Genomic DNA, 72,089 nt, shown 5'->3' with positions numbered 1-72,089 from the left:
AAGAAACATTTTTAAAAAATGAGAAAAATCCAGTGATATGATATAGTATTTTGGCCATATTGCCCAGCCCTAGAAGCACATGGTGTACAACCAGGGCTCTCCAACAATGCACCTGGAGCGCTAACTTCCTGTAGGTTTTCAATCAAACCCCAGTTGTGACGAACCTGATTCAGTTTTTAAACCAGTTAATTATTATGATTATTATTATTTTTTTTTTAATGTAACATTTATTTAACTAGGCAAGTCAATTAAAAAAATCTTATTTACAAGAATTGGGCCATTTGTGCGTCGCCCTATGGGACTCCCAATCACGGCCGGTTATGATATAGCCTGAAATCAGGGTGTCTGTAGTGACACCTCAACCACTGAGATGCTGTGCCTTAGACCGCTACGCCATTCAGGAGCCCCACCCTGGAATCAGATGCACTAGATTTGTGTTGGAGCGAAAACCTACAGGAAGGTACAGTAGCACTCCAGGAACAGGGTTGGAGAGCTCTGGTTTACACGATATAAATACAATGAAAGGTTTACTTACACATGCAGCGATATTTTTTTTAACCTTTATTTATACAGGTTTTTCTCATTGAGGTTCAAATCTATTTTTCAAGAGAGACCTGGTCCAACAGCCGCAGGGGGAACAACGTTTCAGACAAAACAACTTACATACATTAACACAACACTGAACAAAACTATAGACACACATACAGTATGGCAATTACATATTACGTAGTGAAACACAAACGACATGACTAAAAAACAGCTGTCCAAAAGACAATTACACTCTTCTATGACATTTACATTGACCATTCAATGTATCACAATTCCAGTGGGTCAGAAGTTTACATACACTAAGTTGACTGTGCCTTTAAACAGCTTGGAAAATTCCAGAAAATGATGTCATGGCTAGAAGCTTCTGATAGGCTAATTGGCATCATTTGAGTCAATTGGAGGTGTACCTGTGGATGTATTTCAAGGCCTACCTTCAAACTCTGTGCCTCTTTGCTTGACATCATGGGAAAATCAAAAGAAATCAGCCAAGACCTCAGAAAAAAAATAGTTGACCTCCACAAGTCTGTTTAATCCTTGGGAGCAATTTCCAAACACCTGAAGGTACCATGTTCATCTGTACAAACAATAGTACACAAGTATAAACATCATGGGACCAAGCAGCTGTCATATCACTCAGGAAGGAGATGCGTTCTGTCTCCTAGAGATTAACGTATTTTGGTGCTAAAAGTGCAAATCAATCCCAGAACAACAGCAAAGGACCTTGTGAAAATGCTGGAGGAAACAGGTACAAAAGTATCTCTATCTGCAGTAAAAATGAGTCCTATATCGACATAACCTGAAAGGCCACTCAGCAAGCAAGAAGCCACTGCTCCAAAACCACCATAAAAAAGCCAGACTACGGTTTGCAACTGCACATGGGGACAAAGATCGTACTTTTTGGAGAAATGTTCTCTGTTCTGATGAAACAAAAATAGAACTGTTTGGCCATAATTACCATCTTTATGTTTGGAAGAAAAAGGGGGAGGCTTGCAAGCCGAAGAACACCATCCCAACCGTGAAGCACGGGGGTTGCAGCATCATGTTATGGGAGTGTTTTGCTGCAGGAGGGACTGGTGCACTTCACAAAATAGATGGCATTGAGGACGGAAAATTACGTGGATATATTGAAGCAACATCTCAAGACATTAGTCAGGAAGTTAAAGCTTGGTCGCACATTGGTCTCCAAATGGACAATGACCCCAAGCATACTTCCAAAGTTGTGGCAAAATGGCTTAAGGACAACAAAGTCAAGGTATTGGAGTGGAGTGGAGATCACAAAGCCCTGACCTCAATCCAATAGAAAATTGTGGGCAGAACTGAAAAAGCGTGTGCGAGCAAGGAGGCCTACAAACCTGACTCAGTTACAACTGTTCTGTCAGGAGGAATGGGCCAAAATTCACCCAATTTATTGTGGGAAGCGTGTGGAAGGCTATCCGAAATGACTCAAGTTAAACTATTTAAAGGCAATACTAGCAAATACTAATTGAGTGTATTTAAACTTATGACCCACTGGGAATGTGATGAAAGAAATAAAAGCTGAAATAAATAGTTCTCTCTACTATTACTCTGACATTTCACATTCTTAAAATAAAGTGTTGATCCTAACTAACCTAAGACAGGGAATTTGTACTAGGATTAACTGTCAGGAATTGTGAAAAACTGAGTTTGAATGTATTTGGCTAAGGTGTATGTAAACTTCCGACTTCAACTGTAAATCGTACCAGCACCTTCTTTCTTGGCCTCCAAAGAAAAACAGGCCTTATGCCGGTAATAAAAACCTATTTTCAGCTTGAGCTTCCTTATTAAGTTCTCCACATGAACAGTGAAGCTCAGCTTGTCATCCACCCACACTCCCAAATATTTGTAGTCTTTAACTTGCTCTATAGTATGTCCATCCAATGTGGCAATGACATGATTAGTAACATGCCTGGCATTAGAAAATACCATGCATTTTTTTCCCCCCGAATTCAGAACCAGCTTCAAATCATAAAGATTCTGTGGTATGTTGTCAAATGGTCTTTGGGCATTTTCAAATGCTAAAGATAAACTACTACAACTTTAATAAAGAACAGTATCATCTGCATAAAAATGAACACCCACTGTCTCAATATGATCCCCAATGTTGTTGATATACAAAATTAACATTTTGGTCCCAATATGGAACCTTGCGGAACACCTGAGCACACCTCTATGGACCCAGATAGGTAATTTATAAGCCAATCTAGAGCATGACCAGTAATTCCACAACATTTTTACCTTTGCACCAACACAGCATGGTCCATGGTGTCAAATGCCTTCAACAAATCAATAAAGACAGGCACACAATGTAACTTTTTGTCAAGAGCAAAGTGGGTGTCATTTAAAACCTTCAATGTTACTGACATTAAACATGATTGCATTCCATTGAATATGTTGTTCTTGGAGGTAGGCCTTCAGCTGCCTACTTCAGCTGCCTAAGGACTCCAGTAACTTAGATAGTTTTGATATGGGTTGATAGTTGCCTAGTAGCGAAGGATCTCCACCTTTCAGGAGAGGCTTTACAAAAGCAGAGGTTAAAAATATTAAGGGGAGCAATGATGTCTGCAGCTAAGTGTAGTAGGCGGGGGTCTAGATCATCAGAGCCAGGGGATTTCTCTCTATCAATTTCTTTCAGGGCTTTTACGCACATCTGAAACAGAGAAGGGTGAGAAGGAGAACCTGGTGAAGGAGTGCACAGGGGTGTCAGGTATATTCACAGGGGGCTCACTTAGACCTTTAAGCTTTTCAAATAAACTGCCTGCATCTAGAAAATGCTGATTTAAGGCTTTCAGAATAGAGGTTCTCTCAGTGTCTACCAACAATTGTTTAGGAAGCTGTGTATCTTTTTTGCACTCCAAACCTTTCACTACTTGCCAAAATTTGGAGGGATTATTTAAATTATCTGAAGTAGATTTAAGGTAGTGGTCTGCTTTCAGTTTTCGGGTCATAGCCACACCCAGATTTCAAAGACATTTAAAAGCCATCCAATCATCCGCAGAACCAGAGCATCTTGCTTTAGCCCACATAGAATTTCGTTCTATTATGATTTTAGTAAATTCATCAGTAAACTAAGGGTTATCTCTGCCCTTAATCCTGAATTTTTTAAAAGTGGCATGCCTATTGCACACATCCTGGAACACGTTGTGGAAGTAAGAAAAGGCTAATTCAACATCAGGGATGAATTGTATTCTATTCCATTCAATGCAAAATGCAGTATGTAAAAAACCTTGAATATCAAACTCCTTCCAGTTTCTTTAACTAATGACATGTGGGGATCGCTTAGGAATTTTACCATCTCTCACATAGGCAATAGCACAGTGATCACTTCTGGTATTTGCAAAAATACCAGAAGCATTAAAACGATGAGGAGCATTGGTTAAGGTCAAATCAATCAAGGAGGATTTCAGAGGATACTTTACATTCAACCTAGATACGCTGTTGACAATCTGCCTGAGATTATAGGGATTTCATAGAATTTTGAGTTGATCAGAGCTAGATTTAACCAATCCTGATTCAGATCACCCATCAAGACAAACTTAAGAGTTGACATGCTGTGATAACAGACGGAGGTCTATAATAAGACGATACAACAATATTTAAAGATGAGCCAAGGTTTAGGTTCAAAGACAGATATTCAAATTGCTTAGGTTTAGTAACAGAAGTCAGAACGACAGCAGAGAACTTGTCTTTTACATATACAGCAACACCACCACCCTTAGATTTACGATCTGCACGAAAAACGTCGAAACCCATTTATGCCAATATTTTTGTATTGTAATTGATTTTTTGAGCCTGGTTTTCAGAAAGCATACATATGTCAGGGTCGGCAGTTTTTATCCATATATTCACAAAATCAAGCTTTGGCAGAAGACGTCTTATGCGTAAAACTTCAGGCCACACTGACTACTTCATTCGTTCGGTAGGGGCAAAAATGACTGGATTAGACTGCACATTTCCAGACAGTAGAAGCAGCAAGATAATGGCAAGTCTAGATTGGGGGTTACAACATTTGGATTTACAGACAGCACTTGAATGACAATCCACAGTCACAAGAGTCTTTAACGCCACATTTTTTCACGAGATGTGCAAAGTCCAGAAACGTGGTTTAAGCACCAAGAGAACAGTCTTGACATGTAAGCGCAAGAGTCCAAATTCTCCCATGTTGTTTGGGAGAAATGTGCAGAGTTCTCGCGTGCATTTACAGAGCAAGCGCGTGGTTTCTCCCAAGGCACGAGGGAGAAACAGTCATATATATTTCTTCATTCACAGAGCAATGGGCTCTAAAAGTATCGCGAACATTGTAAAAGCCAAGGGTAGACAACAGCCAGATGAGCAACAGAGAGAGAGAGAGAAAACACAGCATTAAGCACATACAAAGTTAACAGAACAATCTAAGATATGTAGCTAACACAACGCTAAACACTAATATTGAATGAGCTACGACTTCACATAAGTGTTCCTGAATAATAATACAAACATAGCAAGAATCACTAATCAAATAATCCAACAGCAGATCAGTAAAAAGTCTGAGGTGTAAACATATGATGTAGGTGAGCAGAGAGAGAGAGAGAGAGAGAGAGAGAGAGAGAGAGAGAGAGAGAGACCGAAGGAGGAGGAGGAGGCCAAAGAGAGGCCCTCAACGAGGCAGACATCGAGAGCGAAGATAAAATGACCGTCTGTCGAAAACAAAACCATGACGGTGATACAATCGCTAACCAGAACGGTAATAAAGTTGCTCAAATCCAGACCAGAATGGATGGTCATGTAAAAGCACGGCGTTAAATGTTTGGTGGTAGCCTCTTCCCAAGTTCAACTGATGTGAGGCGACGCTACGAAAAGCTTCCATGGAAATATGAGAAATTACCGCTCAGGTCAAATTTCAGTGAATGTTTACAGGTTGGAAAATACCTGGAAACATATTTGTCATGCAGTGTGTGTGTATGGGTGCATCCATGTGTGCGTCTGTATGTAAATGTCTCATTAGAGTGGGGCCCGGGGTGTCAGGGTCACCTGGAAGTCAACCGGCCCAAATTGGGCTGATGTTGCCGTGGCAACCAGCTGGAAGGGACAGAGTGTGATCTGACCTGCTGGAGGGGCCATGTCACCTCCAGGCTGCCACTCTAACACACACACACACACACACATACACACAGAGAAGTGCACATTAATGCATGCACACAATCACAGATGTGCACACACATACAGACGTACCACACATTTTCACTTGACCTCTCTCTCACACATGTAGAATGCACACATAATCACACATAGACACAGAGAGTCACACACACCCACACTGTCACTCTCCTTGTCCTCCCACACGTCATATCTGGCTGTGTTATTCTTGGAAAGCAGGGAATGAGGGAATGCTGTAGAATATTAAAGAGGAGAAGGACTGGGTCAGGCAGACAGACAGACAGACAGACAGACAGACAGACAGACAGACAGACAGACAGACAGACAGACAGACAGACAGACAGACAGACAGACAGACAGACAGACAGACAGACAGACAGACAGACAGACAGACAGACAGACAGACAGACAGACAGACAGACAGACAGACAGACAGACAGACAGACGCAACCATGTCCCTGCGTTTTTTGGGGGGTTGTCTAGCAACCAGTTTGTGCTCTCTTTAAGTGGGAAGAACAACTACACTCTAAGAAAAATTGGTTCCAAAAAGGTTATTCGGCTGTCCTTAGGAGAACTCTTTTTGGATCCAGGTAAAACCCTATTTGGTTCCAGTTAGAATCATTTTGGGTTCTATGTCAAACCCTCTGTGGAAAGGGTTCTACCTGGAACCAAAAAGGGTTCTTCAAAGGGTTCTCCTACTGGGACAGCCGAAGAACCCTTTTAGGTTCTAGATAGCATCTAAGAGTGTACCCCTCTGTTCCCTGTCTTTCTCTACCTCCTCTCCTCCCTGTATCTACTGTTATCTTCACATCATTCATCCTGCCTTTTACCTCACCCTGAAGGTCTCTATCTTCTTAAATTTATGTTCCAAGAATATATCCTCTTTATTTTTCTCCTCAACTCTCTCTCTCTCTCTTCCTTATGTGTTGATACAGTAAATGTCTGTGTCTTTGTCTGTGCAGGTGAACGAGATTTACCATGACCACTCTCTGGGAGCCAGGATCAACGTGGTGCTAGTACGAATCATCATGCTTGGCTATGGGAAGGTAAAAGAGTGTTTTGTTCATGTTATTTAGCCTATATATCCTTTTTACAGGTTGTTTTGACTATAGAAAGAAAATCCATGTTCATAATCTACTTCAGGTTTGACTGAGCAGAGCCTCTGTTTTATGAACCTGTTCCTTGAAAAGTTGCAGCCATGTTATATTTTATGGAGCATTTTCTGCACCCCTACACACACACACACACACACACACATGCACGCACGCAATACACACACACAATACACACACAATACACACACACAATACACACACACACACAATACACACACACACACAATACACACACACACACAATACACACACACAATACACACACACACACAATACACACACACACACATACACACACACAATACACACACACACACACAATACACACACAATACACACACACACACACAACCCTCTCTGCACTCGACGAGGCCTACAGCCTGTTATTCCAGTGGACTGAGCAAAAGAGGAACTAAAAGCATGTGGATCCCAGGGGAGGGTTTTCAAAGTCGCACGCCTTCACAGTTCATCACCGAAGCACATAGAAACACTGCCGTTATGCAACCAGCTTTTTCCCTGGTGGGCTGGAGCAAGGAATCATGGGAAGTCCAGACAAAGATAAACAATCAATGATAGCCTTCCCTCATTCATAAACAACCAGACAGACTGGCGGATGCTGCTCTGTAATTCTATCATCTATCTATCTTGATTAGATTAGAAGTTTAATAGTCACGTGTACAGGGTTGCAGGTGTAATTACAGGATACAGTGAAAATCTTAAGCTCTGAGCTCCAACAATGCATCCCAAAGTGAAATAAAAACAATACATGTAATAAGAAAGAATATAAATAAATATAAATTAAATATATACAACACTGTAACAATGGTAAATGTCCATTGGGGCAGGGACAGGGTAAATGTCTGTTGGGGGGTGGCAGGAAACGGGAGAAGGTAGCAGCCTGATGGTCTGGGGGTAGAAGCTATTAGCCAGTCTTCCAGTTTTTGCCATGATGCTCCTGTACTGCCTGCTTTTTAGTGATGGAAGTGGGGAGAACAGGCCATGGCTCAGGTGGCTGGGGTCCCTAATTATCTTCTTGGCCTTCCTGCGACCCCTGGTGTTGTAAGTGTCCTAGAGGGCAGTCAGTGTGCACCCAATGGTGCGTTTGGCTGAGCGTGCTGTCCGCGACAGTGGAGTTGACGTACCAATCTTTGATGAATCCCGACAGTATGCTCTCGATGGTGCTCCTGTATAACACTATGAGGGCCCTCTGGGACAGATCGCATTTCTTCAGCATCCTGAGGTTGAAGAGTCGTTGTCGTGCCTTCTTCACCAAAGGTATCCATGTGGTTTGACCATTTCAGCTGCTTAGAGATGTGTACGCCGAGGAACTTTAAGTTTTTGACCGTCTCCACAGCATCCCCGTGGATGGGGGCTTGCCCAGCCTGGTTCTTCCTGAAGTCCACAATCAGCTCCTTTGTTTTGCTGATGTTGAGGGAGAGGTTGTGTACCAGGCACCACATCAGAGTGCCTACCTCCTCCCTGTAGGCCGTCTCGTCATTGTTGGTAATCAGGCCTAATACTGTTGTGTCGTTAGAAAACTTGATGATGGATTTGGAACTGTGTGAGGCCACGCAGTCATGGGTATACAGGGAGTACAGGAGGGGACTGAGGACGCACCCTTGTGTTGAGAATCAGTGTCGAGGAGCTAATGTTGCCTACCTTTAGCAGCTGGGGGTGACCCGTCACGAAGTCTAGGACCCAGTTGCATGGGATGAGTTCAGACCCAGGGCCGTGAGCTTTGTGGTGAGCTTAGATGGCACTATGGTATTGAAGGCAGCGCTGGGGGCTCTCGAGTGGCTCCGCGGTCTAAGGCACTGCATCTCAGTGCAAGAGGTGTCACTGCAGTCTTTGGTTCAAATCCAGGCTGCATCACATAGGGCGGCGCACAATTGGCCCAGCATCATCCGGGTTTGGCCGGGGTAGGCCGTCATTGTAAATAAGAATATGTTCTTAACTGACTTGCCTGGTTAAATAAATCAAATTTAAAAATAGTCGATGAACAAGCATCCTCATATGTGACTCACCACCTGGATTCAGTCTTATGTAGAAAAATTTGAATTTCTGTTTTTACATTGGATAAAAGTAGAGACTCAGAGCTACAAAATGGTACATCATACACTGAATTTAAGGAACAATGGAAAAGTAATTCTGCTTTGAAAGTTGATAAACTTGGAAACTCACTTCTGAGAAAATGGCATTTTAGTGTTTCGGTGAGAGAGCTCTTCTTTGTCTACACCCATTCAGCATCGTTCACACCCTCTTAAGCTTTAGCCCCACCCATCTCCTTGCGTTCAGAGCACACACTTGACGCTCTGGCCGGTGATTTGTTTACCTCTGGATAACATGAAAACAGCCTAACCAACTCTGCTGGCAACAATTTTATTATGCTTTTTTGCCCGCGCTTACTGACACCGGCCATATTCAACAGGTGTTGTACACTTTAGCTTAAGACATGTAGCTAAATACCTAGGTAAACAATTAACTTAGCTGGGTAAACAACATATAAGATCACACATAGCACACCACCTAATGTTAGCTAGGGTGCCAGCCATCCAACGCTAGCTAACCGTACACTTTAGCTTGAAAGGAAACCACTTTCTGCCAAAATTAGAAACGTGTACTGTAATATCTGAAAATGTAGCTAGCTAGACTATCTTACCCATGATGGACACATCTCCCTGTCACGGAGCCATGCCACAAATGCCCTTAGTTTGAAGACGTAATCCGGAAACAGGTGTTTTCCCATCTCATTAGCTATCATATTCTAATTCCACTGATTTCTATCTATCTATCTATCTATCTATCTATCTATCTATCTATCTATCTATCTATCTATCTATCTATCTATCTATCTATTATCTATCTATCTATCTATCTATCTATCTATCTATCTATCTATCTATCTATCTATCTATCTATCTATCTATCTATCTATCTATCTATCTATCTGTCTGTCTGTCTGTCTGTCTGTCTGTCTGTCTGTCTGTCTGTCTGTCTGTCTGTCGCACATGCATGTGTGCGTGATTGAGGAGGGACAACCCCACAGGGTGTTACTACCGATAGAGCATGGAACTGATACTAGTATTCCAAACCTCTATATTGCATCATCTACTTTATATTCCCTTCGGTTGACACTATCTGGCCAAGCTGCAAAGTGGAAGTTCTACAATTTATCTTCTTAAAATCTGATTTTTTACCTAACCCTAAGCTAAACCACACTGCTAACCTTATGCCTAACCCTAAGCTAAACCACACTGCTAACCTTATGCCTAACCCTAAGCTAAACCACACTGCTAACCTTATGCCTAACCCTAAACTTTCACTTCTCTCTACTCTCCCTCTATACCTTGTCTCAATGGAAGTTTTCAGAGTACAGGCATACACCCCAGAACACAGGCATACACCCACACACACACACACACACACACACACACACACACACACACACACACACACACACACACACACACATACACACACACACACACTCCTTGACCGGCACTCGTGGCCCCGCCTCTATCCGCATGCAGCTCAGGCCAAGACTCTGACTGTCCATCACCCCCAATTATCTTGGCAACGGTGTGTTTGAATGTTTAATGACGAGACAGAGGCATTGATGCGAGTAACCAGTCTTGTTCAGTACATGACAACCCATCCGGGTATCTCAAGCACATCGGTAAAAACACTGGAGTTGCAGTAATTAACATTTACCAACAGATGGCATCACTGTGCCATCTTACACCCATAACAAAGTGCATGGGCAGCCTGCAGATTGGTCGAGCGACCCTGAGTGTACGCACACGTACACACTCACTCACTCACACACAAACACACACACAGATGAATGTTAGTTCACCACATACATTTCTTACTCCATCATTTGACCAGAGAGGCGGTCATATGTCTTCACTGCAGGACAGAGAGGCAGAATTGAACTGTACAATGTGTATGTGTGAAAATAGAAAGTGGGGGTGGGGGGGGTGAGAGGGGGTGGAGAGAGAAGAAAAAGGAGTGGCTGATACATTGAGAAAGAACAGGAGAGGTGACGGAGAGAGAGAGAGAGAGAGAGAGAGAGACAGAGAGACAGAGAGATAATGTAGGTCTATATGTGGGAGTATATATTATTCTGGGAAAATGTAACCATTGCATAAGAAAAACTTATTTCAATAAGTATGTATGTTTGGGTTCATATGTATAAAATACATTGCTGTGAATTTCACAGAATCAGGCAATGCAGTATTGAATGTAAGAAAATGACTCTGCAGTAGGAGAATATGTGTACATCTTAAAATTCTTGTAGTTTTGTCTAAGGCAAGCATGTAAGTACCCTATAACACCAAAGGTATTTTAGCTCACCTTGGCATCTTGCGGGTCCACCCTGTGGCCAACTGCTAATGCAATACGGACACCTGCTGGACACATCAGTAATAGCGTGATACATTTAGATACGCTCTTGTCACTGACTGAGCCTGATTTTTAAAAAACAAACAAATATTTCACCTTTATTTAACCAGGTAGTCCAGTTGAGAACATGTTCTCATTTACAACTGTGACCTGGCCAAGATAAAGCATGGGATAAATGGGATAAACAAACATACAGTCAATAACACAATAGAAAAATCTGTATACAGTGTGTGCAAATGAAGTAACGAGGTAAGGCAATAAATTGGCCAATAGGGGCGAAGTAATTACAATTGAGCAATTTACACTAGAGTGATATATGTGCAGATGAGGATGTACAAGTAGAAATACTTAAAAGAGTTGATTGAAGAGTCACATGAACTTCAGACTGAACATCTGCTACAATTTTCTTCTCCTCTTTCCTTTCGTTTTCTACTCTCTCTCTCTCTATATATATATATCTAGTCTATGAGTCTGATAGAGTTGGGGAACCCGTCTCAGAGTCTGGAGAATGTGTGTCGCTGGGCCTTCCTGCAGCAGAAACAGGACACAGGAGATGCAGAGTACCACGACCACGCTATATTCCTCACACGACAGGAGTTTGGGCCTACCGGCATGCAGGGTAACACACACACACACACACACACACAAACGTACATACAGTTTTGTTCTGTTGTGTTGTTGCGTTTAGTGAAGTCAGAGTGAGAGCAGGCTAGCAGCGTGTCTCGGGGGAGTTCTGTAGCTCTGAAGCAGTGGTCTACAGCAGCCCTTCAGCTACCCTTGAGCCTTGAGCTAGAGAGGAAATCAATACACTACAGCCACAGCCACAGCCCTGCTAGGAAGAACACAACACAGAGAGACTACAGCCACAGACCTGCTAAAGATAACAGAGAGATACTATTGCCAGATATCTGCTAGGGAGAACAGAGAGACTATAACCACAGACCTGCTCGAGATAGCAGAGATAGACTATGGCCACAGACCTGCTTGAGAAAACAGAGAGACTATAGCCACAGACCTGCTAGAGAGAACAGAGAGAGACCACAGAAACGGACCTGCTAGCCGATAGAGAGAACAGAGCACTGAGAGAATGAGACAGAGACTGTGGGTACTCTGAGAAAGATACAGTCAGGTCACAGTACTGTAGCAAAGTTGAACTCATTCAAATGATGTGACCACAGTGCTTTATGCATCGTCATGCTCCCCCCTCACTCTCTCTCTCTCTCTCTCTCTCTCTCTCTCTCTCTCTCGCCCTCTCCCCCTCCCGCCCCCTCTCTCTCTCTCTCCCCCCTCTCTCTCTCTCGCTCTCTCTCTCTCTCACCCCCTCTCTCTCTCTCTCTCTCCCTCCTCTCCCTCTCCCCCCCTCTCTCTTTTTCCCCCTCCCTTCTTCAGGTTATGCTCCAGTAACAGGGATGTGTCACCCAGTAAGGAGCTGTACTCTGAACCACGAGGATGGCTTTTCTTCTGCCTTCGTGGTAGCCCACGAGACAGGACATGTGTGAGTACATGCACACTAGTGAAGCGTAGGTCAGCTGTTTGTTCAACTGCACCCTACCACAACCAAAAGTACAAAAATCTGACCCACACCCACAAATATCGAAAATGCGTTTGTACAGTTCGCTTTTTTTCTCTTGAAAATGTTTTTTAACAAGGAAGTTTTTCTTTAACACATCTTCATCGTTTTCCCCTGAATATTCCTCTGCCCATGTTCCCCAAAGCATTTGGGGATTGGCGTGTGTTTGGTGCGCATACAGTTTGATGTGTATTCGGTCCTAACACTTAGGCCAGATAAAAATAATGAAAGAAAAAACGTAATGTAGCCTATAGATAGAAATTGCTCAATAATTATAGATTTCTGAATTGTTTTAATGCATCGTTTTCTCTTTTATTCAACCCTCCCCCGCCCTTCACACACACACACACACACACACACACACACACACACACACACACACACACACACACACACACACACACTGGAAAGACTTGAATTCAAAAGCATTATATCCACAATGAAACATACAATTAGATACATATTCCTGTCCACATATTGATGAATTCCCCTCTGCCCTCCCCCTTCCTCCCTCCCCCAGGCTGGGTATGGAGCACGACGGCCAGGGGAATCGCTGTGGAGACGAGGTGCACATGGGGAGCATCATGGCCCCGTTGGTTCAAGCTGCCTTCCACCGCTTCCATTGGTCACGCTGTAGCCAGCAGGAGCTGGGACGATACCTACAGTGAGTCTATCACACACCTACTATATACATACACACACGTATGCATACACACACACACACACACACACACACACACACATAAACATAAACACACTTACACACTTGTTTACATTCCTTTTCACCAGAACTGAATGACTCCAACATCAAACAAACAACCGAACAAACAAAGGGAACTCCACTTTAATAGGGCTGTCAGTGGTCACATCATACAGAGCTTCTATTAATGACTATTACAGTCTCCCACATCAAAAAAATCATGCAGCCTGAGGAAGGGTCCTGAACTTACATTTTTCTGCAACTATTGTTCCAAACAAAGTGTTTTAAAACATTTGAATAGAATTGTGGCTACTCTGTTTTGATTCACTGAATATAAAACCTGAAATGAATGTGACAACACTGTTAGGTCACAATGTCTCTTTTGACCCAGATCCTACGAATGTCTTCGTGATGACCCCTACGAACATAACTGGCCGTCCCTGCCCAGACTTCCTGGTCTGCACTACTCCATGAACGAACAGTGTCGCTTCGACTTCGGCGTGGGCTACATGATGTGCACCGCGGTAAGAACTCCCCAAAGGAACGAGTGGTATACTAACATATGCACTAACTATTGCTTATACTAATGTATACATACTAGATTCATATATGTTACCACAATAATAAGTACCCACTGTAGTGGTGCCAGCAGTTGAAAACCCAACCACTTCACACTTCGGTCCCCAATGATACCGTGATGAGCAGGGTTACATGGATAACATCCACACCGCAATAAAATAAGTCCCCACTCCTCACTGAAGTCCCTACTGACATACACTGAGTGTACAAAACATTATGAACAACTGCTCTTTCCATGACATAGACTGAGTATACAAAACATTATGAACAACTGCTCTTTCCATGACATAGACTGAGTGTACAAAACATTATGAACACCTGCTCTTTCCACGACATAGACTGAGTGTACAAAACATTATGAACACCTGCTCTTTCCATGACATAGACAGACCAGGTGAATCCAAGGGACAGCTCTGATCCCTTATCCGTTATATCCACTTCAATCAGTGTAGATGAAGGGGAGGAGACTAAAGAAGGATTTTTATTTTCCAGCCAGAGGGTGAATAGGCAAGACTTTGAACGGGGTATGGTAGTAGCTGCCAGTCCCACCAGTTTGTGTCAAGAACTGCAACGATGCTGGGTTTTCCACTCTCAACAGTTTACCGTGTGCATCAAGAATGGTCCACCTCCCAAAGGACATCCAGCCAACTTGGCACAACTGTGGGAAGCAAAGGAGTCAAGAATCCCTGTGGAATGCTTTCAACACCTTGCAGAGTCTATGCTCAGACAAATTGAGGCTATGCTGAGGGCAAAAAGGAGGGGGGGGGTGCAACTCAATATTAGGAAGGTGGTCCTAATGTTTGTTACGCTCCATGTAAGTCCCCACTTGAATAGGTCTGTCCCTCAAGGCATCTTGACACTGACTGAAGATCTTATCTTTGTATCTCGGGAGCTGTTTTGTGATTGAGAGATGAGAGTTGAGCTGACCTACTCTTTGCAGGGCTTTGCACTCGTTGCTAGATTACCCTTTATTCTCTTGTCAAACCATTCATTCCTTTAGCTGCAAAAGGTGGGCCAGGCTGGAACACAGGTAAGGTTACCCCCCTATCCTCCCCCTCGGAGCGATGTGGCCACTTTCTTTTTCTTCTGATTATCAGTATGGTTGTCATCGTTACTTGTTTATCTTCCGTTCTTTCGTTCTGCCCATCGTCACATGATCGTGACTGGCATGTGTTCTGCAGAATTCTAAACATACACTTTTTTAGTTTTCATTTAGTGCCAAAAAGGAAAAGAGTTCTGGATTTCTCCCAGACAGCTAGCCAGAAAAAGTGAACCATAGCAAATGAGCTCAACACTGACACACACACACACACACACACGGCGCCTTTCACTGTAAATCTATGTGTCACTATTTGGCCATTCGGAAAGCGATATTGGCAAAGATATTGGAAAAGGGATGGGAAGAAAGAGAAAGAGAAGTCCTTTCCAGGCAGAAAGAAAGGTCTGGTGCGAGAGCTGCTTTCCTATGATCAGGTTTAGGATCCTGCAGTGTCGCGTGCCAGCCTACCAGGCTGATGTCATCAGTGCCAACCGCAGGCTGACCTTTGACCCTGTTGTGGGCTCAACTGTAGGGGTCACCTGAGGTCATTCTGGGTAGAGAGTCTGAGTCGGCTTTGTTACTGTGGAAAGGGGGACAGAGGGGGGAACGGAGGGAAACAGGTGAAAGACAGAAGAAGCAGAGACTCCATTTAGAAATGATTAGAACTATTAGTTAACTGTCCCCATTAGGAACGTAAAACTGAATAAGGACAACATTATCCTACTCTGTGGGGCAACAATTGAAAGTTGACCTCTTACCCATCACATTCTGCTCTCCCTGCCCTCCTCTCTGACCCCACAGACCTGCAGGTTCTCTCAGTCAGAGAGTCTCTCTCTCCTCATCCTCTTTGGTTTTGTCTGCATGCTCTTTGGCCTCCTGTACAGCCGTGTTGTTGTAACAGTGAAACAGTGAAGGACTACTACAGTACACTGTCATCTGGACCCTTATAGATGTTGAGGTTTTGTATATTTTCTTGTGTACATGTGCAGTACAGTCAATGGTCCAATTGATCTGTTCTCTCTGGTGTAGTAGGTCTGAGGTGATTTCTGGAATGTTCTGTGATGTTAGCTACTCCCAGTGTCTCGGTGTCTGTATATGAGAAAGAGTGACCTGTTGCAAGTCACCTGCCTTGTCTGGTGATACTATATGTTTTCGGTAAAGACCCAGTTACTGGCTGTGTGTGTATAATGTGAGAGGATGTGTGTGTGAGGATTCTTCTCTGTCTGTCCATTGCAGTACCGGACGTTTGACCCCTGCAAACAGCTGTGGTGCAGCCACCCTGACAACCCCTTCTTTTGCAAGACCAAGAAAGGACCACCCATCGATGGCACCATGTGTGGGGATGGGAAGGTACACACACAGTACCAGTCAAACGTTTGGACACAGCTACTCATTCAAGGGTTTTTCTTTATTTTTAACATTTTCTACACACTCTTGGCATTCTCTCAAGCAGCTGCAGGAGGTAGTCACCTGGAATGCATTTCAATTGACAGGTTTGCCTTGTTAAAAGTTAATTTGTGAAATTTCTTTCCTTCTTAATGCATTTGAGCCAATCTGTTGTGCTGTGACAAGGTAGAGGTGGTATACAGAAGATAGCCCTATTTGGTAAAAGACCAAGTTCATATTATGACAAGAACAGATCAAATAAGCAAAGAGAAACAACAGTCCATCATTACTTTAAGACATGAAGGTCAGTCAATACGGAACATTTCAAGAACATTCTTTAAGTGCAGTCACAAAAACCATGAAGCACTTTGATGAAACTGGCTCTCATGAGGACCGCCATAGGAAAGGAATACCCAGAGAAACCTCTGCTGCAGAGGATAAGTTCATTAGAGTTAACTGCACCTCAGATTGCAGCCCACATTGTCACGGCCATCGTTCAAGGAAGATCAAGGTGCAGTGTGGTGAGCGTACATTTTCTTTTATTTAGTCAAATGTCACCAACAAAAGAAGAAATCAAGGAAACGACCTTGACGCTTACAAGGGCTATAGTGCCCCTAACAAAGACAACTTCCCACAATGACAAAAGGGAAAAGGCTGTCTAAGTATGATTCCCAATCAGAGACAACGATAGACATCTGTCCCTGATTGAGAACCATACCTGGCCAAAACATAGAAATACAAAAACATAGAAAACAGATCATAGAATTCCCACCCAAATCACACCTTGACCAAACCAAATAGAGATATAAAAAGGCTATCTAAGGTCAGGGCGTGACACACATAAATGCTTCACAGAGTTCAAGTAACATACACTTCTCAACATCAACTGTTCAGAGGAGACTGAGTGAATCAGGCCTTCATGGTCGATTTTGCTGCCAAGAAACTACTACTAAAGGACACCAATAAGAAGATGAGAGTTGCTTGGGCCAAGAACATTAGACCGGTAGAAATCTGTCCTTTGGTCTGATGAGTCATAATTTAAGATTTTTGGTTCTTTGGGAGATGCAGAGTAGGTGAATGGATGATCTCCGTAGATGTGGTTCCCAGCATGAAGCATGGAAGAGGTGTAATGGTGAATTCAAGCATGGTTACCACAGTATTCTGCAGCAATACACCACACCATCTGGTTTGTACTTTTATTCATTTTTATTTAACTAGGGAAGACAGTTAATAACAAATTCTTATTTACAATGATAGCCTAAGAACAGTGGGTTAACTGCCTTGTTCAGGGGCAGAATGACAGGTTTTTAATCTGTCAGCTCATGGATTCGATCTAGCAACCTTTCAGTTATCGGCCCAACACGCTAACCACTAGGCTACCTGCCACTTAGTGGGACTACCATTTGTTTTTCAACAGGACAATGACCCAACACACCTCCAGGCTGTGTAAGGGCAATTTTACCAAGAAGGAGAGTGACAGAGTGCTGCATCAGATGACCTGCCCCCACAGTCACCCAATCACAAACCAATTGAGATGGTTTGAGATGAGTAGGACCGCAGAGTGAAGGAAAAGCAGCAAATAAGTCTTCAGCATGTGGGAACTCCTTCAAGACTGTTGGAAAAGCTTTCCAGGTGAAGCTAATTGAGGGAATGCCAAGACTGTGCAAAGCTGTCATCAAGGCAAAAGGTGGCTACATTGAAGAATCTAAAATATAAATTCATTTAGATTTGTTTAACACTTTTTTGGTTACTATATGATTCCACATGTGTTAGTTCATAGATTTGATGTCTTCACTATTATTCTACAATGTAGAAAATAGTACAAAATAAATAAACACCCTTGAAAGAGTAGGTGTGTCCAAACCTTTGACTGGTACTGTACACACACACACACACACACACACACACACACACACACACACACACACACACACCACCCTAATGGTAAAAATAATACCATCCTACAGTTTCTTCCCCTCTCTCATCCTATCACAGCACTGCTTCAAAGGTCACTGTATCTGGCTGACCATTGACATGATAAAGCAGGATGGTGGGTGGGACATGTGGAGCCAGTTTGGGTCCTGTACTCGTACCTGTGGAGGAGGGGTGCAGTTTAGAACCCGTGAATGCAACAACCCCAGGTACGGTATTTTTTTACCCTAAATACTGACAAATCTACCTAGCAATGCTTGCATAGTATCATGGTTCAAGAGCGTTAGAGCTTGTCCTAACAGAACAGAACATATTCACTGTTCACATTTACCAAGTGAATGGGCTTCTGAGTGGCGCAGTGGTCTAAGGCACTGCATCTCAGTGCTGGAGGTGTAACTACAGATCCTGGTTTGATGATCCTGGTCCAGGTTTGGCCGGGGTAGGCCGTCATTGTAAATAAGAATTTGTTCTTACTGACATGCCTGGTTAAATAAAACATTTCACTATTGTCTCCAGGCCTGCTAATGGAGGTCGTACCTGTCTGGGGACTAACCACCAGTTCCAGTTGTGTAACAACCAGGAGTGTCAGGAGCTGTACAGTGACTTCAGGGAGGAGCAGTGCCGTAGCTTGGACCCTGAGTTTGAGTTCCACAACAACAAGCACCACTGGCTGCCTTATGAACACACGGAACGTAAGTAGCCTACACACAGACTTCCTGAAATGGTGGGTTGTGGGACATAAGTCAGCTCCTCTTGTGTGGAGGCAGATTGGGAAGAAGATGTTCTGTGTGTGTTTTTTTGTGTGTTTTTTTTTGGGGGGGGGGGGGCTGTTATGGTCACTGACAGCTGGGTGCTTTCACACTAGTCAGCAGCAAACCATCTTAAAAAACAGAACCCTTGCCTTTGAACCTTTTTAAAACGACAACCCCTTTCTTGAACCCCTTTTAAAAAACCACTCTCTTCTATCTCTAACCTATCTCACTCCACTTAATCATCTGAGCTCTTTTTTAGCCTGTCTGTCTGTGTGTCGGTCGGTCGGTAGGTGTGTTAGTCTGTGTGTTGTTCGGTGCGTCGGTCAGTCTTAGTCGGTGTGTTGGTCGCTCTCTCTCTCTCTCTCTCTCTCTCTCTCTCCCTCCCATCCCCCCTCCCTCCCATCCCCCCTCCCTCCCTCTTTTCTCAGCTCGTCAGCTGTTGTGACTCACAGAACATAGTCATACTGTATGTGTTTAAACCATCAGAACCCAGAATGGGATCCCCATAACATCCCTTTTTTCTCGCCATCTCCAAACAAAACGCCCTTACCTCATCTATAAGTGTGAGTATGAGTTTAAAGAGTTTGTGAGGCTTGCAGATCCAGTCCCCATGCTAAATACTTTTCTCCACATTGTCTCAAGTACGTTCGGGAGAGGGGAGAGAGAGAGAGGGGAAGATAGAGAAGGGGGGAAAGGAGAGGTAAGGAGAGAAGTTAGAATGAATTCCATTAGTCTGTTTTCATCTCCAGGGTTTAGAGATAGTGTGAGAGAACTAGAGTGAGTCTGTATGAAAATCTAGACTTTGCTCGAAATCTAATAATTAATTACACCTGTTGTAAAATACTGTCAATGTTGTGTTTTTAGCCATAAACATCCTCGTAACATTGCTCTACACTTAAAAAAAACACACTTTCTACAAGCATTGATTGTTCTAGCTGCTTTGGTCATCCAGGGTCCAGCTGGTAAGGGAAATCTCACCCAGAGAACTCTCTCTCCCTCTGGGATGATCTGTGGCATCGGCCCCCTCTCTGGGCACTCTGGCTGGAGGAGTGAGGGAGTGAGGGACTGTGTATCGGCATGAGTCAATGAGTACTCACATCCCAATCTGAGCGTTTCTAATACTTTGTAATATCAGTAAGGTCATCACAGTGCATTTGGAACATTGCATACCGAAGACATAGTTCGAGTCATCTCAGATCAGTTCTCGTGTGGCTCAGTTGGTAGACCATGGTGCTTGCAATGCCAGGGTTCCGTTCCCATGGGGGACCAGTACAAAAATGTATGTAGTCACTCTGGATAAGAGCGTCTGTAAAATGTAAATCATATAGGGATTCTGTGGTTTACATAGTTGAGTCAATCCTTGGGCAATTTGTTGTGCAGCAAGTTTACATACACAATGAACATTCAAATCCACTTAAATACCAATCTTGCATGCCAGACTTTATAGCTATTGCATAGTCGGTGTATACACACGTCTGGCTCGGGAGATTACATAAACACATACAGGCTAGACAGAGATCCTCCATTGCCCACACAAAGGGTAAATAACTCTGAGCTGTGTCCTTATTGTAGGGGATATATGCTGGGCTTGGCTAGTACTTCTTTTAACCTCCCCCTCCACTTTCATGTTTTCTCTGCGGACTGACTCTGGGATTCACCTATATAGTATAAATCCAGATCCCCATCACAGCCTGTTCTGTAATACTGTCAGATAGAGTCACATTGCATACACACTCAAACCTCAGGAGAACATGGAAAATAGAGGTGAAGCTTGGCACAATTAGGGCTCTGTGTCTTAAGACAATGTTTCTGTGTGGTTCTGTTCTACTAGCGATGGATGTAAATCAAGTGTTGTAACGTGTGTGTATGGGTTGTGCAGCTAAGCAGCGCTGCCACCTGCATTGCCAGTCCACGGAGACCCGAGACAAGATCAACATGAAGAGGCTGGTCCAAGACGGCACGCGCTGCTCATACAAAGACCCCTACAGTGTGTGTGTGAGCGGGAACTGTGAGGTCAGTGTGTGTGTCCATAAATATAGCAGTGTGTTTGTTGTCAAATATATGTAGGTTTGCAAAAAATATTGCAACCCTAATTATGTGTGTGCGTGACTGTCTGCAACTGTGTGAGGTGTGTGTCAGTGTTCATAACTTTGTGAAGTTTATGTGTGTGTCCATAATACTCTAGTTGTGTGTGTGTGTGTGTGTGTGTTGTGTGTGTGTGTGTGTGTGTGTGTGTGTGTGTGTGTGTGTGTGTGTGTGTTGCAGAAAGTAGGCTGTGACAGCGTGGTAGGGTCCTCCCAACAGGAGGATAAATGTGGCGTCTGTGGAGGAGACAACTCCAGCTGCAAGATCATCAAGGGCAACTTCACTCGCAGTGCCAAGAAACAAGGTACACACACACACACACACACACACACACACACACACACACACACACACACACACACACACACACACACACACACACACACACCACTGTGGCAGACTGAGACCAATAAGGTAATATGTAACTGAGTTGTCAGACCTTGGAACATGAAAGAGCATGAAAACAGTGCAGGAAGTGAGATAGATGAGGTTGTTTTCCTGGCCTGAGTCCTATTCTGATGAAGTGGTCACAACTTCACTGGATAGCTATCTAAAGAGCCCCCTCTATTGGTCACATGGAGATAATGAGCTTGGCCCTTATCAACAAATCCTCAGTGTAGGAGTGCTGATCTAGGATCAGTTTCGCTATTTTAGATCATAATGAATGATATTGTATGGACAGATCAGCACTCCTAATCAGACGCTTTGTGGACATTGGCCCTGGCTAGAATCATGTCCTGTTCAAAGCATTACCATATGAGCAGGATCACCGCCCAACGATGATGTGAATCACTATACCATGACCTCATATTAAATAAATATCATCCAGCTGAAATAAGGAAAAAACAAATGTTGATACATTTCCTGGATTTGACTGTTTATGACCCTGGCTGGCAAAACTAAGAGCAGCTAAAATTGTATTTGAAATGCACCCCGTGTACACAGAAATTAGCCCTGAACAATAAAGTTGAATGAAAGTTGAATGAAAATGTATCCTGACAAAGTTGAAAAGATGTCTTCTCTGTGGGTGTCTGGACCTCAGGGTAATGTGGTGTTTTCATTTCAGGTTTCCTCAAAGTACTTGAAATCCCTCGAGGGGCGAGACACCTACTAATCCAAGAGATCAAGCCAACCGCACACATCCTAGGTATAAAATGTGTGTGTGTGTGTGTGTGTGCGTGTGTGTGTGCCTGCGTGTGTGTGTAAGTGTGAGTATTCAAGTTTATAACTCCACCTCCCTCCCCAGCGGTGAAGAACCAGGCATCAGGACAGTTCTTCCTGAATGCAGAGGGAGACCTCCCAGAATCCCGTGCGGTCATAGAGAAGGGTGTGGAGTGGGAATACATGAATAATGACCATGACAAGGAGACACTACAGACCAACGGACCACTCAGACACGGAGTCCTCATCATGGTACACACACACGCAGGCACACACACACACACACACAAACACTCATACAAGTCACAAAATACACACTTAATCCTTACCATATATGATTGTTATAGCTTGATTTTGATGGTTCAGAATTACGTCACTGCTAGCATTGAGTTTATGACATTTCCAGTCCTGACATTTGCTTTATATATATGACCTATACTAATATGATTGTGATGTTGTCTCCCCGTGTCCAGGTGCAGTCCCATGGAGATGCCAAGGTGACCCTTTCCTATAAGTACATCATCCACATGGACCTGCTGTCTGCAATAGAGAACAACATGCTGCTGGATGACACCTCCTTCTACGAGTGGGCCCTGAAGAAATGGTCCTTCTGCTCCAAGCCCTGTGGGGGAGGTATTTTACAGTGACACCACTAGCACAGGAAGACACCGGGAGACTGGGGAACATGATAGGAGATTTGGATGTGGAGCTCCTTGCCTAACAGATGTTTGTGTGTGCCCGGCCTTAAAAGGTAAGCAGTATACCCGGTTCGGCTGTAGAAGGAGAGCGGACAGTAAGATGGTCCACCGACGCTACTGTGAGAACATCAAGAAGCCTCGCGCCATCAGCAGAGACTGCAACCAGAAGGAGTGCTCACAGCCTATGTACGTATGGATATGTTTGTGTGGTTCATTTTCAGGTTTACGTAGAAGTAGGCCGCTGTTCAATGTCACTCCTTGGTCCCTACACTAAACCTGTGAACACCAAAGAGGTTGGAGAGTAAAGGGCTAGTGACCGAAATGGAACAAGGCCTTGAGGTATGTTTTTGTCTGTGCCTCTCTCTAACTCTCTCTTGTTCCTTGTAGCTGGGAGGATGGTCCGTGGGAGCCATGCAGTAAGACGTGCGGTAAAACAGGGTACCAGGTGAGGTCCGTTCGCTGTGTTCAGCCCTTAGACAACGGCAACAAGCGCTCCATTCACAGCAAGTACTGCAATGACGACCGGCCTGAGGCACGCAGGCCCTGCAACAGAGAGCTCTGCCCTGCACAGTGGAGAGTAGGGCCCTGGTCACAGGTAAGGATGGGAGGCTGGGGGTAGAGGGGGGTTCTGGTGGATGAATACATAGGGGCTTATTATTTAGTTTGTTATGCATGTAGATGTGTGGTATGGAGTCTGTGTGTGTGTAGGTGTGTGTGTTTATGATGTTAGAGGTTGTTGTGTATAGCCTATTCTCACACTCTCTTTCTATGCTCGTGTGACCACAGTGCTCGGTGACGTGTGCAAATGGGACACAGCAGAGGCAGGCATTGTGTCACACGCGTGACAACACCATCGGTCTCTGCCTGGACAGCAAGCCAGACACCATCCGCATCTGTCGCTTGGCGCCATGTCCAAGTAAGTATTATGGCCTGGCCCCATTACGCTATACACAACAATTTATTTTTAAAGAAATCGGTGGCTTAAAGTAATTTAGTATAGGTAGTGGGGAGTATAAATCTCTCCTGATGAACTCATACTCATTTTCCTCTCTGATATTATTCCCTCCTTTCTCAATCTCCAGGAGGCTCGTCGGACCTGAATAAGAACGGCAACATCCTGATCCAGTGGCTGTCCCGCCCTGACCCAGACTTGCCCTACCAGAGGAACAGCTCACGTAAAAAACCATCCCTTTATAGCTCTGGGCCCAACCTCCGGTGCATGGCGGTCCTGACCTGGACCTTGCCCTCTCTCTCTGTCCTCTTCACCCTGCAACAGGCCTGGGCTAGGGGTCCCGGGGGCAGGCTTACCCCCTGACCACCCCCCACCCCTCCCCCGTGTCCGTGCCTGTGGCCGCGCCCGCGAGCGAGCGCCAGCTTTTCGCTTCTCTTTTGGGGCGTGTGTGTCTCTCTCTCTCTCTGTGTCTGAGACAGCTCTGATTGGGGGAGGTCTCTGGCTCCTGTGTGCTGATTGGTTGGTTGGTTCTCTCTTGCTCTGTCTCTCTCTTCCCTTATCTCTCTCTCTCCTTTGTGGAGCATTGTGTTGTAACCGCTGGCCAGTGGAAACTAAAAAAGAAAAACATTTAAACATTGAAGAGAAGGTGGAAATGGAAAAAGACAAGCAGGTTTGATTGGCGGCTCTTAGTGGTATGGTTGAGCCAGTGAGTCATGAGAGGCCCCTCTGTTTGGCGGCCATGTTTTGCGCGAGCTAGTTGCGAGTCGTCATGGTTCACACTCCTGAGATGCGGGTGCAATTTTTTTTGTCACCGTGCCGTCATCGTTTGAGGGCGACAGGTGTGAAAATAATGAAAAGAAAAAGAAAAAAAAAAGTTTAAAAAAAGCTTTATTGTGAATGTGATCTTGTCACAATGAGGACATCTTTGCTAAAGTGCTCATCTCACATCCTGGTTCCATTCTAGAATGAGAACAAAGGTTTATCTCGTTCTAGGTCCCATTCTCAGACTGACAGAAATTCAGCACAGGGACAGGAGTTGACACAAACAAACACTTTTTAGGATTATTGTACACAGAGCTGTTGGGTGAAGAGGCCGAGAGTGAAGAAGAGTAAAATGCTAATAAAAACAGGGTAGTTTTACCATGTGAGGTTGCTTCCCATTTCACCACCTCATCAACCATCCTCTTTGACTGTTATATTAAAGTTCAATAAATGCAGCTTATTTGTGCTTGCAAACTTTAAAACAAATACATCTATAAATATATTTGTATTTATATATATATATATATATACACATCTAAAATCTATATGAGTAACAATAATATAAATAATAATAATGTTTTACCATGAATAAGCTGTAGCTTATTTGCCTAATCCTACGGACTGCTATTGATCACTTCGATCCTTGACTGTTATGTGTATTTTATTTATTGATTTTACATTAACACAGAAGTTGATATTTAAAAAGAGGAAAGTTTTAGGGAGGAAAGGGGGTATAGACCGATATTATGCAGGACTTGGTCAGTTAGTTGCCTCTCCATTTTCTCAGATGGATAAGTGGTTTACTGTTGCTTGTTATTTTCTTTCGGGAAAGGATCACGTTCTTGTCATGCATGCATTTGCATCCCTTAGCCGTTAGAGCTCATAGTGTGTGTGTGTGTGTGTGTGTGTGTGTGTGTGTGTGTGTGTGTGTGTGTGTGTGTGTGTGTGTGTGTGTGTGTGTGTGTGTGTGTGTGTGTTTGTGTGAGACTGTGTGTGTGTGTGTGTGTGTGTGTGTGTGTGTGTGTGTGTGTGTGTGTGTGTGTGTGTGTGTGTGTGTGTGTGTGTGTGTGTGTGTGTGTGTGTTTGTGTGAGACTGTGTGTGTGTGTGTATGAGTGACTGTGTGCGTACGTTGATACGTGTCTGTGCATGTTTGTGTGTGCGTGTGCGTATGTGAGTGTGTGTGTTCATGCAGGCTTCTCATAGACATACAACTCTGATACAGAAATACCTCATAGACCTTCATTTGAAAATCATCCAATTTTGTTTTTTCCTTTTGTGATGAACAATAAACACATGAACAATGCCTTATCTTGGATTGAATGTAATGGCATTTATCTGTGAAAGAGATGGCTTTACTCATCAAAACATGTATTATTCACTTAGAGGCAGCTTCAAACCAACAAGCAAACTCACACGAAAACCATCAGAACCTACAACAAAACATAGGGTTTGGAACACGGTCTGACCACCGGCGTACGGTTTACAAAGGGCCACGGGTATCGATCGACACACTGATGACGGCATCTACAAAAACACTTCAGGCTTGTCATTGTATTGTGATCACATGTTTCTGTTGTGAATATGTAGCGAGCTATCTGAGGTTTCGTGCTGGAGTCGGACGGTAGGAGGCCAATGATGCCAGACCTTGCAGTGCGATACTGTATATAACATTGGTGTTGACTGTGTTTAATAATGTTCATGACTGTTATCTTCTTACTTATGGAAAAAATATATATATAATATTCTATACTATGGGTAACTGTTTCGTGGCTTCACTAGCCTGATGGGTGGGGCTGGCTGACGTTGGGCTGACGTTGGATTGACGTCGGGGAAACATTCAGAAGAACTATGTGCACTGCGTCTATATGCACTTTGATTTATCAGGGAAAAATGTGTTCATGTTTTGTAAATGTTTCATATGACACTTAAACGTGCCATTCCAGTTTTTACATCATTCATCATGGAGAATTCTGTATTTTATTTATTCAACATCCAAATCTATGTATTAATTTATGTAATTTATTAATTTGACTTACTATCAATTGATTAACTAAACTGATTGATTGGTTGATTTCAAAGTAATGAAGTGTTTTACCAAAGTGACTGTGAACTTGTACCTTTCGATACAGTTTATTTATTTTTCTTAAGAAAATAATATATCTATATATTGAGGAGGGAGTACATCTCATTGTTTCAGTTCCTGTCATTATCAACTGCAAAGTTGTATAAATAAAAAAATATTTTAAAAAGCGCTCTCACTCTCTCCTCCTGAGTTTGTGATGGTATGGCTTTGTGTGAGGAGGAGCGCAGAACAAGCTTCCAGTGGAATTCAACTCACAGATTGATCCAAATTTACAAAGGCTTAAACATTGTCCTATAACGTGATATTGCCATGAAAGTAATAAAGAAAGACTAAATTAAATAAGATCCACCCTCTTATCCTGCATTAGAAACATTTATAGAGTGATATTGATGTAATAAATTGATGGTTCTAATCTGAAACTAATAAAGAAGACAGATGAGATGTCAGAAAATGTCAGTTTGGTCTGAAAGAGTCAGGCTGCTGTTTCAACACCACAACACAAGAGAGTCAGGTTACTGTTTCAGCATCACAACACAACACAACAGAGCCAGGTTAATGTTCCAGCATCACAACACAACACAAGAGAGCCAGGTTACTGTTCCAGCACCACAACACAAGAGAGTCAGGTTACTGTTCCAGCATCACAACACAACACAACAGAGCCAGGTTACTGTTCCAGCATCACAACACAACACAAGAGAGCCAGGTTACTGTTCCAGCATCACAACACAACACAACAGAGCCAGGTTACAGTCCCAGCATCACAACACAACACAAGAGAGCCAGGTTACTGTTCCAGCACCACAAAAGAGAGCCCACACCACTCTTCTTCAGTTGCTATAGACTAATCTATCGACTCTGTCGATAGCTGCTTGGGTTTCCTTTTACTTCTTCTTCCTTCCTGCACTACCTGCTAATGGTTTGGCTTTACTACCTCTACTACTTTTCTCTGCACCGTGTGTAAACGTACAGTACCAGTCAAAGTTTTAGACGCGCATTCAAGGGTTTTTCTTTATGTTTGCTATTTTTTTTAACATTGTAGAATAATAGTGAAGACATCAAAACTATGAAATAACACATATGGAATCATGTAGTAACCAAACAAGTGTTGCAAAAAATCTAAATATATTTTAGATGATAGATTCTTCAAAGTAGTCTCCCTTTGTCTTGATGACAGCTTTGCACACTCTTGGCATTCTCTCAATCAGCTTCATGAGGAATTATTTTCCAACAGTATTGAAGGAAATCCCACATATGCTGAGCACTTGTTGGCTGCTTTTTCTTCACTCTACGGTCCAACTCATCCCAAACCATCTCAATTGGGTTGAGGTCGGGTGATTGTGGAGGCCAGGTCATCTGATGCAGCACTCCATCAATCCCCTTGATCTAATTACCCTTACACAGCCTGGAGGTGTGTTTTGTCCTGTTGAAAAAACAGTTACAGTCCCACTAAGTGCAAACCAGATGGGATGGCGTATCGCAGACAGTGTCACCAGCAAAGCACCCCCAAACCATCACACCTCCTCCTCCATGCTTCACGGTGGGATAAACACATGCAGAGATCATTCCTTAACCTTCTCTATGTCTCACAAAGACGGTTGGAACTAAAAAATCTCAAATTTGGACTCATCAGACCTAAGGATAGATTTCCACCGTCCATTGCTCGTGTTTCTTGACCCAAGCAAATCTCTTCTTCTTGTTGATGTCCTTTTGTGGTGGTTTCTTTGCAGAAATTCGACCATGAAGGCCTGATTCATGCAGTCTCCTCTGAACAGTTGATGTTGAGATGTATCTGTTACTTGAACTCTGTGAAGCATTTATTTGGGCTACAATCTGAGGTGCAGTTAACTCGAATGAACTTATCCTCTACAGTAGAGGTAACTCTGGGTCTTCCTTTGTTGTAGCAGTCCTCATGAGAGCCAGTTTCATCATAGTGCTTGATGGTTTTTGCGGCCACACTTAAAAAAAACGTGTCTTAAAGTAATGATGGACTGTTGTTTCTCTTTGCTTATTTGAGCTGTTCTTGCCATAATATGGACTTGGTCTTTTTTACCAAATAGGGCTATCTTCTGTATACCACCCCTACATTGTCACAACACAACTGATTGGCTCAAGCGCATTAAGAAGGAAATAAATTCCCCAAATTAACTTTTAACAAGGCACACCAGTTAATTGAAATGCATTCCAGGTGATTACCTCATGAAGCTGCTTGAGAGAATGCCAAGAGTGTGCAAATCTGTAATCAAGGCAAAGGGTGGCTATTTTGAAGAATCTCAAATATAAAATATATTTGGATTTGTTTAACACTTTTTTGGTTACTGCATGATTCCAGATGTTATTTCATAGTTTTGATGTCTTCACTTTTATTCTACAATGTAGAAAATAGCAAAAAATAAAGAAAAACCCTTGAATGAGTAGATGTGTCCAAACTTTTGACTGGTACTGTCTGTACACACACACACACACACACACACACACACACACACACACACACACACACACACACACACACACACACACACACACACACACACACACACACACACACAGCTCCATTCCCAGTCTGGCCCAGTCTCAACTCTTTGTTCTCTCGCCCACAGGCAAGCAGCGTTGTCATGGAGACAGGTCAATGATCTGTCGCATGGAGGTGCTGATCCACTACTGTGCTCTACCAGGCTACAGGCGCATGTGCTGCAAGTCCTGCAGCAACGTGACCAACAGCAGCCTGACCACCAGTCTCCCTCCCCGGGTCACAGCTTGCCCGCTGCCTCGCCCCCTGCCTCGACCTCTGCCTTGGCCCAAGGATAACAACACCCCCCTTCAGCCCACGGTTCATCCAAGAAGTACAATGCATATACTTTATACCACGCCGCGCCCGACAACACACACCTATACACCCCACCCATACTTCACCACATACCCGATCCCCATACACACGACCCCAGAGCACAATGTGACCCCCAGAGACACAACCAGAAGTTACCCCTTCTTCACCCTCTCCACCAGCACCAGCATATACCCTACAACTCCCAGCAGCCTGTTTACTGACTCAAACATTAACTTCACCTTTATCAGCAATGACACCACAGTGACCCCCATTCACAGCTATGACATAACAGGGGCAGAAACCTCAACTCCCAGCAGCCCATACTACATGGATGATGTCCTAAAGCCAACTGAAACGAACTACTTTGAGGATGTGACATCGCCCAGTGGAACCATCCCATACACTGATGTCACAATGTCCAGCGGTGGTGATGTCATAATACCTAGTGGAACCGTGCCCTATGGCACTGATGTCACAATACCCATTGGAACCATGCCTTATGATGATGACATCACAGTGATGATTCCTACAGTCCCTAGGGATGATATCATAGATATGACCACCCTTGATTGGCCGGAAATCACGGAGTACATATCTGTGAGCTCCATTGTTCCCACAACAAACACGGTAGGGCCAACAACAGAGTTAATGACAGAGCAAATTACAGCCAAGCCTCCCATAACAACAACAACGAAAAAGCACATGTGGCCGCTAAGCCACCAGGAGGAGACCAGCGAAAATAACTCCATTGACGTTCTCTACAACCAGATCATCGGAGTAGACAATGTCATCTCCCAAAACAACCTGATCCCCAGACGGAGCCGGGTGTTCCTCCGGGAGAGAACACGGAACAAACGCATCCAGGAACTCCTGGAGGAGAAGAGGAACTTTCTGTTGAGGATGAAGCGGGCTCAGAGTGGTGCTGCTTGATGATGATAGACCTTCCTTCCTCCCTAACACTCCCTTGATTTCTCTTATAGAGATTTACCTACGTCTGCTAACAGACTGGAGTTATTATTTAACCTTTAACCTGCCTTGGTGCTCTCTATCAGGTACTGACCCATCACACCTCCAGAGTCATGGAACAGACATACAGTACCAGTCAAAACTTTGGACACACCTACTCATTCAAGGGTTTTTCTTAAGTTTTTACATTTTTCTACATTGTAGAACAATAGTGAAGACATCAAAACTATGAAATAACGCATGTGGAATCATGTAGTAACCAAAAAAAGTGTTAAAACAAATGAAAATATATTTTAGATGATAGATTCCTCAAATTAGCCACCCTTTGCCTTGATGACAGCTTTGCACACTCTTGGCATCCTCTCAACCAACTTCATGAGGAATGATTTTCCAACAGTCTTGAAGGAGTTCCCACATATGCTGAGTACTTGATGGCTGCTTTTCCTTCACTCTGCTGTCCAACTCATCCCAAACCATCTCAATTGGGTTGAGGTCAGGTGATTGTGGAGGCCAGGTCATCTGATGCAGCACTCCTTCACTCTCTTTCTTGGTCAAATAGCCATTACACAGCCTGGAGGTGTGTTGGGTCACTGTCCTGTTGAAAAACAAATGATAGTCCCACTAAGCGCAAACCAGATGGGATGGCGTATACCTGCAGAATACTGTGGTAGCCATGCTGGTTAAGTGTGCCTTGAATTCTAAATAAATCACAGACAGTGTCACCAGCAAAGCACCCCTACACCTCCTCCTCCATGTTTCACGATGGGAACCACACATGCCGTTCACCTAATCTGCGTCTCACAAAGACATGGCGGTTGGAACCAAAAAACTCAGATTTGGACTCATCAGACCAAAGGACAGATTTTCACCGGTTGAATGTCCATTGCTCATGTTTCATGGCCCAAGCAAGTTTATTCTTCTTATTGGTGTCCTTTAGTAGTGGTTTCATTGCAGCAATTTGACTATGAAGGCCTGATTCACGCAGTCTCCTCTGAACAGTTCATGTTGAGATGTGTCTGTTACTTGAACTCTGAGGTGCAGTTAATAGCTGATTTCTGAGGCTGGTAACTAACAAACTTATCCTCTGCAGCAGAGGTAACTCTGGGTCTTCCAAGTCTGTGGTGGTCCTCATGGGAGCCAGTTTCATCATAGCGCTTGATGGTTTTGCGACTGTACTTCAAAGTTCTTGACATTTTCTGGATTGACTGACCTTCATGTCTTAAAGTAATGATGGACTGTAATTTCTCTTTGCTTATTTGATCTGTTCTTGCCATAATATGGACTTGGTCTTTTACCAAATAAGCTATCTTCTGTATACCACCCCCACTTTGTCACAACACAACTGATTGGCTCAAATGCATTAAGGAAAGATATTCCACAAATTAAGAAGCACACATGTTAATTCAAATCAAATCAAATTGTTTTTGTCACATGCGTTGAATACAACAGGTTTAGACCTTACAGTGAAGTGCTTACTTACAAGCCCTTAACCAACAATGAAAGTTTTAAGAAAAAACGTTTTTTTTTAAAGAAATAAAAGTAACAAATAATTATTAAAGAGCAGCAGTAAAATAACAATAGTGAGGCTGTATACTGGGGGTACCGGTACAGAGTCAATATGCGGGGTCACCGGTTAGTCAAGGTAATTGAGGTAATATGTACATGTAGGTAGAGTTATTAAAGTGACTATGCATAGATAATAAACAAAGAGTACCAGCAGCGTAAAAGAGAGGTGGCCATTTGAATAGTCGGAGAACCCATTTTATTAGATGTTCAGGAGTCTTATGGCTTGGGGGTAGAAGCTGTTTAGAAGCCTCTTGGACCTAGACTTGGCACTCTGGTACCGCTTGCCGTGCGGTAGCAGAGAGAAGAGTCTATGACTAGGGTGGCTGGAGTCTTTGACAATTTTTAGGGCCTTCCTCTGACACTGCCTGGTATAGAGGTCCAAGATGGCAGGAAGCTTGGCCCCAGTGATGTACTGGGCTGAATGCACTACCCTTTTTAGTGTCTTGCTGTCGGAGGACAAGCAGTTGCCATATCGGAGGACACATGCCAAATCTTTTCAGTCTCCTGAAAAAAAAGGTTTTGTTGTGCCCTCTTCACGACTGTCTTGTTGTGCTTGTTAGTTTGCTGGTGATGTGGACACCAAGGAACTTGAAACTCTCAACTACAGCCCCATCAATGAGAATTGGTGTGTGCTCAGTCCTCCTTTTCCTGTAGTCAACAATCATCTCCTTTGTCTTGATCACTTTGAGGGAGCGGTTGTTGTTCTGGCACCACACGGCCAGGTCTCTGACCTCCTCCCTATAGGCTATCTTGTTGTTGTCAGTGATCAGGCCTACCACTGTTGTGTCATCGGCAAACTGAATGATGGTGTTGGAGTCGTTCCTGGCCGTGCAGTCATGAGTGAACAGGGAGTACAGAGGAGGGGACTGAACACGCACCCCTGAGGGGCCCCCATGTTGAGGATCGGCATGACAGATGTGTTTTTACCTACCCTTTCCACCTGGGGGTGGCCCATCAGGAAGTCCAGGATCAAGTTGCAGAAGGAGGTGCTTAGTCCCAGGGTTCTTATCTTCGTGATGAGCTTTGAGGGCACTATGGTGTTGAACACTGAGCTGTAGTCAATGAATAGCATTCTCACATAGGTGTTCCTTTTGTCCAGGTGTGAAAGAGCAGTGTGGAGTGCAATAGAGATTGCATTATCTGTTGATCTGTTGGGGCGGTATGCAAATTGGAGTGGGTCTAGAGTTTCTGGGATAATGGTGTTGATGTGAGCCATGACCAGCCTTTCAAAGCACTTCATGGCTACAGATGTGAGTGTTATGGGTCGGTAGTCATTTAGGCAGGTTACCTTAGTGTTCTTGAGCACAGGGACTACGGTGGTCTGCTTGAAACATGTTGGTATTGCAGACTCAGACAGGGAGAAATTTAAAATGTCAGTGAAGTCACTTGCCAGTTGTTCAGCGCATGCTGGAGTATGCGTCCAGGTAATTTGTCTGGCCCTGCGGCCTTGTGAATGTTGAACTGTTTAAATGTCTTACTCACATCGGCTACGGAGAGTGTGATCACACAGTATGGGGACACCGTCATCGATGCTCTTATTGATGAAGCCAGTGATTGATGTGGTGTACTCCTCAGTGCCAGCGTAATAATCCCTGAACATATTCCAGTCTGTGCTAGCAAAACAGTATTGTAGCTTAGCATCTGCTTCATCTGACCACTTACTTATTGACGGAGTCAGTGCTTCCTGCTTTAGTTTTTGTTTGTAAGCTGGAATCAGGAGGATAGAATTATGGTCAGATAGCTTTGTACGCATCTTTGTGTGTGGAGTAAAGGTGGTCTTGAGTTTTTTTCCCTCTGGTTGCACATTTAACATGCTGGTAGAAATTAGGTCAAATGGATTTAAGTTTCCCTGCATTAAAGTCCCCGGCCACTAGGAGCACCGTCTCTGGATGAACATTTTTCTGTTTGCTCATGGCCATTTACAGCTCGTTGATTGCAGTCTTAGTGCCAGCATTGGTTTGTGGTGGTAAATGGACAGCTATAAAGAATATAGATAAACTCTCTTGGTAGATAGTGTGGTCTACAGTTTATCATGAGATACTCTACCTCAGGCAACAAAACCTTGAGAGTTCCTTAGATATCATGCCTCAGATGTTGTTTACAAATATACATAGACCGCCACCCCTTGTCTTACCAGAGGCTGCTGTTCTATCCTGCCGATACAGTGTGTAACCCATCAGCTGTATGTTATTCTTGTCGTCGTTCAGCCACGACTCGGTGAAACAGTTTTTAATATGCCGTTGGTAGGATATACATTCTTGTAGTTCGTCCACTTTATTATCCAGTGATTGTACGTTGGCCAATAGTACCGATGGCAAAGGCAGATTAGCCACTTGTCACCAGATACTTACAAGGAACCCCGATCTCCTTCCGCGATATCTCCGTCTTTTTCTCCTGCGAATGATGGGGATGAGGGCCTCGTCGGGTGTCTGGAGAAAATCCCTCTCGTTCGACTCATTAAAGAAAAATTGTTCATCCAGTTCAAGGTGAGTAATCGTTGTTCTGTTGTCTAGAAGCTCTTTTCGTTCATAAGAGATGGTAGCAGCAATATTATGTACAAAATAAGTTACAAACAATGTGAAAAAAAAATAGCACGGCTGGTTAAGAGCCCATTAAATGGCAGCCATCCCCTCCGGCGCCATTACACAAATGCATTCCAGGTGACTACCTCATGAAGCTGGTTGAGAGAATGCCTAGCGTGTGCAAAGCTGTCATCAAGGCAAGGGGTGGCTACTTTGAAGAATCACAAATATAAAACATATTTTGATTTGTTTAACACTTTTTGGTTACTACATTATTCCATATGTGTTATTTTATAGTTTTGATGTATTCACTTTTATTCTACAATGTAGAAAATAGTACAAATTAAGAACAACCCTTGAATGTGTGAGGTGGTAAGGTTGGACCCAGGTGCAGAGAAGAGCCCAGACAAGGAATAAGTGGTTCAGGATAAACATAATATTTTACTGAGATACGGTAACCACAGGATCACAGTACACTTGAAAAAACAACAACAAACACTAAGTCTTGAAAACACACTCAGGAAACAACCACACACAGTAAACAATTCAAGCTTCTGCAAAGGACCACAGAAAACATACCTCTTTTAACAGGTACACAAGCTTGAAATAATAAGACACTCTTGAGTCCAATAAAAGCCTCTAGGGCGGTCTCTGCCGCCCTCTGGTGCCAGAAGGAACCATGACAGAATGAGTAGGTGTGTCCATACCTTTGACTGGTACTGTACACACTGTACCATGTACTTCTCTTTCATAAGCAGCACACTCCTGGATAATCTCAGGGCGTGAATAGTTGGATATTCAGGCCATTCAATTCAATAAATTAAGTTTAATTTAAATGAAGACTTATCCCCAACAGCACTTAAGGACCCATGTAAACTCATCCCAAACAGATCTGACACACCATGTTAGATTACAGCCTATTACTGCAGTTGATATATCTGTGAGTCACACAGACATGAATACCACTCTGGTCCCATATAATGAGACATATTAGATAGCAAGTGTCCCTATGTGTCTGTGTCCAGGGGCACGTCCCAAATGGCACCCTATAGGCCCTGGTCCAAAGTAGTGTGTTATAAAGGGAGTAGGCTGCCATTTGGCACGCAACCTAGAGCTTACTGAGTACTGAGTACTATACAGGGCCCTATACAGGGCAGACAGACACTCTGCACGGGAGGTTTGGAGATATAAAAACAGACTGTGCTACATCAAAACACCAGGGCTCCATCTCAATAGTTTAAAGTGGTTTTACTCTCCTTTCGGCTCCTCAACGTCGTCCGCACGGATGATAACGAGCTGGAATGGAGAAAGCACATACCTGGTGGTTATCCACCATAGTGCATACACATACCCTGTCGTCGTCCCCCCCCCCCTTCAGATCAGTGCAGATGAAGGAAAGGAGATAAGGAGAAGAAGCCACATTTCGACTGTAAAGATGAACCTCCCCGAGTATCTCACATCCCCCAGAATATTCCTTCTCCTGGTTGTGTTAAAACTATGGAAGCTAGTGGTTTAGCGTTGTGCTGCCAATGTCCACGAGTCATCTATGTCCGACTCTATTCACATGCTTCTTTCTGCTGCTTCTCAGAGAGAGTCAACGAGTAAGAACTCTGGGGGACTATGGAGGGCCACTGCTGACAACTCTGTTGGATTATATTGGTTCTCTATTGAACTGTATGTCATTTTTTACAAAACGATTACACATCTCTCTGGTAATATACAGTGTCATATGTCATATGAATTTAATTGAGGGAAATCACAATCAGGTTTTTGTGTTGAAATGGTCAGTGGTGGTGCAATGCTTTTATCCTTGGTGCTGAAAGCAATGCCCCCTAAAGAGTCACAGGAACCTTATCAATAAACTTGTGTGTATTATATTTTCAAAGAGCCCCCCCAAAAAATACAAAAATAGAAATAACTATTTGTATCTACTGCATAACAATAGACGCTTTCAGGGCCAGCTGTCTTGTTTTTATTGTATTTTATTTCTAACAGTTGTCTTATTATCGGCGCATTTTGCCTTGCATCTGCTGCAAAAGCACCGAGGAATCTCTCTGTACGATATCTGTACATATGAATCAGAGCTCAATGTTGAATATTTATTAACGGTCCAGCGCCTGATGTATTTTGGCACATTGGGTGTTGCGTGATGATCCTGTTCTAATGTCTACAATGAGTCTCTCGCTTCTTTTCGCTCTCCTCACCGACCACTAGGGGGAAGCAGAATAGCACATGTAGGAAGTATCTACATACCGCATACTGGCTTCTGCTTTGAGTCAAAGTACCTCTTCACCTGTCTGCCTACTTCTCTGTCTCTCTCTATCGACAGTACTTGTGCTGTGTTCTGCAGTTCATTATGTTAACACGTTGTTCTATAGAATATGTATGGATAGGAGATCAGCTCTTGCTTTGCATTGCTTTGAATAACACTATAAACCCTTCAGACATGGCTTATAGACATAGAAGTGCACACATGCGCGCGTGCAAACTCACACACACACATACACACACTGTAAACACAAACACATAAACAAAAAAACACACACACACACACATACACATGCTCACACTCTTTCCCTAACCGTAATGTTGCCGAAACACAGAGAACACCTACATTCAGCTCCCGATCTCTCTCTCTGTCACAGCCGCAGTGCTTTGTCTCATAGCAACCTCCTTTCTGTACATGAGTTCCTCTCTCTAACTAATCACATTTGTTGGGTGGGTCAGTGGGTGGCTGGGTGTGTGTATGTGCGTGTGTATGAGGTCTATCCTTGTATATAATGTAGGTCATGGATGTGTCAGGATGGAGTGTGACAGGCGTCACTTGAACTGCTGCCTTTCTCATCACTATGAAACTGCACACAGGAAGAACTACAACTATGAAAGGGTTTGGAGATCAAAGGGGAGAGCCTTGCTGACTAGGGCTGTAAAACATGGCTGTTTATGATCGAGGATTTGTGATATTTTCCATGCGTTCCCATTCAGATTTGAACATTGTAACCTTGACTTTAAGACCCAAGTGGGCGACTCGGAAGAATGAGGACAGCTAAAGTGGTGGGTGGATGACACATTTTGGTATTGTTAACAAATTCTATGATTTACACACACACACACACACACACACACACACACACACACACACACACACCCACACTCCCTGCCACCCCATACACATACATACATACATACATACATACATACATACATACATACATACATACATACATACATACATACATACATACATACATACATACATACATACATACATACATACATACATACATACATACATACATACATACATACATACATACATACATACATACACAGACAGACAGACAGACAGACAGACAGACAGACAGACAGACAGACAGACAGACAGACAGACAGACAGACAGACAGACAGACAGACAGAGACAGACAGACAGACAGACAGACAGACAAATAAATACAGTCATTTTGAGTCATTTTTTGGTGCTTTGACATATCCAAATAATGAAATAATAATTTATCCTGAAGGTAGGACGGTTTGAGAAAGACTGAATGCCCATTGTTGTTTCTGTGCAATTCAAAAACAATTTAGGCTTCTGGAAAATGTATATTTTTGTCTGGGGTTTTTCGACTAATCAGTTTGTCTCACCCCCAAATAACTCAGAGCCCAGTTCCATGAAACACAACGGGGTTGGTTATATCACAGTTTCATAGAAAAGCGATTTGGGAAGTGGCATCCTGCTGGTAGACCTCAATGGCTCAACACATGTAGGTCACTCTGCCACAGACAACATATTGACTCCTTTCCTCTCCTCTCCTCTCCTCTCCTTCTCTCTCCTCTCCCCAAACACCTTTCTCCTCTATTAGCAGCGGGAAATATATTTGCTTTTTTTAAATGCTAATTTACGTCTGACAATATTCATTTTGACTTCAATATGTTGTTCCTAAGCATTTCAAATATAGCAGTCAGATGTTGATGTCATGTTGCAATGTTCCTTTTCATTATTACATTTGTTTTGTTCCTGTTCTGAATGAATGAATGTCTGTTCCGGTTTGATCATGGAGAATATATCTGAACATGTTGTTGTTGGGAACAGTCAGTATTGTACGTTTGCGTCAGTGTGTACGTCTCTCCTGTGCTGCCTCCTGTTCATAAGGGCTAAATGAACTAGCATGTGGCTTGCTCCTCACACTGCACTGACAGCACGTGTCTCAACGTCTTTATTATGGCCATATACGTCTCTAACCATCTGTGTGTGTGTGTGTGTGCGTGTGTGCGTGCATGCGTGCGTGCGTGTGTGTGTATGTGCATCTAATATGAATCAGAGTGAGGCACTCGCTAGCTGCTGTCTCTTATGACTGCTCACATTAGAGAGTGTAAAAAAAGCAAGGGATCTTTTTTTAGAGATGGGATGTCAAGATGGAGTATAAGTAATCTCTTCATAAGCATACACACACACACACACACACACACATACACATACACACACAACATTGCATTAAGTGTTTATGTGGCTGCACCACCATCAATAATGCCCTATGACATCCTGACCCCCACCCAGCCATTGCAGTTGTCTATCACAAACAAACACCAACACTCTCTGCTCTGCTCGTCAAAGAACGCTGCCTGCACTGACAAGGTGGTCTTTCTCTCGTTCTCCCTCCCCTCTATGTGTGATGGTGTGAATAACCAGTTGAGGACATTGCCTTCTTCTGTTTCCTCATCTCTCAGAGAAATTAGAGATTTCCTTGGAACCCAGTGATGTCTGCCAGGCATGGCTTCAGAGAATAAATTAATGGTGTTATGATGTGGTTTAACCAGGGCTTCTTCAGGTCGTATACTCAGCTCTGTTGCATAAGCACTGGGAAGTTGGTTGAGGGTCCTGAGACAGAATTAACTGTATTGATAGTTTTGTCCGTTTTGACATTGTTGTTTTGGATACACATACAGAGAGTGACTTGGGGAAACTTGGCCTCTGGTGAAGTGTCCTGTGATCATATATCTACCAGATTTGTCTATGAATCATCACACACACACACACACACACACACACACACATAATTTAATTGTATAGATCACCTAGAACACAATACAAAGTTCATATACGCTGAGTGTACAAAACATTAGGAACACCTACCTAATATTGAGTTGCATCCCCATTTGCCCTCAGAACAGTCTCAATTCATCGGGGTATGGACTGCAAGTTGTCGAAATCGTTCCACAGGGATGCTGGCCCATGTTGACTCCAATGCTTCCCACATTTGTGTCAAGTTGGCTGTATGTCCTTTGGGTGGTGGGACCATTCTTGATACACACAGGAAACTGTTGAGCGTGAAAAACCTAGCGGCGTTGCAGTTCTTGACACACTCAAACTGGTGCGCCTGGCACTTACTACCATACCCAGTTCAAAGGCACTTGAATCTTTTGTCTTGTCCATTCACCCTCTGAACGGCACATATACACAATCCATATACACAGCATACACAATCGGCACACATACACAGTCTCAATTGTTTCAAGGCTTAAAAATCCTTATTTAACCCGTAACCTCCCCTTCATCTACACTGATTGAAGTGGATTTGACAGGCGAAGTCAATAAGGGATCATAGCTTTCCCCTGGATTCACCTGGTCAGTCTATGTCATGGAAAGAGGAGGTGTTCCTAATGTTTTGTACACTCACTGTACGTAATGGTTCATATTGTTGTTGCTGTGAATTGGGTCAAGATGTTCAGAAGAGGGTGTAGTGGGTTTAAAGTGGTACCTCTGAAAATTCAAAGCTGTTACCCAACTCGTCAACAGCTCCTTGATGGGAGCAGCTGATCAGGGTAAATAGACCGCCCATCTCCATCTCTATTCATTGTTGGACTCAAAGAGCAGAAGGACAGGAATAGAGCACTCAGCCCAACAGGGCACACACACACATAAGGCCAACCTCACACATTATGGCATCAGTAACATTATCAGAGATATTGAGGCTACATTCTACCACATGCTACAGTACCACTTTATAGGGGTTCTATGTTTTATCAAGACACTTTGTATCAGATAAGCATTGGTCTAGTATACCAGCTTTATTCTATACCGGAGCCAATTACAGCCTGGTAATGAACAGGGGTAGATTTAGACTTTTCCTGTTTTCACAACTCTCAATCTGTTCCCCCGTTCCTACTTCTGCTCTTTTGGAACTCCCCACTCGACTTCTATTTCTATTTTTCTCAATCTCTTCATCTACCTCCATCTCTTTCTGTCTCTATCCATCAACACAAGCATCCAATGACAGTGCTCTGGGATAGGAAATGGAGGACGGTGCTATATTTAGAATCAGGGAAGGAGGGCAGATTGAGGGAGCAAATGAGAGAGAGAGAGAGGGAGGAGATACATCTACATTCTACTGCTGCCTCAGGACAGACACAGTCGGAAACAGAACTACAGAGAGCACTCAGAGACGAGCGTCGCTAATTCTCTTTTTTTTTGAAGACACAGATCTTATCTTCACAGAGATTCACACATTCTACTAAAGAGTTGACTAAAGAGTTGACGCGAGAAACCTGGATATACACTACAGTAGCAAAGAACAGAGAAAGAGGAAGAGACTCGGATATACACTCTACGACTCTTATTACAGGTGAGTCTGCAAGACAGTGGTGCCGAAGACCATTACAATAGCCTACAGTTATAACTACTGTATTAGAATATAGACATGATGGTAATCAGAGTTGGGTAGGTAATATTTTAAATGTAATACGTTACAGTTACTAGTTACCTGTCCAAAATTGTAATCAGTAACATAACTTTTGGATTACCCAAACTCAGTAACGTAATCTGATTACTTTTGGATGACTTTCTCCTTTAAAGGCATTCGAAGAAGAGAAAAAAGGATCCATCTGTCAAATGCATTTGGTGGGTCATCATAGTTGTCTCTGACTTGTGGTCAGACTCCCTCAGGTGTAACAAATTTAAACTTGCGCCTTTTTTCAATACTGAACTGAATGTCACTGAGAAAACAGTAATCCAAGAAGTAATCATCTAGTTTTTAAAAGTATATGTAATCAGATTACAATATTTTTGCTGGTAATGTAACTGATTACAGTTACAGGTAGTTTTTTTTTGTAATCAGATGACATGTAACCAATTACATGAAGTCAGTTACTCCCCAACCCTGTTGCTATATATATTTTCTGTGTATAGTAACAATGCTAGTATTGGTCTGAATCACTGTATACCAACTAGGTGTGGTTCTATATTTAACAGCCGTTCCACCTTGAGGGATACAGGGAGAGGCTGGCTTTTAGGGTTTGGCTGGAGCTATTTTTGTCATTGAGGTCCGGACTGAAATACTCTGCAGGCTGCTGTCAGGGATGAAATAACATGGGTTCCATAAGAAAATATAGGTTTGAGTATGTAGTTCTGTATGGTTCTGGGTGACTGGTTTGGTATTTATGGTATTTACACTGAACAAAAACATTTACACAACATGCAACAATTTCAAAGATTTTACTGAGTTGCATTTCATATAAAGAAATCATTAATTTGGCCCTAATCTATGGATTTCACATAACTGGTAGGGAAGAAAACCAGTCCATTTCTGGTTATTTGCCTCATGCAACGCGACACATCTCCTTCACATAGAGTTGATCAGGCTGTTGATTGTGGCATGTGGAATGGTGTCTCACTGCTTTCAATGGCTGTGCAAAATTGCTGGACATTGGCAGAAACTGGAACACGCTGTTGTACACGTCGATCCAGAACATGGGTGACATGTCTGGTGAGTATGAAGGCTAGGGAAGAAATGTGACATTTTTAGTTGTGTACAGATTCTTGCAACATGGGGCCATGCATTATCATGCTGAAACATGAGGTGATCGATGGATGAATGGCACGACAATGGGCCTCAGAATCTTGTCACGGCATCTCTGTGCATTCAAATTGCCATTGATAAAATGCAGTTGTGTTCATTGTCCGTAGCTTATGCCTGCCCATACCATAACCCCACCTCAACCATAGAGCACTCTGTTCATAACGTGACATCAGTAAACGGCTCACCCACTCAACGCCATACAGGCTTGTCTGCCATCTTCCCGGTACAGTTGAAACCGAGATTCATCCATTCTCCAGTGTGCCAGTGGCCATTGAAGGTGAGCATTTGCCCACTGAAGTCGGTTATGACGCCAAACTGCAGTCAGGTCAAGACTCTGGTGAGGTTGACGAGCATGCAGATGAGCTTCCCTGAGATGGTCTCTGACAGTTTGTGCAGAAAATCTTCGGTGGTGCAAACCCACAGTTTCATCAGCTGTCCAGCTGGCTGGTCTCAGACGATCCCACAGGTGAAGAACCCGGATGTGGAGGTCCTGGGCAGGCGTGGTTACACGTGGTCTGCAGTTGTGAGGCTGGTTGGACGTACAGCCACATTCTCTAAAACGACGTTGGAGAGAGCTTATGGTAAAGAAATGAACATGACATTATCTGGAAACAGCTCTGGTGGACATTCCTTCAGTCACATGCCAATTGTGTGACAAAACATTTTAGAGTGGCCTTTTATTGTCCCCAGCACAAGGTGCACCTCTGTAATTATCATGCTGTTTAATCAGCTTCCTGATATGCCACACCTGTCAGGTGAATGGATTATCTTGGCAAAGGAGAAATGCTCACTAACAACATTTGAGAGAAATACATTTTTGTGCATATGGAACATTTCTGGGATATTTTATTTCAGCTCATGAAACATGGGACCAACATTTTACATGTTGCATTTATATTTTTGTTCTGTGTATATACCAGTGTGTTTACATAGCTATGTTTCTCATGGACACGGTGTGTTTGTCTTACGGTCATATTTACACAACTCCTCCTGAGCAAACAGAGAGGAGAGGAGAGCATGGATTTGTGTAAAGAAATAGGAGTAGGGGAGACGGGGATCTTTGTGGCTTAGGTTACCAGGTATAGAATGGTGTTGATGTGGTTCTGTGGGGACCGTTGAAAGGAGCAGTTATGAAATGTGATTAATCAGAGTATTTAATAAGATACCATTTCCCAAATGTCAGACCCTGCGTTCATGAGGACAAAGTCACTCAGATATGATTCAAACATTACCTCTTACTGACAGATGTCTGTCTCTCTCTTTCCCAGCAGCCATGCGTCCTAGATCCAAACTCCTGTCCCAGAAGAGGAGACTACAACTTCCCACCATCAGAGAGGGCTACGAGGACCTAGTCAGAGACATGAACCAGTTGAATCAGATTAACCAGTCCAACACCCTCCACTCTTCCCAGCCTACCACTCACCCAGGGCCCTGCCCACACACTCTCTCCTCAGAGGACTACCTGCTGTCCATATGCCACCTGGCTCACCCCACCTCCCTTCCCAGCAATGACATTATCTACCCTCGCCAGCAGGACTCGCTGCACCACAGGCCGAGGCTGCTGCGGCTCGCTGTGCAAGATGAAAACTCTCCAAAGACCACTGCACTTTGTCACAGGGGAAAGGCTCATGGTAAGGACAGGGTGGAGCCTGGGATGTACTCTGACCACATTACTGTGTGCGGAGGACAGGAGAAAGATTCCAACTGTAGCAAGCCTGCGTTTGGTCGCCATGGTGCGTCAGATCCTTTAGAATTCCTGTACAGCAGCCCCACCCACTCCACCTGTCAATCAGGGAATGGGAGGCAGTGATTGGGTTTGAGGAGACACTGGGTGGTGTCTGAGGGCCAGTCCTGCCCACGGGCACACAGTTAACCCCGCTCTTGCCCCTCTGCCATCCAGCAGCAACGTAAGAGCAGCTGTCCCAAATTCCGTGATACAGCCAATGTGCCCCCTCTCTCTCTTACCTCACCACACAGCCCTCACAGACATGCACACCTACACAGGACTCTGCAGAACAGCTACAGGCTAGGATAAGTAGCCCGTTTATTAACAAAGAAAACGAGGGGGGTTGAAGGGAGAGGGAAAGAGAGGAAGGAGGAGAGGAAAAGGGAGAGCTCCACGGCCAAACGTTCCCTGATCTCTCAGTGGATGTCAGATTGTCCCTGTGCCTGGATGGAGGCCCGTGTACGAGCGTGCCTTCTGCCCACCATCGCAGATATGTAAAGGCACCAGAACCACTGAGCCACATCAACAGTCCATAGACCTATATGACGGGATATGTACAATGACAAGACACCACAGTTTCACTATGACAGTAGATACCTGCTGAAATGTTTTTTTGTTTGTTAAGAAAAAAGAATGTTTTCATTGAATATCTGAAACATGCAATGTACTTGCAGTGAAGCCGCTCAACAACTACATCATACCAGTCATCCAACAGTCCCATTCAGAGGGACACACAGAAGCATCCAGGGTCAATGCCCTGCTCAAGGGCATGTTGACCAATCTCCCACCAGGCTAAAAAACATGAACCTGAACCCTCCAAGATCCCAAGATCCCCCCACAGATCCCCCCCAAGAATATATATATATTTTTTAATACAATTAATTCCATTCCCCACCCCCAAGAACCCCCCAATGCACCAACAACCAAGAGAATGAACTAAAGAGAAAAAAGTAAAAGACCTGCTGAATTGACACGACAGCAAATATAAATGCTGATCTATGACAAATGTCACTGAACTATACAATGAGTGTACAAAACATTAGGAACACCTTCCTAATATTGAGTTGCACCCCCTTTTGCCCTCAGAACAGCCTCAATTCATTGGGGCATGGACTCTACATGGTGCCAAAAAATAAATCGATTTTTAAAAAAAAACATGTTAATACAGTGTGTCTGTCATGATGTTTAACCTGTGACCAGAGGCATGATAACTTGTTTTTGTGCACATTAAATGTCAGAAACCCAATATTCCATGAAGTCTGTCATTTCTTCTGGTTTCCACGGCAACTGCTGAGGGATTCCGAAGAGGTAAATGGAGGCATCTTCATTCCGTGTGTGAAGAAGGAACCAGCACAAACAAATATCCTGGATAAACCTACCAACAGACAAAAAGTCTGTTACCCTCTGTAAAGGGTCACAAACTGCACTGTTGGTTATGGGCTTGTAGGTAACCACTTCAAGTCTACACTTGTTGTGTTCGGCGCATGTGGCAAATACACTTTGATTTGATTTGATTTGAAAAGGGCACAAAATAATTTGGATGAGGTTATTCCAGATTAAGGCCTAGGGGCTCTATTCATTCTGTATCACTGAAGAGTTACAGATTGTGGGATAGAAATGTAAAGGTAATTTCCGATTAAGCCGATATACACTGAGTATAAAAAAACATTAGGAACACCTTCCTAACATTGAGTTGCACTCCCTTTTGCCCTCAGAACAGCCTCAATTCGTTGGGGCATGGACTCGACATGGCGTCGAAAGCTTTCCACAGGGATGCTGGCCCATGTTGATTCCAATGCTTTCCACAGTTGTGTCAAGTTGGATGGATGGTGGACCATTCTGGATATAGACAGGAAACTGTTGAGTTTGAAAAATCCAGCAGCTTTGCAGTTCTAAATAAGGCTTACATGGGATTTCTCTTATGTCTCTATTCAATTCTTACAGCAGAAATTCAGAATAAGTGGGACACTATTTGCCTTTCTGTCTTCTGCAACCTCATTCGACATCTATCCAACATATTAACCCAACAAATGATACATTTCTGAAAATCCTCAAGATGTTTCCTAATGACACACACAAAAGATATTTGATCTCATATTTACAGGAGGCATGACTAGGGCTGTGGAGGTCATGAAGTTTTGTCAGCCAGTTATTGTCATGCAAAAGACTGCCAGACTCACGTTAATTGACCATTAATGAACATAAACTCCCTTAACACCTTTGGAACGTTACGTTTTAAAAGTCTAATAAACCAATTGAATATACACCATCAGTGGCGATTTTAGCATGAAAAAGAAAGTGGGATGCATGCCAGCAAGCCCACGACACAACACAACACTAAACAATACATTAATTACACTATAACGATGACAAATGGTGCCCATAAACTGTTAGGACCTACATAAAGCTACATACAGCAGTCCCGACATCTTACCACTGCTACACCTGGCTATCAGTGGAGCCTTGTCTGGCAGCGAAACAGTTCATCCAGCCTCATTTACTGGCCTAATAAGCTAAGAGGCAAACCGTAATTTCGATTAAGACATTAATGAGCGAGCTATGACAGACGTAGTCAATATAACTATTTGTTTAGCACTTTTGAAATGTACAATGACAGAATTCAGAACATGGGCCATTCTTACAGTGTTCTCACTGTACACCAAATCAGAACTGTAGGATAAATGAAGGACATACAAGCAGACAATGAAAGCTGACACAACATACACTTAGTATTACTTTCTTAGCTACAGTATACATATCTCCCTGCTATATTACATAATTTATGCAGTAGCTTACAATACATTTTGGACTCACCTTGTTGTGCTTACTTGAACAGGAAGGTGATGCGGTGGTCCTTTGCGGGAAAATTTTGTCATTAAATTCTGGCATTCTCCGGACTTATTGTGCTTTCAAAACAACTGGGAACTCCAGAAAAAAACATGGTTGAATCATGCTGATGTCATTAATCTCCAGCACTAAAAAGAGGCCAGATTTACAATTCCAAGTTGGATGACCGTTCAAATTGTATTTTCACAGTCGAAGCTTGTTTATTCCTGACTTCCCAGTTGTCCTGAACTCACTGAAGTACCGTTTTTGCAGTTCCGAGTTAACAGTTGTTTTGAGCGTAGCACAAATCATGCTTCATTGACAGCATGGCTAATGTTGAATGTTTATAATTTTAAACTTGGAAAAGAACCCTTTAATCACAGATTTTGGACCACATAGCCACTCCGCTGAATGGCAGGCTAGTGATTGCTTTGCAATGCTTGCAGTTAGGCACTGTCACTGATTCCTTCCAAACCACTCACTGTTGAATTTGAATTTGTTGAATTCCAACTTGTTGTGTAATGTTTATGTCCAATGGCCTATGAGCACAGATACATTTAATCTATCATGTATCTTCATTATTTCTCTTCATATGACAAGGATTAAAAAGGATTGCCAGTATTGTCGACTTGACTCATGATGATGACTGCTAGCTAATATTTTGAAAGTATGATGTTGATAAGATCAGTCCAATCAAAGCTACTGTACATATAAGGTGATTTGACGTCATTTTATCTGTGGCCAATGACCTTAAGCCTTCTTGGAAGGGCACTTCTAATGTAACTCCATGGCAGCACCCAAGGTCCTAGAACTTTCCATCTCTACCCTTAGAACACTGAGTCAATCATGGCGCAGCACTCTGTATTTTCGGCTGGCTTGCCCCACCACCACAGAATACACTGAGCAATGGCTGAAATGCCTGCATTTTGGAGCTGCATTACTCAAGAAAACAAAAAAGAGATTCCCTGAATGACGGGTCTCCAATGTCCACCATCACAATAAATCAATAAATATACACACTACCGTTCAAAAGTTTGGGGTCACTTAGAAATGTCCTTGTTTTTGAAAGAAAAGCAAATTGTTTGCCCATTAAAATAACATCAAATTGATCAGAAATACAGTGTAGACATTGTAATGTTGTAAATGACTATTGTACCTGGAAACTGCTGATTTTTAATGGAATATCTACATAGGCGTACAGAGGCCCATTGTCAGCAACCATCACTCCTGTGTTCCAATGGCACTATGTGTTAGCTATCCAAGTTTATAATTTTAAAAGGCTAATTGATCATTAGAAAACCCTTTTGCAATTATGTTAGCACAGCTGAAAACTGTTGTTCTGTTTAAAGAAGAAATAAAACTGGCCTTCTTTAGACTAGTTGAGTATCTGGAGCACCAACATTTGTGGGTTCGATTACAGGCTCAAAATGGCCAGAAACAAATAACTTTATTCTGAAACTAGTCAGTCTATTCTTGTTCTGAGAAATGAAGGCTGTTCCATGTGAGAAATTGCCAAGAAATTGAAGATCTCGTACAACGCTGTGTACTACTCCCTTCACAGAACAGCGCAAACTGGCTCTAACCAGAATAGAAAGAGGAGTGGGAGGACCCGGTGCCCCACTGGGCAAGTGGACGAGTCAGTGATTCTCACAAATATTTCAAACATGAAATCTTTAAAAAGACTTGCATCAACAAATGTCCTTTTTAGGCATTAATAACAAGTTCGGAATTGTTTGTGAGCATTAATTTAAAAACATTATGATGAAACTGGCTCTCGTGAGGACTACCACAGAAATGGAAGACCCAGAGCATAAGTTCATTAGAGTTAAAGCCTCAGAAATTGCAGCCCAAATGCTTCACAGAGTTCAAGTATCAACTGTTCAGAGTAGACTGTATGAATCAAGCCCTCATGGTCGAGTTGCTGCAAAGAAACCACTACTAAAGGACACCAATAATAGGAAGAAACTTGCTTGGGCCAAGAAACAATAGCAACAGTCATTAGACCGGTGGAAATTTGTCCTTTGGTCTGGAGTCCAAATAGTTTTTTTGGTTCCAACCGCTGTGTCTATGTGAGACGCGGTGTGGGTGAACGAATAATGCTCACAAGTTTGTACAGTCTTTGGTTTGAGGCTCAATTTAGCCTAGCAGATGTGCTTACATTTTCATGCCTAATCAACACAGTCAACACAAATCTATTTTGAAACAACAATACTGTGGAATAAAATGTAATACATTTAAAAAAATGATAGGCCGATATTCATTTTGGAAACTATCTGTGTATATGTGGGCTGCTTTATTAAAAATCAAATGGCTTTTTCCCAAATTCATTGATGATCAGATGTAACTGGTTCTCTTGTGCTCAATTGTTATAGTTGATAGACAACCCCTGTGCTACACTGGAGCACGAGTACAGGACATTAGTCACCATGCACAGGTCCACACTTGTTGTATTCGGCGCATGTGACAAATAAAGTTTGATTTGACTAAAAAGTTTGATTTGATTAAACCAAAACGTGTTTCTCATAAAGTGTAGCAGGTTGTGAACAATGTTTCCATTCTGTGAATGAAAATACTTCAAGACTGTAGACCTAAGTAGTAATTCAATGCATTGACAGAAATAAATGAAGCTTAAAGATTTTTACTTTATTTTTTCTTTCACCTTTATTTAACCAGATAGGTCAGTTGAATCTGCGACCTGGCCAAGATAGAGCAAAGCAGTGTGACACAAACAACACAGAGTTACACATGGGATAAACAAACGTACAGTCAATAACACAATAGAAAAGTCTATAGACAGTGTGTGCAAATGTAGTAAGATTAGGGAGGTAAGGCAATAAATAGGCAAAATAATTACAATTTAGCAATTAAACACTGGAGTGATAGATGTGCAGAAGATGAATGTGAAAGTAATACAGCTAATGCGTTAGTAAACCCACTACAATCATGCAGTAACATTACAGTGTATAGTAAGTACGCAGTTTAACAGTTACACTGGCGGGTCCCAGTGACAATACATTTATTAAACCAAAAGCTTACCTTGACTTGGAAGAGTTGCAGTGTTGTGTTGGATAGTCATAGCCAGCTAGCTAGCATAGCATCCCTCTGTTTGAGCTGAGTGTTTGAGTAGGCTAAACTAGCCAGCTGCATTTGCTAACTAAGTGAAAAAATGACTCTTGTTCTTTCTTGCTTCTCCTTCATTTTTGAATAAATGAATCTGCTGAAAACTGTTCAACTATTGTCTTTTTCTCTCTTTGAGTCAACTACTCACCACATTTTATGCACTGCGGTGCTAGCTAGCTGTAGCTTATGCTTTAAGTACTAGATTAATTCTCTGATCCTTTGGTTGGGTGGACAACATGTTAGTTCATGCTGCAAGAGTTCTGATATGTTGGAGGACGTCCTCCAGAAGTTGTCATAATTACTATGTAAGTCTATGGAAGGGGGTGAGAACCAAGAGCCTCTGAAGCTAGCTGTCCTCCGGCTACACCATGGTGCTACCCTACAGAGTGCTGTTGATACTACTGTAGACCTTCAGTGCAAAACAGTGTGTTTTAATAAATTATCTGCTGATGTGAATATATTTAGTATAGTTATATCAAAAAAGGATAACTTTTTAAAATGTTTTACCATTTTTATTTTTATGAAATTCAATGAGGAGGATGGTCCTCCCCTTCCTCCTCTGAGGAGCCTCCACTGTTCTCCAGGCACCACTACACCACTGCATAGGGCTGATGGAAAGACAGCAGTAACACATAGCATGATGTTAAAGGGTAACCAGTCCATAAACTCTCACATAATAAACCAGTAGGTCCCAATCATAAGAATATAAAAACACAACCATCAACCATTTCTCAATCTAAATGTACAACTATTACTTCCCATTGCAAAAAAACATTTCACATTTAGCACACAAAGTAACCGGTGACCTAAAGTTTAAAGTGGAACTAACACTAAGTGTCATATTCTTCCTGGGGTTGTAAATTAAAATGTCATGTTGCTAAAACGCTGTCAGTTCCACTTTAAATGCAACAATGGTGGCTTTACTATGGACCATGATCTCTCTTTTACGAACATATCAAGAACATTTCAAGGACAGTCTTTTTCCATCTTCATAATTGCAAAAATCTGACACTTTTTGTCCCAAAAAATATGCAGAAAAACTAATCCATGCTTTTGTCACTTCTAGATTAGATTACTGCAATGCTCTACTCTCCAGCTACCTGGACACAGCACTAAATAAACTTTCGTTAGTGCTAAACACTACTGCTAGAATCTTGACTAGAACCAGAAAATTATAACATTACTCCAGTGCAAGCCTTTCTACACTGGCTTCTTGTTAAGGGTAGGGCAGAATTTAAGATTTTACTGCTGACCTACAAAGCATTCCATGGGTCTGTATTTATTTTATTTTATTTAACCTTTATTTAACTAGGCAAGTCAGTTAAGAACAAATTCTAAATTTACAGAGACGGCCTACCAAAAGGAAAAAGGCCTCCTGCGGGGACGGGAGCTGGATAAAAATTTAAATAAATTAGACACACATCACGACAAGAGAGACAACACAACGCTACATAAAGAGAGACCTAAGTCAACATTGCGTGGCAGCAACACAAGACAACACAGCATGGCAGCAACACAACATGAGAATAACATGGCCTGCTCCTACTTGTCTCTCCAATTTGTTCCTGTTTTACATACCTACACATAAACTATGGTCACAAGACGTAATCCTCCTTATTGTCCCTAGAATTTATAAGCAAACAGCTGGAGGCATGACTTTCTCCAATAGAACTCAAATTTTATGGAATGGTTTGCCAATCCATGTGAGAGACGTAGACTCTGTCTCGACCTTTAAGTCTCTACTGAAGATACATCTCTTCAGTTGGTTCTATGACAGAGTGTAGTCTGGCTCAGGTGTGCAAATGTGAACGGCAAGGCACTTGAGCAACAAACCGGCCCTTGTTGTCTCTTGCCTCTGACCCTATTACAGGGGCAGAGTCTCTGGATTACTAGTGCTCTTAAAATGCCGTCCCTAGGAGGGGTGCGTCACTTGAGTGGGTTGAGTCACTGACAAGTCATCGTCCTGTATGTATGGTTTTGCGCACCCTCGGGATCTGTCTCAGGATAGTAAATTGGTGGTCTGTTGATATCCCTCTCGTCAAATCAAATCAAATTAGATTTGTCACATGCGTCGAATACAACAGTTGTAGACCTCACAGTGAAATGTTTACTTACAAGCCCTTAACCAACAATGCAGTTTTATGAAACATAAGTGTTAAGTCAAAAATAGAAAGTAAAAAATGTAAAATAAAAGTAAGAAATAATTCAACAGTAGCAGTAATATAACAATTGCTTGGCTATATACAGGGGGTACCGATACAGAGGAGCACCAGTTAGTCGACATAATTGAGGTAATATGTAGGTAGAGTTAAAGTGACTATGCATAGATAATAAACAGAGAATAGCAGCAGAGTAAAAGAGGGTAGTCTGCAAATAGTCTGGGTAGCCATTTGATTAGCTGTTCAGGAGTCTTATGGCTTCAGGGTAGAAGCTGTTAAGAAATCTTTTGGACCTAGACTTGGCGCTCTGGTACCGCTTGCCGCAGTCTATGACTAGGGTGGCTGGAGTCTTTGACAATTTTTGGGGCCTACCTCTGACACTGCCTGGTATAGAGGTCCTGGATGGCCTGAAGCTTAGCCCCAGTGATGTACTGGGCCATATGCATTACCCTCTGTAGTGCCTTGCGGTCATAGGCCAAGCAGTTGCCATACCAGGCAGTGATGCAACCATGCTCTCGATGGTGCAGCTGTAGAACTTTTTAAGGATCTGAGGACCCGTGCAAAAGTCTCCTGAGGGGGAATAGGCTTTGTGGTGCCCTCTTCACGACTGTCTTGGTGTGTTTGGACCATGTTAGTTTGTTGGTGATGTGGACACCAAGGAACTTGAAGCTCTCAACCTGCTCCACTACAGTCCCGTCGATGAGAATGGGGACATGCTCGCTCTTCCTTTTCCTGTAGTCCACAATTATGTCCTTTGTCTTGATCACTTTGAGGGAGAGGTTGTTGACCTGGAACCAGATGGCCAGGTCTCTGACCTCCTCCCTATAGGCTGTCTCATAGTTTTGTGGGGGCTGTGCTTTGGCAAAGTGGGTGGGGTTATATCCTGCCTGGTTGGCCCTGTTCGGGGGTATCGACGGACGGAGCCACAGTGTCCCCTAACCCCTCCTGTCTCAGCCTCCAGTATCTATAATGCAATAGTCTATGTGCCAGGGGGCTAGGGTCAGTCTGTTAAAAGTGGTGTAATTATCCTGTCTTATCTGGTGTCCTGTGTGAATGTAAGTACAGTGCATTTGGAAAGTATTCAGACCCCTTGACTTTTTACACAATTTGTTACGTTGCAGCCTTATTCTAAAATGGATTAAATCTTTTTTTCCCTTTTCAATCTACACACAATACCCCATAATTGCAAAGAAAAAACAGGTTTTAGATTTTCTTGCAAATTTACTCGAAATTAAAAACTGAAATATGACATTTACAAATGTATTCAGACCCTTTACTCAGTACTTTATTGAAGCACCTTTGTCAGTGATTACAGCCTGAGTCTTCTTGGGTATGACGCTACAAGCTTGGCATACCTATATGTGGGGAGTTTCTCCTATTCTTCTCTATAGATCCTCTCAAGATCTTGCAGGTTGAATGGGGAGCATTGCTGCACAGCTATTTTCAGGTCTGAGGTCCTGAGCACTCTGGAGCAGGTTTTCACCAAGGTTCTCGCTGTACTTTGCACCATTCATCTTTCCCTTGATCCTGGCTCGTCTCCCAGTCCCTGCCGCTGAAAAACATCCCCACAGCATGATGCTGCCTCCACCATGCTTCACTGTAGGGATGGTGCCAGGTTTCCTCCAAACGTGACACTTGGCATTCAGGCCAAAGAGTTCAATGTTGGTTTCATCAGACCAGTGAATCTTGTTTCTCATGGTCTGTGAGTCCATTAGGTGCCTTTTGCGAACTCCAAGTGGGCTGTCATGTGCCTTTTTTCTGAGGAGTGACTTCCGTCTGGCCTGATTGGTGGAGTGCTCCAGAGATGGTTGTCCTTCTGGAAAGGTTCTCCCATCTCCACAGAGGATCTATGGAGCTCTGTCAGAGTGACCATCAGGTTCAGAATGATGGAGGCCACTGTGTTCTTGGGGACCTTCAATGCTGCAGACATTTTTTGGTACCCTTACCCAGATCTGTTCCTCGACACAATGCTGTCTTAGAGGTATACGGACAATTGCTTCAACCTAATGGCTTGGTTTTAGCTTTCACATGCACCTTCAACTGTGGGATCTTATATAGACAGGCGATAGGCGGAAATCCCAGGAGGGACAGGGGGACACACCCATCCTGGGAAAAATGTGATTCGCCCCCCCCAATATATCACTGTAAACATAACTATGTCATTTCAATAATATTAATAATACGCAATGAACGTACTTGTGCTGATTAAAGACACTTAATAGCACATTTTTACGTTTCAAAAGATTGCGACCCCTGTCTTTTGCCTGGTTTGATCCACTGCCTCCCAACCCCCTAGCCCTCATCAGTGGCACGTGATGCAGGGACTGTGCATGTGTGGGAATCTGACAGTCTGTCGTTGGTGGCTGACCTCCAGTAAGTAGTTCAAACAAAGGATGTGTTAGATATTTCTTTACTTCACCACTCAATACAAGAAAAGACATTTATAACCGTCACCAGTCTTCATTTTCGCTGCATTAAATGACAGGTCACTTTCTATGTTAGCTGGTGTTTGCTAGCTACCTACAGTAACATTAACAAGTGTTTGCAGCTATTTGAATTTGAGTCAATGAGAGAAGCTAGCAATGCATTGTAGTGTTCCTTAGCTGGCACGGTAAACAGAGGGTTTCGTGTTTACCATCTGAAAGGCACTCAATGCACGTAACTCATGTGACGTTAATCCAGTCAATCGCACCATAGCGATTTTGTTTTATGTTGGCAGGGTTCACGCACACAATAGCTGAATTTGCAGAGCTAGCGAGCAAACATTAGCTGTCAAGCTAGCTAGTACCTATTCCATTTATGTGGTTTCGTCAAAGATGAAATCTTTGCTATCGTCAGTTTATTCCAAGATCAGCATGCAGCTGTAGTGCTTCGAAGTCCCTGTGATAAGGTTAGTGATAAACTGGACAGAACTACTGTAACGAATCTCCTCTTCGTCTGAGGAAGAGTAGTTAAGATCGGACCAACACGCAGCGTGGTTAGTGTCCATGTTAATATTTTAATATAACAGAACACGAAACAAAAATAACAATGAGAATGTAAGAAACTAAACAGTCCTGTCAGGTGAAACAACACAAAACAGAAAACAACTACCCACAAACACAGGTGGGAACAGGCTACCTAAGTATGGTTCTCAATCAGAGACAAAGATTGACAGCTGCCTCTGATTGGGAACCATACCAGACCAAACACATAGAAGTACAAAACATAGGACAAAACATAGAATGCCCACCCCAACTCACGCCCTGACCAAACCAAAATAGAGACATAAAAAAGGAATTAAGCTCAGGACGTGACAGTACCCCCCCAAAGGTGCGGACTCCGGCCACAAAACCTGAACCTATAGGGGAGGGTCTGGGTGGGCATTTCACTGCGGTGGCGGCTCTGGTGCGGGACGTAGACCCCACTCCACCTTAGTCTTGGCCCACTTAGGTGGCGCCTCCGGCCACAAAACCTGAACCTATAGGGGAGGGTCTGGGTGGGCATTTCACTGCGGTGGCGGCTCTGGTGCGGGACGTAGACCCCACTCCACCTTAGTCTTGGCCCACTTAGGTGGCGCCTTTGGAGTGGCGACCCTTACCGTGGGCCTCGAATAGGAGGGACACTCTGGCAGCGCCGGACAGGCGGGAGACTCTGGCAGCGCCGGACAGGCGGGAGACTCTGGCAGTGCCAGACAGGCGGGAGACTCTGGCAGCGCCGGACAGGCGGGCGGCTCTGGCAGCTCAGAACTGACGGGCGGCTCTGGCAGCTCAGGACTGACGGGCAGCTCTGGCAGCTCCGGACAGACGGGCGGCTCTGGCAGCTCCGGACAGGGGGCGGCTCTGGCAGCTCCGAACAGGGGGGCGGCTCTGGCAGCTCCGGAAAGGAGGGAGACTTGGTTCTAGGAGCAGGCACAGGACTCACCAGGCTGCGGAGACATACAGGCGGCCTCTTCCTTGGCCGAGGCACCGGATGCACTGGGGCGTGGAGGCGCACTGGAGGTCTCGAGCAATTAGCCTGCACAACCCATCCTGGCTGGATACCCCCTGAAGCCCGGTAAGTGCGGAGAGTTGGAACAGGCTGCACTGGGCTGTGCTGGCGAACCGGGGACACCGTGCGTAGGGTTGGTGCCATATAACCCGGGCCGAGGAGACGCACTGGAGACCAGATGCGCTGAGCCGGCTTCATTTGCTAGCTACCTTTTAGATCAAAGTGAAGTGAAATGCTAATGGCAATGTTTCACAATGATGTCATTAGGCAGAGCAGGCAACAGATGGCACACAAACAGCAGAGCTGGGGACAGATGGGCAGGGACAGACTGGCAGAAACTTTAGACTTGTAAAATAGGGACATAATTGGAAAATGCTATAGATACCCCCACTCTCAACTTAAACTGGTTTCTAAACTAAGATTTGTTTAAGGCAATGGTATTGCTGTTGTGATTAATTGTGTAGTTTTGGATATAATACCAGGTATTAGGAGTACGGCAGACACCTGGTGAAAGGGAAAGAGCCAGGGAGAGAGACTTCAGAGGACAGTGTCACAGCCACGGCAGGACCAGGTGTCAACCCTGTTGCCAGCAGGATCAGTATTGGGAACAGTGGCACAGCATTGTCCAGTTACCTCAGTGATGGCACAAAACCATATCAGCCACACCAATCATTTATAGAACCGCAAACTCTTGCCAACAGATTGTTGAGGTTTCAAGAGAGATGGTTTCACGATTTCCCCTGGCTACCTTATAATCCATCAGTAAAAGGAGTGTTGTGTTTTCACTGTAGCCAAGGGTTTTCAAGCCAGCCATCTTTTGGCCAAAGAGCAGATGCTGCCTTCATTAGAGCAGGATTTAGGAACTGGAGAAAAGCCATTGTAAAATTCACAGCACATCAAAACTGCCAAACCCACCGCCACTTTGTAACTGTAACAGCACACCAGCTAAACCCAATCAGTGCCCAGTTATCCAGAGCTTGGGGTAAACAGCAGGAGGACGTAAGGCGTTGCTTGATGAAAATAGTTAGTTCTGTGCGACATGTAGTAAGACAGGGACAAGCCTTTAGAGGCCACACGGATGACAGTGGGAATTTATACCAGCTTTTGAAACTTAGGGCAGAAGAGGATGATCCCATTTTACTGAAGTGGTTAACAGAGCGTACCACAACGTACACAGGCCCCAAAGTACAGAATGGAATTCTGAACATCATGGCCAATACAGTCATTCGAGGCATTGCAGCTGAGATGAGGTCTTTTCCGATTGTACAATTTTCAGTAATTGTTGATGGTACTCGAGATGTCTCTGGTGCTGAACAGGAGAGTGTCTGCCTGCGTTATGTTGATCATGACCTTGTCCTTCACAAGGAGTTTATTGGGCTATACAGGGTGTCGGAGACAACAGGCGAGGGCGTTGCGAAAGTGGCAACTGATGTGTTGTCGAGGCTCAATTTGCCCATGTCTGGCTTACGTGGGCAGACTTACAATGGTGCCTCAAACATGGCAAGAAAATATACAGTGCACAGGCAATTGTGAGGAGGCAGCAGCCATTAGCCCTCTATGTGCATTGTGGAGCTCACTGTGTAAATCTGATTACACAGGCTGGCTGCTCAGCCTCTCCACTGATCCGGGATTCCCTTTCTTGGGTCCATCAGATAGGTATCCTCTATGGCCAGCCAGGAAAGTTTAAGAGCATGTTTGAATCAATTGCCACGTCCAAAGATACAAATCTCACAAATTGAAAATCTCTGAAACCCCTATGTCCAAAAAGGTGGACTGTGTAGAATACAGCTATTAGAGCTGTGCTAGGGCAGTATGAGCAGCCTAGAGGAGATGGCAAAAACTGTATCCAAGACAGCTTCAACTGTCAGTGGCTTATTTGAGCACTTCGGCAAAGGCAAGACTGTGTTGGGCTTCACACTTGCCTCTGCTGTTCTTGGAGAGCTTGAATGCATAAACATTTCACTGCAAAAGAAAACTCAGACTGTCTCTGGTATGCAGGCTGTAGTCGAGTGTGTGCGGTCATCTCTTAGGGGCAAGAGAATTGACGAAAGCTACCTTGCACTATATGAGAAAGCAACAACATTGATTGACTCCATTGAATCCATTGAGACGCACTCAAGACGATTTGCTGGCAAAGCAGTGAATCGCTATAGGGCAGAATTATTTTAAGTGTTGGATGGTGTGGAGGTTGTTTGGTGACAGTTTTGACCAGGACAGTCTAAAACATCCTGCAAAAGTTGGAAAGAGCGCTTCTCACAGAGGAGTTGGATGAGTCTCTAGATCAGTACCCTGAGCTGAACATAGATTCTCTATCAGTGCAGTTGCCTCTCTTTTGCAACAAATACCCCTGTAGCAGCAGTGGAGAGGCAGCAGAGGTCGTCAGGAGTCTTCCAGTGGAGGAGCAGGGGTTGTTGGACCAAGTTGAGGTGCTGATCAGAATTTTGTTTGTGGTGCCAGTGTCTTCATGTGAGGCTGAGAGGAGTTTCAGTGCACTCCGCAGGTTTAAAGACGTGGCTACGGGCTAGCATGGGCCAAGAGAGACTGAACGGCGTATTTGTCTGTAATGTACATAAAGACAGGCTGGACAGTCTCAAAAGGGAAAATATCTGCCAGGAATTTGTTGGATCCATTGAAACCCGCAAACATATGTTCGGTTCTTTTGTTCAGTAGTGTGTTTAGCAGTGGTTCTCATCCTTTTTTGGGCACTGCAACCACTGCATATTTTGAGGCAAGGCGGGCAAGGTTTTCAGTGGTCCTCAGGGACTTCCACCCCTCTATATTATATGTAAAGTTACTGGAATCCTTGTGCTGGTGAATACATTCATTATGCTTTTTTTGTTTCACGGACCCCTTGCAATTACACCAGGGACCCCTAGGGGTCCACAGACCACTGATTGAGAACCCTTGGTGTATAGTATAACATTTGTTATTTTGTTTAGTAGTTTTCAATTTTTAGTACATGACAGTACACTTACTAATTATTTATTTTATGTTATTTTATTTAAAATGGCCTACTATGTGTGACATACTTGTCCATAGATGCTGTTTGAAGAGTTGAGACACTGACTGAACATTTTTGAAGGATATTTTGGTTGATTTATTTGGGTTATTCATTGAAGCGGTTATTTCGCTTTTATAACTGTACTTATTTGAGCTTTTTGTTCTTGTACAGATATTGTAGTACACTCAGGCCAGGGGCACATATTTAATGACTATATAAATGTATCAGAAAAAGTCCAATGAAAAGGTAAATTCGACATGGAGACCAACTTTGTGATGGTTCTCAATGGAGATTCTTTTAGATGAGATCACACCATGTTCCTTGTATTTACGAAAACTGCACCCATACACAGTGTACAGTACCATTGCCACCTACTGGCCTTTCTTGGTATTGCTGGTTGTGAATACAAATACCTGCAAATACCTGCAAACTATTATTAGTAGTAGTATTATAATGATTTAAACATCCTTTCAGTTAACTACTGTACCTATGAATTATCAGGTAGTAGTAATTATGGTTCCTCAATATACATTTTTATTTAACCAGGCAAGTCAGTTAAGAACAAATTCTTATTTTCAATGACAGCCTATGAACAGTGGGTTGACTGCCTTGTTCAGGGGCAGAATGACAGATTTTGTACCTTGTCAGCGAGGGGATTTCATCTTACAACCTTTCGGACACTAGTCCAACGCGCTAACCACTAGGCTACGCTGCTGCCCCAATTAACACATTACGACGTAGGCTGTGTGTTACAGCACTACTTTTGGTGTCCCCCTCAGGAATTGCTCTTGAGAAAATGTTATGTAATTGTCCCCTCCAAAGTTGATATCAGATTCTCGCCCCTGAGACAGGTGTGTGCCTTTCCAAAGCATGTCCAATCAATTGAATTTACCATAGGTGGACTCCAATCAAGTTGTAGATACATTTCAAGGATGATTAATGGAAACAGGATGCACCTGAGCTCAATTTCAATTCTCATAGCAAAGGGTCTGAATACTTATATAAATAAGGTATTTCTGTTTTGTATTTTAATACATTTGCAAACATTTCTAAAAACCTGTTTTGGCTTTGTCATTATGGGTTATTGTGTGTAGAATGTTGAGATAAAAAAAAAATCAATTTTAGAATAAGGCTGTAACGTAAGAAATTGTGGCAAAAGTCAGGTTTCTAAATCTTTTCCAAACAAAAGGCACATGCTCCCTGTAACTCTCCCTCTCTCCCCTCCTGGAGGACCTGAGCCCTAGGACCATGCCTCAGGACTACCTGGCCTGATGACTCCTGGCTATCCCCAGTCCACCTGGTCATGCTGCTGCTCCAGTTTGAACTGTTCTGCCTACAGCTATGGAACCCTGACCTGTTCAACCTACGCGCTACCTTGTCCCGAACCTGCTGTTCTCTCTCTCTCTCTCTTCCGTACCTGTTGTCTCAACCTCTGAATTCTCGGATATGAAAAGCCAAATTACATTTACTCCTGAAGTACTGACCCGTAGCACCCTCTACAACCACTGTGATTATTTTGTTGACACTGCTGGTCATCTGTTACCGTTTGGATCTTGAGGAACGATCTGGCCTTAATGGCCATGTACCCTTATAATCTCCACGGGGCACAGCCAGAAGAGGACTAGCCACCCCTCAGAGCCTGGTGACTTTGTGACATCTGCAGATGTCAAAAGGGCTTTTATAGAAACATTTGATTTGATTTCATAATGCCCAGTGACCTGTTGGACTTGAAGAAGGCAGAAGTTTCCATATGTTTTTGTAAAAATGTTCCCACCCATTGAGTCAATGAGATTGGTTGATTCCACTCACCCCCCAAATGTTGCCCTAATACAGTTGAATGGATGCTTTTATCTAGCTTCTGATGGCCTAGTCAATGATTGACTTAGCTAGCTAGATATATCACCCCCGAGACCAGCAAAGTTTTTCTCTGTTAACCCTTTCCTTTCCAACAAAAATGGAAGAGATTAAATCGGAACATCATTGAAAATAATAATATAATTATAGATATTAATAGAGCATTATAATAATAATTGTATAAATCCTTAGCCCCTCTCTGAAGGAGTAAAGTCCCATTGCTCCCCTCTGTGTTTGGGTTAGTAATAATTCCCCTCAGCATGCATTTTTTCACTATTCTGAATGTCTAAACGTCCATTTGTTGTTCTAAAATATGAACACAGAAATACTTGACATGTTGAACTCTTATGGTGGTGATTTGACAAAATTACAATCATGGTCTTGAATTTGTCACACCCTGATCTGTTTCACCTGTCTTTGTGCTTGTCTCCACCCCCCTCCAGGTGTCGCCCATTTTCCCCATTATCCCCTGTGTATTTATACCTGTGTTCTCTGATTGTCTGTTGCCAGTTCGTCTTGTCTCGTTAAGCCTACCAGCGGTTTTCCCGTACTCCCGTTTTTGCCCTAATCCCCGTTCTCTTGTTTTCCCGACCCTGCCTGCCGTTCTGTACCTTGTGACACAGCCCTGGATTACTGACCTCTGCATGAACTGACCCTGACTACCGTTCTGTACCTTTCGGACTCTGCTCTGGATTACTGACCTCTGCATGCCCTTGACCTGTCATTTGCCTGCTGCCTGTTTGTGTAATAAACTTTTGTTACTTAGAACTGTCTGCATCTGGATCTTATCCTGAGGTCTGATAGAATTGGACTCACATTTTTCTAGTATTGGTCTGATCACCACTTTATTTTAAGAATGTGAAATGTCAGAGTAATAGTAGAGAGAATGATTTATTTCAGCTTTTATTTCTTTCATCACATTCCCAGTGGGTCAGAAGTTTACATACACTCAATTAGTATTCAGTAGCATTGCCTTTAAAATGGTTTAACTTTGGTCAAATGCTTCAAGTAGCCTTCCACAAGCTTCCCACAATAAGTTGGGTGAATTTTGGCCCATTCCTCCTGACAGAACGGGTGTAACGGAGTCAGGTTTGTCGGCCTCCTTGCTCGCACAAGCTTTTTCAGTTCTGCCCACAAATTTTCTATTGGATTGAGGTCAGGGCTTTGTGATGGCCATTACCTTGACTTTGTTGCCACCACTTTGGAAGTATGCTTGGGGGGTCATTGTCCATTTGGAAGATCCATTTGCGACCAAACTACCCTCTTGGGGCTAGGGGGCAGAATTTTCACTTTTGGATAAATAGCGTGCCCAATGTCAACTTCCTGCTACTCATGCCAAGAATATAAGATATGCATATTATTCATAGATTTGGATAGAAAACACTCTGACGTTTCTAAAACTGTTTGAATCATGTCTGTGAGTATAACAGAACTTATGCAGCAGGCAAAACCCCGAGGACTAACTGTTCAGAATTTCTTTTTTTGCCTCTCTCTGTTCCCTGCCAAGGGATAGTTCTTAGGAACCTATTTTCAGTTCCTACCGCTTCCACTTGATGTCACCAGTCTTTGGAATTTGGTTGAGGTTATTCCTTTGTGCAATGAAGAAGTAGGCCAACTAGGAACTGGGTACACTTTTTTGAGTTGCGCAAGACGTGAAAAGGGGCGCTGGTTTGTTTTCATTCCTGTATTGAACACAGATTGCCCCGTCTACAATTTGATCGATTATTAACGTTTTAAAATACCTGAAGTTGTATTACAAAAGTAGTTTGAAATATTTTGGCAAAGTTCATAGGCAACTTTTGAAATATTTTGTAGTGACGTTGCGTTTTTTGTAAGCTGTTTTTTTTCTGGATCAAACGCGCTTTATAAATGGACATTTTGGATATATATGGACGTAGTTAATCAAACAAAAGGACAAATTGGGATGTTTATGGGACATATTGGAGTGCCAACAAAAGAAGCTCGTCAAAGGTAATGCATGTTTTATATTTTATTTCAGCGTTTTGTGTAGCGCCTGCAGGGTTGAAATATGCTAACTCCTTTGTTTACTGCTGGTGCAGATGGTGCAGGCTATCAGATAATAGCTTCTTATGCTTTCACCGAAAAGCATTTTTAAAATCTGACATGTTGGCTGGATTCACAACAAGTGTAGCTTTAATTGAGTATCTTACATGTGTGATTTAATGAAAGTTTGAATTTTATAGTATTTTATTTGAATCTGGTGCTCTGCATTTTCCCTGGCAATTGGCCAGTTGAGACATTTGCGTCCCGCCTATCCCTAACTAGTTTTAACTTCCTAACTGATATCTGGAGATGATGCTTCAATATATCCACATAGTTTTCCTCCCTCATGATGCCATCTATTTTGTGAAGTGTACCAGTCCCTCCTGCAGCAAAGCACCCCCACAACATGATGCCCCCGTGCTTCATGGTTGGGATGGTGTACTTTGGCTTCCAAGCCTCCCCCTTTTTTTCTCCAAACATAACGATGGTTATTGTGGCCAAGCAGTTCTATTTTTGTTTCATCAGACCAGAGGACATTTCTCCAAAAAGTACGATCTTTGTCCCCGTGTGCAGTTGCAAACCGTAGTCTGGCTTTTTTATGGTGGTTTTGGAGCAGTGGCTTCTTCCTTGCTGAGCGGCATCTTCACAGGGACCTTTGCTGCTGTTCTGGGATTGATTTTCACTTTTCGCACCAAAGTACGTTCATCTCTAGGAGACAGAATGGGTCTTCTTCCAGAGCAGTATGACAACTGCATGGTCCCATGGTGTTTATACTTGCATACTATTGTTTGATGAACGTGGTACCTTCAGGCGTTTGGAAATTGCTCCCAAGGATGAACCAGACTTCTGAGGTCTTGGCTGACTTTTTTAAAATTTTCCCATGATGTCAAGCAAAGAGGCACTGAGTTTGAAGATAGGCCTTAAAATACATCCACGGGTACACCTCCAATTTTCAAAATCTTCAATATGGTTGAAATTACTTCTTTGAAGTTTTCAATACATTATAATATTTGTAACTACTCGTTTAGGTAAATACAGTACCTGCAGTCAACTTGTGCAATACGTTAGGAGATAAGGCAGACAGCGTTCTTCATTTCACCTGTCACATTATTTTACATTATGTAGCTTACCTTAGTTCCCTAGAACAGTTGAGACAGTTTGTAAATGGCACAGTGGGAGAATGTGGGAGCAGGTGAGTCCAACTGTGTATTGACGGGTCACGTTTCAAGTTTTTTTTTCTTCAATCGAGTGATCAGGGATGTGCAACTATAATTTTCCTTCGCAAAAAAAATACATTAGTGCAAACACAAAACGGCATTAAAACTATTAATGTCCATCATATTTCTAAAAGAAAGAATGTAGCCAACTACATTTCCTCATGTTATAATCTTGCATTTTACAGAGAAGAGTAGGCTGGTTACACATCAGCCAGAGCGCTCTCCTGATAGAATGCACATTTGTGAATTTTCATCTGAGTGGAGAAGTGCAACTGAAGCATGAAATGTGTCTGATGTTGAGCAGATATTACAATTAGAAGCATTTTACATCTGTGTTTCATACAAATGCAGCAAGACATCTCGTATGCCTTTTATTTATTTTTTTCCTGCGTGAAAAATGCAGAATTCTGCATTAACTCAACCCCTAAATTGAATTTGTTATTTAATCTAAGTAAGTGCCTGAATTAATAATGTGACTGGATATCATATTGTCTTAGCTTCCTGCCGTGTTTGAGAAGTCAAAGCCCTTTGGATTAGTTATTTGTACAGCTGCCACTATCTTAATTTCCTTACATTTTTTCTCCCCTCCCCGCTTCTCCAAGCAGAGCAGGCAGGTCCATTGCCCTAGCGACTCCAGACTCCACACAGCATGTAGCCTACACATGCTGCTGCAGAACCAGTACGGTTCTTCCTTCAGACAAGCATGCATCAAAACATCTCATTCACATTCGCTTGTAAATGTCCAAACTCACCTAAAAAAATGGCATTCGGTAGCTCCTACTTATATGTATAACTTTATGAGCTGGATTGCCTGTCTTTGCAATTTGTTTATTTTCATCAGTGCTCGTTAGCATATTTAGCTAAAAGCTTCCATTGAAATTCACTATTACTTGTGCTAATTATGTTAGCATTCTGGTAATAGACAACCAATTGGCTTTTTTGCGCTTTTTTTGGCGCCCCCTTGTGCACTAAGCCAGTACTACCGTATATACCGTATATAGGAAAGTATGACGATATGAAAATCTAGATACTGCCCAGCCCTACGGGGCAGCAACTCTGCTGTCCTAATTTCAGGGAGAAGCTGGTTCCACCCATTGGAGCGCCAGGACAGAGAAGAGCTTGGACTGGACTGAGCCGGAGCTGCACCCCATAGGGGTGGGAGGACCAAGAGACCAGAGTTGTTGGGGTGTAGGGTTTGAGCATAACCTGAAGGTAGAGATGGGCAGTTCATCTTGCGGCTCTGTAAGCAAGTAAACATGTCTCTAACCCCCATATCACACACTCACAAACTGTAAATATATATGTGAACATTGTACTATCAATTAGGGAGAGAGAGACTTAAATATCACATTAATTTGTACATATCCACTGTATGCATAAGAATTGAGCCAAAGTTGCTTCCTGTTTAGTCACGTCTTTGGTCACGTTGCAGGCAAACGAAAACACTTGTGATTGGTTGACAAAGAGTGCCTTCCACAATGCAGGTGACAGCTGGTGAGGTGCAAATGCAGAATATTGAAGTGGACTGCAGTCGATGTAAGAATGCTGTTCATTGACTACAGCTCAGCATTCAACACCATAGCACCCTCCAAACTCATCAATAAGCTTGAGGCCCTGGGTCTCAACCCCGCCCTGTGCAACTGGGTCCTGGACTTCCTGATGGACTGCCACCAGGTGGTGAAGGTAGGAAACGACACCTATACTTCGCTGATCCTCAACACTGGGGCCCCACAAGGGTGCTTCCTACATACAGACTTGGAGTCATTGGCCACTTTAATAAATGGATCACTAGTCACTTTAATAATGTCACTTTAATAATGTTTACATATCTTGCATCACTCATCTCATATCTATATACTTTTGCATCTTGACTATGGTGCCTTGCCATTGCTCATCCATATATTTATATGTATATATTCTTATTCATTTCCTTTACTTAGATTTATGTGTATTAGGTATTTGTTGTGAAATTGTTAGATTACATGTTAGATATCACTGCACTGTCAGAACTAGAAGCACAATCACTTCGCTACACTCGCAATACCATCTGCTAACCATGTGTATGTGACCAATACAATTTGATTTGGAACTTCATGACCTTCGATCACATGGTTGTTGTAAAGTTCATGCAGTCAAATTTCAGTGATTAAATAGAGCCCCTAGATTCAATCAGATTAAGCGTTAACTGGCGATAGCAGACACCCGGGGAGCTGATGGGTTGGCGGTGTCTGGGGTGCAGGAGTAACTGCATTGGAGGTGTAAAATTGGGGAGCAGCTGCTCTTAATCATGGTCATGAAGTCACACCCGCCCCATCTCCAGATAGAAGGTCAGAATGAGAATGAGAGTGTAGGCTATATAGACATAGTTACGCTCAAATTGAAAATCATTCAACTAAATAATGAGGATTTCTATCAGCCTAATCGAGCTGTGGATTACATCTCACATTCCAGTGTCTGAACCTGTAAACAAGGCTGCATGGGATTTCTCTTAGGGTTCCATTCAATGTATATCGGGGGAAATTCAGCGTGATTACAGCGTGATTGAAATTGAAAGGCAATGTTACAGAGTTAGCAGAGACTAAATCATCATAAACGCTGCATAGGTCAGTTCAATCTGAAATGACCTTTACATTGCTAGAGGGCAATCTGTAATGCTTCAGCGATACAGACTGTGTCGTGGAAATTTCCTCTATTTACCAAATCATGGGAGCAAACAACAACACAAGTCAGAGATAGTTATCAATGTCCATCTTTAATTATATGAGCTCTATCACAACCCTGTGACTCTCAGATCAATTCAGTGTCTATCAATGAATTCTCTGAGAGCCCCCACTACATTGCAACTGAGATCCTTTAATAGCAAAGAACACACATAGTCAGACAGCATAGACATAATAAATCGTTCAGCTTTGTCTCCTTACTTAAACCCAGAACCATAAACCAATCCTCCATATCAACAGGCATATATCAAATTGTCATTTAGATACAACCAATTCTAAATACAACCAATCCTGGACAAGCTCACGGTGAGCATAGAATGATTCCAGACACTGCCATCCTCCTCTCCCCGATGGGAAAAGTAGGGAGTAACTGGCACACAGACACAGTGGAGCAAAAGATATGTTTACACATAATGACACCTTGACCTCTCCCCTCTCTGCGGCCCATGCAACTTAGTCTTGACATAGAACAGATAACTGCCAATCCTGCCACAGTATTATACAAAAATAACATTCTGATGAGAAGTAATTTACAAACATATGATGAATATAAAACATCTTACCTATGTTACCACCTAATTCTGATTATTCCCCAACAACTGATTAGAGCCCTAAGGCTGGGACTCATTCAAACCCTCCATAGTAATTTTTATGCAGTCTTTATTTACAATATTAATCCTGTTCCCACTTACTACCTAATTCTGAAAAGTGAAAGCATGTGAGGGGGTCACTCCGGTAGAAGCTGTAGGTTTTTATACAGTAACCAAGACCGGCCTGTGAGTTAATTTGACTGTTGGAAAAATAGGTATACTGCTTAAATACTGAATACTGAATTGAATTGAGCCCTAAATATGCAGGCAAAACTCCCTTTACATCAGTGGTGATCAATCCATAACCTGAAGTATGTGCAGGCTTTTGTAAGGGTTGGGGTTATGGCTTGGGTTAGGGTTGAACCGTGTTGTGGACACGAAGCTAAGGCATTACAAACATGTGCACATGAACAAGCATACCCATGCTAATCATACACCACAGAGACAACAACCGCACTGGCACACACACCCAGGCACACACTGTTTGTGCGACCTGGTCAACCCTGTCTGAAAAACAAATAAGATAACGTGACTGACATACATTACGTTTGTGTATGGACTGATCTTATGTTTTTTTTTTATCATTCATTATCTATTAGATGAATACCCAAATGTCCGTCCAGTTTACAGTAAATCTCTTACACAGTCACATTCACTTGTCTGTGGGGGAAGAGATGATGATGCTATAGCTGTTTCTCTGTGGTTTCTGTATAGGAAGGGGGCTTTTGCTGTTTAGTGGTTTGGAAATATGTGCAGTTTCATGATGTTAATATCCTGCTCTAGTTCTGCAGACAGCTAAAAGAAGGGGGAAGTGTGCAAGCGTCTTTCCTGTCTGTAGGTGAGAAAACAAACAATAAGTACGACCTCGTCCTCCTTTTGAAAATTGTGTCCCCTCTCTCATCAAAATGAGACTGCAGGAACATTGTGTTCATTTGCTCCTTCTAAGGTGGGTCGTATACATCACTCTGCATTACTAAACATAAAACATTAAATGTTCACGCGTATCAAATATTTAAGTGGGAGCTGACAAAAGGCTGCCTACAGTGGAGATAGAAAAAGACCAGGGTTATCTGCCGCTACATCTGCCCACATCAAATCTCAAACACCTTTACTATCTGGGTGGAAAGCCAAACCACATGAGATCAGCGAGATACGACACACATCCTCCCTCCATTTACACATGCAGTCTGTAATGTAGCTCTGATGGAAAGTCTTAAAATACCTTTTTGTTAAGAACAATTACATTTAATTATTATGAAAAATGTTTACTGTCAGCTTCTAATGCCAAATTCTAACGCACTTATGGGTGTTAATTAAGTGCCTTTATATCATCATAAAGTGCCTAGGGGGTAGAGCATATTTATTTAGATTTTTTACATTTATTTTTAACTTCACTTCAAGTTCTCATTTACAACTGCAACATGGCTAAAATAAAACACAGCAGTTCGACACATACAACAACACAGAGTTACACATAGAATAAACAAACATACAGTCAATAATACAGTAGAAAAATACAAATATATATACAGTGAGTGCAAATGAGGTAAGATAAGGGAGGTAAGGCAATAAATAGGCCATGGTGGCGAGGTAATTAAAATATAGCAATTAAACACTGGAATGGTAGATGTGCAGAAGATGAATGTGCAAGTAGAGATACTGGGGTGCAAAGGAGCAAGATAAATAAATAAATAAATACAGTATGGGGATGAGGTAGTTGGATGGGCTGTTTACAGGTGCAGTGATCTGGCAGCTGCTCTGACAGCTGGTGCTTAAAGCTAGTGAGGAAGATATGGGTCTCCAGCTCCAGTGATTTTTGCATAAGGGAGGCCCCAACTAGCCTACATTTATAAAGGCAGTGTGTGGCTGGTGGCTAGACTTACCTCACCCTACACAGTGCATGTTGACTCAGTGTAGATGTCTCATCCAACACGGTAACCACTTCTCTAAAGCTAGCTCTGGCGCTGAACTTTGCTCCACAGAGGTTGGGACACACTGACAATTTCTGAGGTACAAATTGGTTCCAATGTCTCAGTTGGTCAAAGCATGGTCACGATGCTTGCTTACAACAATTGGGTGTATTGAAGTAGTAAACAGGATACCAAATTGTAATTCAAATTTGAATTAAAGGAAATACTGTAGAATTGAATTCAGTGAAATTCAATGAAATTCAAATGTCTCTTCTATTCTACAGTATATTAGGTGTAGTCTGTACAAATGAAGAGTTTGTTTTTCTTCACACTTGTGTTTTTTATCAGAAGTGATTGCTTATGGGTACTTTCATGTGTGTGTAAAATATTACTGTTCTCAGATTTTTTATTAATAGATTTTGGGTATATATTCAAATATTTATTTTAGTTCAACACTATGTAGCCATTGTTTAGCTGGAATGGAATGTTTGTAGAGGGAAGAGTGGGGTAAGTTGAGCCAATTATTTTTACATTCATCACTCAGTCAAGGGAAATATAGTAATCTTTCTAACACAGATATTTACATATATTTCAGGATGTTGTGTATCCCTGGAAATCAGAATATATGTAAACATTACAGTTTTGAAAACATAGCTTTCCCAAAAAAAGTGGTCTAATTGGCACAACTTACCCTGGGACAGTGGTGAAAAAAGTACCCAATTGTCATACTTAAAAGTAAAGATAAGATTGTCATACTTAAAAGTAAAGTAAAAGTAAAGATACCTTAAAAGAAAATGACTCAAGTAAAAGTGAAAGTCACCCAGTAAAATACTACTTGAGTAAAAGTCTGCAGTACATTTACAAGTATTTGGTTTTAAATGTACTTAAGTATCAAAGGTAAACGTAATCGCTAAAATGTACATAAGTATCAAAAGTAAAAGAATAAATCAAATAATTCAAATTCCTTATATTAAGCAAACCAGATGGCACGATATTCTTGCTTTTTTAATTTATGGATAGCCAGGGACACATTTCAACACTCAGACATCATTTGCAAACAAAGCATTTGTGTTTAGTGAGTCTGTCAGATCAGAGACAGTAAGGATGACTGGGGATGTTCTCTTGATAAGTGTGTGAATTAGACTATTTTCCTGTCCTGCTAAGCATTCAAAAAAAAAAAAAAGTACATTATTTTGTATTGTCACGACTTCCACCGAAGTTGTTCCCTCTCCTTGTTCGGGCGGCGTTCGGCGGTCGACGTCACCGGCTTTCTAGCTGCCACCGATCCATGTTTCATTTCCTTTTGTTTTGTCTGTTTACACACCCGGTTCCCATCTCATAATTATGTTCCTTATTTAACCCTCTTTCGTGTGTTGGAGTTCTATCCTGTTTTGTCCTTGTTTGATAACGGGATTTTTGTTACGTTCTTGGATAGAGTAAATACAGTGTTTTTTTTTACTCTTACCTGTGTCCTGCGCCTGACTCCTTCGCTATCTTCTAGATAGACTCTGACATGTATAGGAATGTAGTGTATGTGAAAGTAAACATTTTCAACAAACATAAATAGTTAAGTAAAGTACAGATACCCCAAAAAACGACATAAGTAGTACTTTAAAGTATTTTTACTTAAGTACTTTACACCACTGTCCCGGGGTATGGGGTAAGTTCAGCTGCAGAACAGGGTATGTTAAGCAACCTACACATTTCTATACTGAATAAATATTACCACTACCTTTACTATATCTATCTTTATTTCCCGAATACAGCACAATCACTTTTTTTATGGTTTAAGCATTTTAAGCATGTTTTAACACAGGCTTAATACGTAACACTTTGTACTTTTTTAAAACACTTTCAACATAGGCCAGGTCCTGTTATTACCTCATATGCCTGTGAGAATGCCCTGCATTACGCCTGGGAAGAAAACACTTACATTTGCTCATCTTGCCATTGGCTGACCATTGGCTCAACTTACCCCAAGGCAAACATTGACAGTATTAAACCACACAGCTACAAGGATGCACTTTCATGCTGGTTTTAGGACATAATATTGAAGCTTATAGAGACATGAAATGATGTATAGAACCATCTTAAAATGACATACTTTGGTTTAGATACCAGGATCTTGTAACCTGTAACAAAATAAATTATTTTTTTGGTCCTAACTTTTCCCATGTGGTTTCTTCCTTGATGAAATTATGACCTCTTCTAAATTTGGGGTCAAATTATTAATTTTGTGTATGGTTTCCTAGAAAAAAGGTGTCTCAATTACCCCTTTCTCCCCTGCTATATACTGTATTTGACTGTGATATGTGATTGTCTCACGCAGCTTTCTT

General features: G+C 42.8%; 1 protein-coding gene and 1 long non-coding RNA gene across 4 annotated transcripts in view; both read left to right on the top strand.

The window, feature by feature from the left end:
* LOC112220757 (A disintegrin and metalloproteinase with thrombospondin motifs 2-like) overlaps nucleotides 1–30,914 on the top strand; it is a 201,239-nt gene extending 170,325 nt beyond the window's left edge. The window contains exons 5-23 of one of the 2 annotated variants that reach the window (XM_042302908.1): nucleotides 6,666–6,749; nucleotides 11,685–11,841; nucleotides 12,612–12,717; nucleotides 13,313–13,456; nucleotides 13,884–14,016; nucleotides 15,072–15,101; nucleotides 16,347–16,460; nucleotides 18,492–18,637; nucleotides 18,945–19,120; nucleotides 21,060–21,193; nucleotides 21,446–21,569; nucleotides 22,332–22,412; nucleotides 22,512–22,678; nucleotides 22,900–23,059; nucleotides 23,178–23,310; nucleotides 23,512–23,719; nucleotides 23,911–24,040; nucleotides 24,207–24,299; nucleotides 29,523–30,914. In XM_042302908.1, coding sequence (XP_042158842.1) covers nucleotides 6,666–6,749; nucleotides 11,685–11,841; nucleotides 12,612–12,717; nucleotides 13,313–13,456; nucleotides 13,884–14,016; nucleotides 15,072–15,101; nucleotides 16,347–16,460; nucleotides 18,492–18,637; nucleotides 18,945–19,120; nucleotides 21,060–21,193; nucleotides 21,446–21,569; nucleotides 22,332–22,412; nucleotides 22,512–22,678; nucleotides 22,900–23,059; nucleotides 23,178–23,310; nucleotides 23,512–23,719; nucleotides 23,911–24,040; nucleotides 24,207–24,299; nucleotides 29,523–30,679 — 3,477 coding nt within the window. In that variant the 3' untranslated portion in view covers nucleotides 30,680–30,914. The remainder of the gene's footprint in view (nucleotides 1–6,665; nucleotides 6,750–11,684; nucleotides 11,842–12,611; nucleotides 12,718–13,312; nucleotides 13,457–13,883; nucleotides 14,017–15,071; nucleotides 15,102–16,346; nucleotides 16,461–18,491; nucleotides 18,638–18,944; nucleotides 19,121–21,059; nucleotides 21,194–21,445; nucleotides 21,570–22,331; nucleotides 22,413–22,511; nucleotides 22,679–22,899; nucleotides 23,060–23,177; nucleotides 23,311–23,511; nucleotides 23,720–23,910; nucleotides 24,041–24,206; nucleotides 24,300–29,522) is intronic. The other variant, XM_042302909.1, reaches the window with a different exon arrangement.
* Nucleotides 30,915–40,419: 9,505 nt separating this feature from the next.
* On the top strand, nucleotides 40,420–45,634 carry LOC112220756. Of its 2 annotated transcripts, none has more exons than XR_002948917.2 (2): nucleotides 40,420–41,424; nucleotides 43,929–45,634. It is a non-coding gene; the product is annotated as an uncharacterized LOC112220756 (long non-coding RNA). The 2 variants fall into 2 exon arrangements; XR_002948918.2 differs by having other exon boundaries at nucleotides 43,926–45,634.
* Nucleotides 45,635–72,089: the final 26,455 nt, after the last annotated feature.

Source organism: Oncorhynchus tshawytscha, linkage group LG21 (genome assembly GCF_018296145.1).
Source record: "Oncorhynchus tshawytscha isolate Ot180627B linkage group LG21, Otsh_v2.0, whole genome shotgun sequence".
In the NCBI taxonomy this organism is placed as follows: domain Eukaryota; kingdom Metazoa; phylum Chordata; class Actinopteri; order Salmoniformes; family Salmonidae; genus Oncorhynchus; species Oncorhynchus tshawytscha.
The sequence above is the reverse complement of the archived record's forward strand: the minus strand, read 5'-3'. Positions and strand labels throughout refer to the sequence as shown.